The 60948-nt window shown below is 47.5% G+C and overlaps 5 protein-coding genes and 1 pseudogene across 5 annotated transcripts; 5 read left to right on the top strand and 1 right to left on the bottom strand.

Annotated features, from left to right (window-relative positions):
• Positions 1–243: 243 nt before the first annotated feature.
• Positions 244–2032, bottom strand: LOC149916078 (olfactory receptor 14J1-like). The gene is made up of 2 exons (XM_090149596.1): positions 1945–2032; positions 244–1202 (listed from the first exon to the last, which is right to left on the bottom strand). Exon 2 carries the CDS (start codon positions 1177–1179, stop codon positions 244–246), a length of 936 nt encoding a protein of 311 aa, XP_090005722.1. The 5' UTR covers positions 1180–1202; positions 1945–2032.
• Positions 2033–11758: 9726 nt separating this feature from the next.
• LOC116237101 (olfactory receptor 14J1-like) lies at positions 11759–12604 on the top strand. Its single transcript, XM_031606049.2, has one exon. The coding sequence runs from the start codon at positions 11759–11761 to the stop codon at positions 12602–12604; it is 846 nt and encodes a 281-aa protein (XP_031461909.2).
• A 12606-nt stretch (positions 12605–25210) lies between these two features.
• Positions 25211–25849, top strand: LOC149916077 (olfactory receptor 14J1-like). Its single transcript, XM_090149601.1, has one exon. The coding sequence runs from the start codon at positions 25211–25213 to the stop codon at positions 25847–25849; it is 639 nt and encodes a 212-aa protein (XP_090005727.1).
• A 3381-nt stretch (positions 25850–29230) lies between these two features.
• LOC149916076 (uncharacterized) lies at positions 29231–30564 on the top strand. Its single transcript, XM_090149593.1, has one exon. It carries the CDS (start codon positions 29231–29233, stop codon positions 30233–30235), a length of 1005 nt encoding a protein of 334 aa, XP_090005719.1. The 3' UTR covers positions 30236–30564.
• Positions 30442–31716, top strand: LOC149916075 (uncharacterized; annotated as a pseudogene).
• A 13419-nt stretch (positions 31717–45135) lies between these two features.
• On the top strand, positions 45136–46095 carry LOC116234975 (olfactory receptor 14J1-like). The gene has a single exon (XM_031602830.2). The coding sequence runs from the start codon at positions 45136–45138 to the stop codon at positions 46093–46095; it is 960 nt and encodes a 319-aa protein (XP_031458690.2).
• The last annotated feature ends 14853 nt before the right edge of the window (positions 46096–60948 follow it).

The raw sequence follows: 60948 nt of genomic DNA, 5'->3' as shown, positions 1-60948 counted from the left end.
GAGCTGAAGCAAACGATACTCTGATGATTTCTTTATCTATTCAAACAGCTGTGTTGCTTTTGTACATTAGGATTGCCAGCCAGAAGACAAAGGTAGAAAATGAAGGAGAAATATGATGAATAGCATTGCTTTATTGGAATAAAAATTACCATAGGAATGACAAACTGGGAGGGAGGGTGAAAGAGTTCAAATAAAGGCAATCTAAGCTTTTTCTGAATTTCTGATAGTCATGTGATGAACATTTTACTGATGCTGAAGCAATACATCTGCAAACAGTTTCTTGAGTGCATCCTTGATCTCCTGGTTCCTCATGCTATAGATGAGGGGGTTCATTAGTGGAGGTACCACTGTGTATATCACTGCCACCACGAGGTCCAGGGATGGGGAGGAGATGGAGCGGGGCTTCAGGTAGGCAAACATGCAAGTGGTGACAAAGAGGGAGACCACGGCCAGGTGAGGGAGGCATGTGGAGAAGGCTTTGTGCCGTCCCTGCTCAGAGGGCATCCTCTGCACAGCCCTGAAGATCTGAACATAGGACAGCAACAGGAAAACAAAACAACCAAAGAAGATTAAGGCACTAAATATAATAAGTCCAACTTCTCTGAGGTAAGAACCAAAGCAGGAGAGCTTGAGGATCGGGGGGATTTCACAGAAGAACTGATCCACTGCACTGCCTTGGCAGAGAGGCAGTGAAAATGTATTGGCAGTGTGCAGCAGGGAATTAAGGAGACCAGTGCCCCAGGCAGCTGCTGCCATGGTGGCACAAGCTCTGCTGTCCATCAAGGTCCCATAATGAAGCGGCTTGCAGATGGCAACGTAGCGGTCATACGACATGATGGTGAGAATGCAATATTCTGCTGACATCAAAAAGAAAAAGAAAAAGACCTGTGCAGCACATCCTGCGTAGGAAATGTGCCTGGTGTCCCAGAGGGCATTGGCCATGGCTTTGGGGAGAGTGGTGGAGATGCAGCCCAGGTCGAGGAGGGCGAGGTTGAGGAGGAAGAAGTCCATGGGGGTGTGCAGGCGGTGGTGGCAGGCTACGGCTGTGCTGATGAGGCCGTTGCCCAGGAGGGCAGCCAGGTAGATGCCCAGCAAGAGCCAGGAGTGCAGGAGCTGCAGCTGCCGCGTGTCTGCCAACGCCAGCAGGAGGAACTCGCTGATGGAGCTGCTGTTGGGCATCTGGTACTTCTGGGGATGTGGTTCTGTGAAAGGAGGATAAGACATGTTGATGGTAAAAAAGACTTCAGAGCAGTCAGTCCTGCTCTCATCCTTTGGGGACATGGAAGTTTCCAGCAGTGTCTCCTAGATTTGAAGTGGGGAAATTTCTGCACTTGGATTCCTGCTTTGAATTATTCAGATTCTGTCGAGTGGCTCTTTGGGGATATTCTCTGTTTAACACAGTGAGATGTGTTAAACATGATATTGGAACACCATGATATTGGAACACTGTCCTCCTGCCTGGGTAAGGGAAGGCAATGGGATTCATCTCATCCTTTTTTTCCATCCTTAAGTGATGTGTCCATACTATCAGAATCACAGTGCTCATGCTGACATACTAGGCAAGGGAGAGAAGGATGCTCATGAGAGCAGCACTGAACCAAACCTCTACACATTTTGTCTCTTTGGTAGGGGAGAGCCTGACTTCAAATCAATTTGCAGTATACTGTTTTTTCAGATCCTGTATGAGTAACAGGATTTCACAAGCTTTGCTGTATGCAGTCTCCCACTGATTAAAGTCAACTTCACACCTTGCTCTCTAGAAGATGAGAGGAAAGAAAATTTTCTGTTTTTGGATTTGGATTCCCCACAAAATGCATTGTGAAATTGTAAGTATCTTCATGTTTGCTTTCCAGGTGTAAGTGCAAGTCAGTGCACAGAGGTAAAACCCCCTCACTGTCACTTAGAGAAGAGTCAAGCTGCTCTGTCCATCAGGCTGGTTCCTACCTGCCCCGTGCTGCCCCTTGCTCAGCTGGAGGATGGCTGCACACACAGGTTGCTCCGGAGAAGAGCCTGGGCTGTGCAGAAGGCCAGTGTCCAACTGCTCCCTCTCAGCCCCGATCTGGGGGGAAGGAGGAAAGGGGCTTGCTCACAGGAAGGCATCTGTACTGGAGGGACAGATGGGGAGAAGCCCATATCCAACCTTTCTGTCACAAGTTCCCTGTCTGTCTCTGCCCCTGTATCTGCAGCCTGCAGTTCTCCCAGGCAGTAGCTGCTTCCCACATCTCCTTCTTGGTATCACCCATAGACCCCATCACAGACCCTGTGCACTCAGCTGTGCCCTTCAGACCCCTCCTGGCAGCAGGGCACTGTTCAGCAGCATCTCCCTGTCTGCAGGTACCACGGAGCAGGTCAGATGCACTCTGATAGGGAGAAGAAAAGGGATTTTGGTGCTGTCTGTAGGCAGAGGAGTGGGTATGGATAATTTCTGAGATTTTGTTCAGGTTAGATGATCTCTCCACATAATGATTCCACAGTCTCAGAAAGTAGTTCAAACTAATTTTCACCTTCCTTTAGGGAGAAAGTAAAAGCACAGACTATGCAAGCTCTTTTCTGAAAGATGGAAACATGGAATGTCTCCACAGAAGTGTCCTTTGGTGCAGTTTGGCCCATGCTCCAGACAGCAGCTGTGACAGTAGAAGGCACATGTCCTGTCCTGCCATGCCATGCTGGGGGGCTCCTTCCCCCCACACATCTCTCCACAGCTCCCTGGGCAGCTCCCCAGGCAGGCTGAGTGCTGAGTGCTGAGTGCTGAGTGCTGAGCGCTGAGCCTGGCAGGCAGCAGAGTCCCTGCCCCGGCACACAGCCCCTGGGGCACAGCAGGGACCTGCTCTGCAGGACAGCCCTGGGCACCCGGCTGCAGCCCCGGCTGCACAGCCTGCAGCCGTCCTGGGACACGCAGCCCTCAGGGCTGTGCTCTGATGCTGCAGCATGGAAGCCCTCAGCTGGGGCAGAAGTTTTTCCTTGATAAAGAAGCATGGAGTGTATGCAGCCTGTTTTGCAATGGGATGTCCCAGATTTATTCATCCCTCCAGGAAAAGCAGATGCATTGCCTTACCACGTCAAAGGCCGTCAGCAATGCTCCTCCAGTGAGCTCACAGCCTTCTCACACTGTTCACATCCTGTGATCTCCCTTCTCTCCTCTTCCACTCACCCTCAGATCATGCCCGCAGCTCTGCTGTGTGCTACACAAGAGCTTCTCCTGGGCACAGCTGTCTCTCTGCAGTGCTGCCCACTTCTATAATCTCCCTGTGTCCCAGGAGCCCAGAACAGCTCAGCAGCAGAGGATGTGATTTCCTTCTCTCCCTGGAGGTATCCATGGCCCTCCTGAACTGAGAGCTCCTGCAAGACAGTAGGATCTTAGCTACAGAATGTACTTCAAAGTCAGCTCAACTAATCAACACATCAACTTGATTTCAGAAGCACGATTGTTCCTACTAAAAGAAATTTGACCATGAGAGAAAAAAACGGCAAATCTGGAAACATCAGATCATGACCTGTAAGTGCAGTCATAACATTACAGATTCATAGAAAGGTTTTGGCTGGAGGGGACTTTGAAGATCACCCAGTTCTAATCCCCCAACCATGGGTAGGGTTGCCATCCACCAGATCAGTCAGTCCAGCATCCCATTCATTCTGACCTTGAATGCCTCCAAGGATGGGTCATCCACAGTCTCTTTGGGCAACTTATTCCAGTGCCTGTGTGTAGAAGATATCTTAACATCTAACCTCAGTATCTTCTTTTTAATTTAAAGCCATTTTCCGTTGTTCTGATTCTATCAGGCCATCCCACCCTAACTCTAGGTTTAGGCATTTCATCTTCAAATGGAAACCCTGGGGCTGAAATAGGATCAGTTCCTCACAGAACCATGGGAGCCAGGATTCCTCTTAGCTGAGTTCAGATGTGCACAGTGAGGTGTCTGTGTGTGAGCCCCTCATCCGAATCCTTGCTCTTTATTCAACAAGGACTGCACTGCTCACACATAGTCACCGTGATGACCAAGGTGCCTGGGGTGATCCTAGCTGTGTGCTCGTGCTTGTGAACTGTGGTGGAAAATCTGTGAGACAGACAGCTCCTTCCTGAGCATCAGCTGAGGGCCAGAAGGGAGGTATTCTTGGCCATCCTAAATGCCACCACAGCCCTGTGCTTGGGGCTCCCAGTGTGCCTTTTGCACCTGTCCCCATGGAGCACGTCGTGTCCTTCTGCTGACCAAATGGATGAGCTAAAACAGAAGAGCCAGATCTTCCTCTCTGCTCCATCTGTGGCATAGTCTGGAGTTGAAGGCATTACAAAGCTATGACATATTTACATTCTTTCACTGATGACACCTTACTAGTTTGCTCTGGGCTCTTATGAGAGTGGCATCAGAAGTAGTCTAGGGTCATGCCAGTTCCCAGCTGACAGAAAGATGGCAAACATTGTCCTTATTCTAAACACGAGGAAGTAAGAGGACATGAGTAATTACAGAGCTGTCATTCTTACTTCAATGCCTAGTAAATTTATGGAGAAAATGGTGCTGGGAGTTACTGAAAAACACCTGAAGGACAATTCTGTCATTGGTCACAGCCAACACAAGCTCATGAGGGGAAGATCCTGTTTAACATAATGTCCCTTTATGACAACATCACCCATTGAGTTGACCAAGGGAAGCCAGTTGAGGTTATCCTTGAGGATTTCAATAGAGTATAGAGAGAATAGTTTGACACTATTTCTCACAACATCCTTCTGGGCCAAATGTCCCACATACAGCTATGCAGAAATGTAATGTGATGAGTGAGCAGTTGGCCAATAGGTCGGACCTATTGTCAGCTGTGCTCTCCAGGGATATCCTGGATCTTGTATGCCCTGCTGTGCTGTCCCTGCAACAGATACTGCAGTGGAAAAGGCCCCCAAAGGGGACAAGGGCCTGAAACATCAGGCTCCTCTCTGTCTGCATTGGGCACCTTCCACTTCCTCCTCGTGATCAGGAAGCCAGGAACAGACACTGTTGGTCTCCTCTATTTGCCATTGCCATTCACTCTCACCTGGCTGCTCTGCCATCCCAAGGAAGAGCTCAGGGCACACCCACAGAGGGCAGTTGCTCTTTTTTGTCTCCTCTCCCATCTATCATGAAGACTCGTGCTACAGTCCAGTTGTGTTCCTGTGATCCAAATAAGAGCTCAGGCCTGCAAGTGTACAAAGCTATGTAGCCCAGCACATACTGGTGTTCTCATCAGTGTAAAATCACATAAGAAAACATCCTATTCAGGAGGCATTATTGGATTCAGTGCATCCATGGTATCTATGAAGGTGGCACATAATCATTGGACCCATTATGGGTAGCTAAGTTATCCAAGCAGCATGGATACTCCTGGACATGTCTTTCCTGAAGGCCCTGTGCTGCATTTGCAGCTGCATGTGAGTGTGCTGGACAGCCCAGGGAACTGGCATGACACTAGGCTGCTTCTGATGTCATTCACATGAGAGCACATAGAAAACTGAGGCTTCTTCAGATGAAGAACAAAGATGTGTGTCAGCTCTGTAGTGCCTTGAGCTCCAGAATAGGCAGCAGATGGAGAACAGAGGAAGATCTGCCTCTTCTTTTGTGAGCTCATCCATTTAGTCAGCTGAATAACTCTGCCTGCTCCACGGAGATGAGTAAAAAAGACATACTCCAGTGCCCTAAACGCAGTGGTCTGTTGTCATTTAGGATGGCCAAGAATAGCTCTAACCCCTCTCTGGCCCTCAGCTGATGCTCAGGAAGGAGGTGTCTGTCTCAGGGATTTCCCACACACTTCACAAGCACTGGCACACATCCAGGAGCACCGCAGGCACCTTGGTCATCACCCAGGGTCTGTGTGTGAGCAACTGACTCTCCACTGGAGGACCAAGGACTCAGAGCAGGAGCTCACATGCAGGCAACTCCTTGTGCACATCTGAACTGAACCAGAGAAATCGCAAACCCATTTCCACCATAGAGTTTCCATCTAGGGATGAGATGCCCGCACTGCCTCGGCTGGATCACTGCCCTGCCCAGGGCAAGTCCACCCCTCCCTGTCCTTGCCTGTGTGCTCTTTTTGTTACAGCAACACTCACTGAAGGGCTAACCGTATGTCTGGAATTGGTCCTTGTCCAGTGGGCATTTGGTGGTTAATGCAGCAGATTTCAGAGTACAATCATGACACTGCTGTCTTTTAGGAGCTGTTGGCCACGGAGACCCAGGGACATCTCAGGAGAGATCATCGGGAGGTTAGAAATCACATCCTCTGCTGCTGAGCTGTTCTGGGCTCCCGGGACACAGGGAGCTCCTACAAGTGGGCAGTGCTGCAGAGACACAGCTCTGACTAAGAGCAGCTCCCATGTACTCTGCATCAGTACTAGCAGCACGTTCTGAGGTGACATGAAGATAGAAGAGAAAGGAGAGAGGGATTACAGGATGTGTGGGGTGTGAGCAGGCTGCGACCTCACTGCAGGAGCATTGCTTTCAGCCATTGACACAGTAAGTCTCTCACCATAGGTAATGCAAACACTTTTCTAAGAGGGATCACCAAATCTGGCACATCCCAGTGCAGATCAGGCTGCATACACTCTGTGTTTCTTTATCACGGAATAAAAGCTGTTCCAGCTGAGGTCTTCAGCGTCAGAGCACAGCCCTGAGGGCACATCAAGAGAGAACCCTAAAGTGCATTTTACCTCTCTGCTTTCCTTTAACGTATATATTCTTTCAATAAAGCCATGGGAGTTCTCTTAGGTTCCCTTTTTCACTTGAAAAAATGAACATGCACTTAGATAGTGCCCTGCAGACAGGGTGGGTTCTGGACAGCAAATAGGAATGCAGAGCGTTTGGGCTGGTGTCTGTATGCTCAGTCAGGGAAATGACAGGAAAACAGCCCTCAGGATGAAAATCTGCAGACCACAGAGATATGATCAGGGAATTACCCCCTTCAGTGCTGGGACCTTCCTCTGAGCAAGCTCCCACCTAGAAACGCCTCTGCCCACATGGCCATGGGGTCCGATGCATGAACCACCTCCTGTGCAGGCAGAGCTCCAGCACAGCAGAGCAGCATCTCCCCAGGCACGTGTCCATCACCCCCTGCAGTGCACAGGGGCTGGGAGCCACTGTGTGGGGCTGTGGGCAATGCAGTCTGTGAGGCTGGGAAGGAGCTGGCTTTCCCTTAATGAGATGCCATCAGTAGGACACAGCTCCCTGAGGTGCCCTCCAGAGCCATGAGCTGACGTTCAGAATGCAAATCTTTCCCATAGCCTGGACAACAAATTTGAGGGAAGTAGCAGAGAGATGCAATATGCAAGGAAGTGCTGTGGGGCTGGTAAAATGAATGTTAGGTTTCCTTTGCAATACGTGTGGTGATGAGGCACTGCTGAAGTACGTTGAGAAATGAGGAATATTCCGTGACGGGAGTGGATTCCTCTGCTCTCAGCTGTGTCGGCCTTCTTTTCACAATGTTTTGGGAGTGTAATCCTTCTCCCTCTTCAAAACTGACAAGCTCAGAGCTATTAGAAACAAGCCCAACCAGCTGCCCTTTCTCCGCACTAAGCAGACATGAATCCTTTTGCCTCTCAGGTCTCATAGGCATTCATACTGAGTACAGCAGAAGTGCTCCAAATTTCTCAATTCAGCAAACACAGAGTGAGAGGAGGGAGTGCAGAAGAACTATCACTGCAACTTCCATTTGTGATCCACATATTTTTGGCATAAAGTCCACAGATGCTGACAAGCACCTCCATATTGGAATTTAGTTTGTGTGACACATTTTGAAAAGAAAACCTTTCCCTACACGACCACATTTCCCTGTCCCTATGGGGACAAGACTGCTTCCTGAAGAGAAAAAGTGCAGAAGCCCTCAAGGCAAACTCAACGTCAAGAAAAGTAGCTCACATTATTGGGGTTGAATGAACATTTTCCACACTGAAATCTCTGTCTTTAACTTTTGTACTCCTTGGACAGGTTATTGTGGCAAAAGGCAGCAGATGCCCAACAGCAGCTCCATCAGCGAGTTCCTCCTGCTGGCGTTGGCAGACACGCGGCAGCTGCAGCTCCTGCACTTCTGGCTCTTGCTGGGCATCTACCTGGCTGCCCTCCTGGGCAACGGCCTCATCAGCACAGCCGTAGCCTGCCACCACCGCCTGCACACCCCCATGGACTTCTTCCTCCTCAACCTCGCCCTCCTCGACCTGGGCTGCATCTCCACCACTCTCCCCAAAGCCATGGCCAATGCCCTCTGGGACACCAGGCACATCTCCTATGCTGGATGTGCTGCACAGGTCTTTTTCTTTTTGTTTTTGTTATCAGCAGAGTATTGCATTCTCACCATCATGTCCTATGACCGCTACGTTGCCATCTGCAAGCCCCTGCACTACGGGACCTTGATGGACAGCAGAGCTTGTGCCACCATGGCAGCAGCTGCCTGGGGCACTGGGGTTCTCTTTGCTCTGCTGCACACTGCCAATACATTTTCACTGCCTCTCTGCGAAGGCAGTGCAGTGGATCAGTTCTTCTGTGAAATCCCCCAGATCCTCAAGCTCTCCTCCTCAGAATCAGACTACCTCATGGAAATTGGACTTACTGTCCTTAGAGTTCTTGCCTTTTTTGGTTGTTTTATATTCATTGTTGTGTCCTATGTGCAGATCTTCAGGGCTTTGCTGAGGATGCCCTCTGAGCAGGGACGGCACAAAGCCTTCTCCACGTGCCTCCCTCACCTGGCCGTGGTCTCCCTCTTTCTCAGCACTGATTTTTTTGCCTACCTGAAGTCACCCTCTCTGTTGTCCCTTTTACTGAACCTGGTGGTGTCATTTCTGTACTCGGTGGTGCCTCCAACACTGAACCCCCTCATCTATAGCATGAGGAACCAGGAGCTCAAGGATGCAGTGAGGAAAATGATGTCATGGACAAATTCCATCTATGGCAAACAGGCTCAGACTCTAATGTGAATGATACAAATTGTTTTTTACAGGTTCTCACATCAATTATATACACTCACAAGTTTCCTTTTTTACCTTTCCTATCAGCCTTTACAACTTTCCCATTTGCCTTTTCATGTTGACAAAGTATTCCACAAACATTCCTTTTCCGTGCAGACAGGCAGTAACCCAATCAGAGCTGTGCACCATTCCTTTTACTTTTCTTCTAGAGATATCCTTTGTTCTCAGCCTTGCTTTCTCATGCTGCTTGTCTTGCTCCACCACTTCTGCTCTAAATAGTCTATCTTGTATTCCCACATCCACCAGGGATAAACTTCTCATCTGTCTCTACAAATAATTCTAAGTCTGTCCAGTAACAGGCTTACATTATGATTTTTAATGTTTATAATATTTATTTATATTAATAGATACGTTTTTCTCTGCTGTTCGTGTGTGTGTGTGTGTGTGTGAGTATCAGTAGTGGTTATCATGGTCCTATACAAGTGTTTGGCTTCCTTCCACTTGTACTGAGGCATCACCATGCTCTCTTTCTCCTGGAGCCCATATGAACTCTGGGTCAGTGCTGACTCTACCACAGCCTCTGTGTTATCTTTCTGTATCTGTAGGGAAATGAGATGCCAGCAGGCACTGTGGAGGCAGTGGGGATGCAGCAGACCCAGGACAGGAGGCTGAAGGAAGATTCCTCAGGCATACCTGTGCACACACAGTGCCTTTGGAAATGTTCCATTGTCATTCCAAGCATTTTGCACACCCGCAGACTCTCAGGGAGAGGATTTATCAGCACTCATCCCTGTCGACCTGGGTCTGCTGCCCACTCTGATCAGCATAGCCAGCACAGTGTCATCATCAGATCAGATCAGAGGAGGGATGGAGTCTGATGGGAGTTGATGTGCTCATAAAATCTCCCTGAAGAATCAAGTACGACCAGGACCCCATGACCTTGCTGCTGTTGCTCAGTCTCTGTCCCAGGCAGAAGTCCTTGTGACAGTCTCCCAACCCTCAAGCTGGCCATTACCCCAAAGTCAACCATGGTACAAGATGAGTGTGCTGGGGGACAGATGGAACATCAGAGTCTGGTTGTGACCATTCAAAGGGTAATCCCTCTGCTCAGTCCATGCAAGGACGTCAGCCTCTGAGAGCCCACAAGAGGAGGGAGCTGGCAGAGGTGATCCTGGAGCCCTGGAGACCACCCCATGCCTGTGGGGCTATGAAGCAGGGTGCCTCAGGGCACAGATCCAGCAAAGCTTCCTGTTGTGTGAACAGAAAGGAGACACTGCCCAAGGAAGCTAGCAGCAGATCCAGACCTCATGCCAGTGATTTCCAGCAGCACTTTTCACTGTAATCTGCTGAGGGCTGAGGGCTGAAATGGGACCATTCCACATTCTCCCTGGGCTCAGTGCCTTCACTGGGGAGTGGGCAGCCTGACCGCACCCTCTCCCAGCCCAGAGCTCAACGGAGTTCAGAACAGGGATGTCTGTGAGCTGTATAGGATATGTTGGAGCTGGGCAGGGAACAGCCTGTGGGGGAGGCTGCTGGAGCAGAAGGTCAGTGCATGCTGACAGGGGCTGTGCTGGGGGCACATCTCTGTACCACTGCACGCATGCTGCCCCACACAGTGCCTGCACTGAGCTCCCTGTGGGGCGGTGGGGGAGGGCTATTCTGCAGAGGGGAAGGCATATGGAGCCTCATGCTGCGGGGCTGGGACCCCAAAATCACCCTGGAACTCAGCACCCAGCTGCGCTGTGCTCACCTTGCCTGGCTCCCAGGTGCCCCTCCTCAACAGGATAGGGGAGAAAACACAACTCAACAATTCCTGGGTTGAGGGAAAAGGTGCTTTCTTCTTTCCTTGCTTAAAACCCAGTGACAATAAACTGTGCGTGTTTATGGCTACATATCAAATGCAGGCTTTTTCCTGCAAACTTTGGAACAGCTGATGAATTCAGCGTCCCTTTCACCTTAATATATTAATTGAAACAACGCCTAACCCACAACACATTTGACTAATAGTTTACATAATTTAAATCATTTCCAAGACAGAAATCTGCTCACAGTCAGTTAGGATTTCACATCCTTCATATTTCTTACCTATTTACTGTAATTAAAGTGATTTGCTGTGTTTGTATTTAAGTTTTGTTCTCTCACCTTGTTTGAAGGGTGAGAAAAGGGCCCCACAGTAAAAGAGTAGAAGGTGAGAAAAGGGCTTCACAGGGACTGAGGATAGGGGTAGTTAGAGATAGCTTATAGAAGCAAGAATGTAGAGATTGTTAAAGAAATAAGGGATGGCAGACACTGGGTCTGGGATAGTGAAGGGGATGAAGGCCATACTGATAAGGCTTGAGAACAACCCAAGGACATTTGGCAGGAAGGTGATGAGATGTCCACAGGGCAAGAAGAAACAGGTTTGGGGGGATGTCCCCATGGAATAAGAGCTGTTCCAGATGAGTACAGCAGAAGTGCTCCGAATTTCTCAATTCCGCAAACCCTCCATGGACACACTGAGTGAGAGGAGGGAGTGCAGAAAAAACTATCACTGCAACTTCCATTTGTAACCCACATATTTCTGGCTTTGAGTCCACAGATGCTGACAAGCACTTCTCTATTAGAGTTTACTTCTTGTGATACATTTTGGAAAGAAAACCTTTCCCTACATGACCACATTTCCCTGTCCCTATGGGGACAAGACTGCTTCCTGGAGAGAAAAAGTGCAGAAGCCCTCAAGGCAAACTCAACGTCAAGAAATGTGGCTCACATAACTGGGGTTAACTGAAAATTTTCCACACTGAATTCCCTGTCTTTAACTTTTGTACTCCTTGGACAGGTTCTTGTGGCAAGAGGCAGCAGATGCCCAACAGCAGCTCCATCAGCGAGTTCCTCCTGCTGGCGTTGGCAGACACGCGGCAGCTGCAGCTCCTGCACTTCTGGCTCTTGCTGGGCATCTACCTGGCTGCCCTCCTGGGCAACGGCCTCATCAGCACAGCCGTAGCCTGCCACCACCGCCTGCACACCCCCATGGACTTCTTCCTCCTCAACCTCGCCCTCCTCGACCTGGGCTGCATCTCCACCACTCTCCCCAAAGCCATGGCCAATGCCCTCTGGGGCACCAGGCACATCTCCTATGCTGGATGCGCTGCTCAGGTCTTTTTCTTTCTCTTCTTCATCTCAGCAGAATATTGCATTCTCACCATCATGTCTTATGACTGCTACATTGCCATCTGCAAGCCCCTGCACTATGGGACCTTGGTGGACAGTAGAGCTTGTGCTACTATGGCAGCAGCTGCCTGGGGCACTGGGGTCCTTAATTCCCTGCTGCACACTGCCAATACATTTTCACTGCCTCTTTGCCAAGGCAGTGCCATCAATCAGTTCTTCTGTGAAATCCCCCAGTTTCTCAAGCTCTCCTGCTCACAGTCCTACCTCAAAGAAATTTGGCTTCTTGTGGTCAGTGCCTCTTTAGCATCTGGGTGCTTTGTATTCATTGTTTTGTCCTATGTGCAGATCTTCAGGGCCGTGCTGAGGATGCCCTCTGAGCAGGGACGGCACAAAGCCTTCTCCACGTGCCTCCCTCACCTGGCCGTGGTCTCTCTGTTTCTCTGCACTGTAGTATTTGCCCACCTGAAGCCCCCCTCCATCTCTTCCCGGTCCCTGGATCTGACAGTGGCATTTCTGTACTCGGTACTTCGGCCTTGAGTAGAGTGTAAGCAAACCCAGCGTAAAGGGTAAGGAAAAGCCAAGGTAAAGTATGAGTGACCCCAAAGGAAAGGTTGATTAAACTCAGAGTATGTTGTGAGTACATGCAGGGTGAAGTGTAAGTGCTCAGCAAAGTATGAGTAAGCCTGAGGTAAAGCGTGAGTAAACTGAGAGTAATGTGTGAGTAAACCTGGAGAAGATTGTGAATACACCCAGAGTAGAGTCTGAATCAAACCTGGAGAAAAGTCAGAGTAAAGCAGGAGTAAAGTATCAATAAACCCAGAGTAAAGTGTCAGGTAATCAGAAGTAAAGTGTGAGTAAAACTGGTGTAACGTGTGAATAAATCTTAAAGGAAGGTGTGAGTACTCTCTGAATAGAGTGTGAGTACACCAGTTGTGCAGTGTGAGTAAAACCTGGAGTAAAGTAAGAATAAAGCATGAGTAATTCTTGTGTCAGTAAGTAAATTGTGAGTAAAACATGAAGATGAGAGAACACCTGGAGTATGGTGTGAGAAAACTAAGAGTAAACATGGAGAAAAGTGTGAGTAAACTTGAAGTCTGAGGAAACCTGGAATAAAGTGTGAGTAAAACCCAGAGTAAATTGTGAGTACACCCAGCATACAGTGTGACTAAAACCCAGAGAAAAGTAAGAGTAAACCTGGAGTAAAGAGTTAGTACCGACGGTGCAGACTACTCATGCTTTTCTCCAGATTTACTCACACTCTTCTTTGTGATTACTCACACTTTAGTTCTGCTTTTCTCACACTCTGCACTGGGTGCATTCACAGTATGGTTTTTCTCACACTTTATTTCGTGTTAACTCAGTTACTTCAGAATCACACACACTCCACTCTCAGTGTACACACACATCAGGTTTCCTCAAACTTTTCTTCAGGTTTACTCACACTCTTCTCTGGGTTTACTCAAACATTATTCCGGGTTTACCCTGATTTTACTCTGTGTAAACTCATACTTTACTCCGGGTTTACTCTTACTTTCCTCTGGTTTTTACTTTATGTTTTTTTTTTTTTCTTTAGGGTTATTCACACTTTTCTTTGGATTTCCTCACGTTACTCCGGATGTACTCACACACTACTCAGGGTATTCTCACACCTTACATTGGATCTTATTCTAACTTTACACCACATTTACTCACACTGTTCTCCGGCTGTACTCACACTTCATACTGTGTGTTCCCACATCTTACTTTGGATTTTACTCACACTTTACTCCAGATTTTACATTTCAATCCAGATGTACTCACTCTTTACTCTGGGTTTACTCTCAGTTTTCAATTTACTCACACTTTTCTCCTGGCTTATTCAGTCTATTTTTCTTTTTTCACACTCTACTCCGGGTGTTCTTATGCTTTACTCCGGGTTTACACATGCTTTACTCAGGGTTTACTCACACATGACTCCAGGTTTGCTCACACTTGACTCCAGCATCGCTCACTCTTGTATGCAGGTTTACAAACAGTCAGGTTTATTCACACTTGACTTCAGCTTTACACAAAATTTACTCTGGGCTTACTTGCACTTTATGTCAGATTTACTCAGACCTTACTTGACGTTTACTGACTCACTACTTTGATTGTACTCACAGTTTACTCCGGGTTTACACACAGTTTATCATCAAATCATTGAATCATCTATCAGTCTGGGTTGAAAAGGACCACAATGATCATCTTGCTTCAACCCCACTGCCATGGGCAGGGTCACCAACCACCAGACCAAGCTGTCCAGAGTCACATCCAGCCTGGCCTTGAATGCCTCCAGGGATGGGGCATCCACAACCTCCTTGGACAACCAATCCCTGTGTTTCACCCTCTGACTGAAAAAGGCCACAATGAGGTCTGCCTGCAGCCTTCTCTTCTCCAAGCTAAACAAGCCCAGCTCCCTCAACCTTTCCTCGTAGGAGAGATGCCCCAGCCTTCTGATCACCTTAGTGGCCCTCCTCTGGACCTGCTCCAAGAGCTCCACGTCCTTTCTGTACTGTAGCCCCAGGCCTGGATGTAGTACTGCAGATGGGGCCTCACAAGAGCTGAGTAGAGGGGGACAATCACCTCCCTCTCCCTGATGGCCACTCCTTTTGTTAATGCAGCCCAGAACACAGTTGGCCTTCCGGGCTGCAAGTGCACACTGCTGGCTCATGCCCACCTTCTCATCCACCAGGACTCCAAAGTCCTTCTCCACAGGACTGCTCTCAAGGAGATCCTCCCCCAGTTTGTATAAACACCTGGGATTGTCCTGGGCCAAGTTCATCACCTTGTGTTTGGCCTTGATGAACCTCATTAGTTTCACATGGGGCCACTTCTCCAGCCTGTCCAGGTCCCTCTGGATGGCTTTCCTTCCCTCCAATGGATCGACGGCACTGCTCAGCTTGGTGTCATCAGCAAACCTGAAGGGGGTGCACTTGATGCCATCATCTACGTTGCTGATGAAGATGATGAAGAGCAGCATAGACAAGACGGATCCCTGAGGGACACTGCTTGTGACCACCTCCACCGTGACACAGAGCTATTGATCACAAAACTTTAGCTGCATCCATTTCATGGTTTTATACTTTTCTTATTGGTATTACACATCATAATGTCATGTAAAGCATGGGTAATTAAAGAGCTAATGTTCCAGTTCACTGGACCGGCAACTTTACAGATACCTGGTAATCAGAAGAGAAGAAGAGCTGCATATCCCTGGGTATTTCATGGTCAGAGAGGAAGATGAGCCATAAAATAAAATAGAATATCAGTCAAATGTGTTGTGGGTTAGGTGTCGTTGCCAATAATATATTAAGGTGAAAGGGACGCTGAATGCCATATCCATTCCAGAGTGTGCAGAAAAAAAAATAAACAAAACAAACCAAAACAAAACAAACCTGCATTTGATATGGAGCCATTAACACTCACAACTTGTTGTAATGGGGTTTTAAGCAAGGAAAGAATAAAGCGCTTTGTGCCTCAACCCAGGAATTGTTGAATTGTGCTACCTCCCCTGTCCTGTTGAGGAGGGACAGTGACAGAGCAGCACGGGGGACACCTGGGAGCCGGGCAAGGTGAGCACAGCACAGCTGGGTGCTGAGTTCCAGGGTGATTCTGAGGCCCCAGCCCCACAGCATGAGGCTCCATGTGCCTTCCCCTCTGCAGGACAGCCTGGCCCCACCGCCCCACAGGCAGCCCCTGGCAGCTCAGTGCAGGCACTGTGTGGGGCAGCATGCGTGCAGTGCTACACAGATGGGCCCCCAGCACAGCCCCTGATATCGTATATCTTCCTTCTCACAACACCTACTTCCTCCCCTTTATTTCATCTTCCTCTTCATCACAGTGTACCTTGGCTCACCTTTCCGCTCTTTTCCCTCAATATGGCAAATATCCATTGCTTGTCTTGCCAGAATCAGCAACTTTCTTTCTTGGTGCACTACAACTGCAAACAGTTGATACCAAACCCAAGAACAAGTCCTTGCACCTCGTGCAGGCAAAGAAAAAAAGCAGTTCATTGTGATTTCAGTGCTTCTGTGAAACAGGATTGTTGATAAAAACAGGGCTGTTCACACATGAAGCAAAGCTAAACTGGGAAGATTTAAGATGAGCACGCACTGATTCCATTTGCTAATGTAATATATTGGTCCTTAGGCTAATGCATAGATCCTGTTTGCTTATCAAGCCTATATCAGCTCCATGGTGCCTGCTGGCAGCTCATTTGCCTGCAAATACAGTGATGGAACACAGAGGCTATGAGAGAGTCAGCACTGACCCAGAGTTCCTATGGGCTCCAGATGAAAGAGAGCAGGGTGATGCCTCTCTAAAAGTGAAAGGAATTGTAACAACCCCACTAAAGAGAATTATACACACACATATATATATGAACCACAAAGAAAAATGTAGCTATTAATATAATTAATTATTATAAACAATAAAAAAAAACATAATGTAGGTGTGTTATGGGACAGACTGGGAGTCAATTGTATAGACAGGTAAGAAGTTTATCCCTGGTGAAATGTGACCACGGCATCATTTTCCTCACTGCATCTTTCAGCTCCTGGTTCCTCATGCTGTAGATGAGGGGGTTCACAGCTGGAGGCACCACTGAGCACAGAAATGACACCAACAGATCCATAAAAGGGGAGGAGATGGAGGGGGGTCTCAGGTAGGCAAGCATCACAGTGCTGAGAAAGAGGGAGACAACGGCCATGTGAGGGAGGCACGTGGAGAAGGCTTTGTGCCGTCCCTGCTCAGAGGGCATCCTCAGCACGGCCCTGAAGATCTGCACATAGGACAAAACAATAAACACAAAACACACAAATATGGCAAGAACACTAAACACAATAAATCCAGTTTCCCTGAGGTAGTCTGATTCTGAGCAGGCGAGCTTGAGGATCTGGGGGATTTCACAGAACAACTGATCCACAGCATTGCCTCGGTACAGTGGCTGAGAAAATGTGTTGGCAGTGTGCAGCACAGCATTTAGAACCCCAGTGCCCCAGGCAGCTGCTGCCATGGTGGCACAAGCTCTGCTGTCCATCAAGGTCCCATAATGAAGCGGCTTGCAGATGGCAACGTAGCGGTCATAGGACATGATGGTGAGAATGCAATACTCTGCTGACATGAGAAAGACAAACAGAAAAGCCTGGGCAACACACCCTGACTAGGAAATGTGCCTGGTGCCCCAGAGGGCATTGGCCATGGCTTTGGGCAGAGTGGTGGAGATGCAGCCCAGGTCGAGAAGGGCGAGGTTGAGGAGGAAGAAGTCCATGGGAGTGTGCAGGCGGTGGTGGCAGGCTACGGCTGTGCTGATGAGGCCGTTGCCCAGGAGGGCAGCCAGGTAGATGCCCAGCAAGAGCCAGAAGTGCAGGAGCTGCAGCTGCCGCGTGTCTGCCAACGCCAGCAGGAGGAACTCGCTGATGGAGCTGCTGTTGGGCATCTGCAGTTCCTGGGCATGGAGTCCTGTGCCGACTGCAGAAGATAATGATGAGTCAAGATCATTCTCAGAGACGCTCCTCCTGCTACACTATAAAAGAATTGTCTTCCTCTATGGAAAATGTCCATTTAACTCTTTAACTTGAATTTATTTTCCTGAGCTTCACCATCCCTTAAGAGGTAGAAGATAAAGGAGCTCTTACTTTCCTCTCATCTCCTAATCATACCTCAGACTCCTGGATATTTTCCTCCTATGAGCAATTTCCATGCCTCATATCTTTACCCCATCTGCACTCACAGTGCCCTTCCCTACCTCAGTGCTCTTAAAGTTTTGTTAGGGAAAGCTGCTGGTTTGCAGGATAAGTGCATTATTCATGTCTGCAGAGAATTATGGCAATTTTGCTGGTGCTGTCCTTTGGGAGAAGAGAGGTTGAAAGCACATGAGGAGGTTGTTCATATAAGTGCAGATTGAAAAATGTACAGTTCAGGATTCTGAGAGATGCGCTCATATGTCACAGTTTCTTTCAGATTTCTGCCACCAACTCTTTCCCTTTACCTAAGAACAGGAAATGGAAAATCCCTGCCCTGTCTTTTTTCTTGAAAAGTGCCTTTGCAAACACTCTGGAGTGCAGTGTATCTGCGATCCCCTTGCCCCAGGCAGCAGCTGTGGCAGCAGAAGGCCCCTGGCCTGCCATGGGACTCTTTCTCCCCACACGTCTCCCTGCAGTGCCTGGGCAGCTCCCCAGGCAGGCTGAGCGCTGAGTGCTGAGTGCTGAGTGCTGAGTGCTGAGTGCTGAGTGCTGAGTGCTGAGCCTGGCAGGCGGCAGCGTCAAAGCCTGCAGTGAGACTTACCTTGTCAAAGGCTGTGAGCAATGCTCCTGCAGTGAGCTCAACACCTGCTCACACCGTACACATCCTATAAGCTCTCTGTCCTTTCTCTCCTCTCCTCCTGTCACCTGCAGGCTGTGCTGTGCAGAAGAGCTGCTCCTGGGCACAGCTGTCTCTCTGCAGCGCTGCCCACTTGTAGGAGCTCCCTGTGTCCCAGGAGCCCGCCCCAGCTCAGCAGCAGAGGATGTCATTTTCTCTTCCTCACTGCTCTCCCTGGAGATGCCCTTGGGGCTGCGGGGCTGACAGCTCCTGATAGACAACAGGGTCATCTCTGCAAAACGTGCTTTGAAGTCAGATGAATTAATCACCAGTAGACAGGCTGATTCCAGAAGCATTGTTTGTCCTAAAAAATTGTGTGTGCCTAGCGAAGCTGCAAATGCCCCATCTGCTGTCATGGTTTTATGACTCTTGTTATCAGTATTCCATATAATAACATAATGTAAAGCACAGGGAATTAAAGAGTTAATACTCCAGTTCTGTGGATGGACAACTTTATGGATATCTGTTTCTCAGGAAAGAAGAGGAACTGCCTTTCCCGAGGACTCTGAGTTCAGAGGGGAAGAGAAGCCATGGGAGGAAGTCCCGGGATCTCTCACTTGCTCGCTGCCTGGCAGTGTGTGGCTGCGTGCCCCAGCCGTGTGCCTTCAGTTCAATGTAAGACTGTTGTTTTCAGAAACTCACTCTCTCATTATATTTGATTTATTACCCTAAATTCCAATTTTATTTTATAACATTGTGTTATCTTAGGTTCCAATATCATATTTAGTAAAAATAAGTTTCCTCCTTAGATCTTTGCCGCTGTTTTTTATTATTTTTATTATTATTTCTTTATATATTAGTATATTGCATTATATTGCATTATATTGCATTATATTGCATTATATTGCATTATATTGCATTATATTACATTATATTATATTATATTATAGTTTTAGTTTAGTTTAGTTTAGTTTAGTTTAGTTTAGTTTAATTTCTTTATTTTTTGGCCAGTGGGACTGCAAGCTTTCTGCCCTCTGTCACAGACACACACTGATCTAGATAACTCCGTAACAAGACAACACACTCAGTCATATGCTCTGCTTTTATGATGGGCATGGGGAGCCAAACGTTGGACCTGATGATCACTATCGGTCCTTCCCATTGTGGGTTGTCCCAGGATTCCATGACAGTGGGTACAAGCACGGTGATGTTGGATCACTGTGCTGTCACAGTGGGTAGGAGTTCAGTGACAGCATAGTCACGGTGTTGTCTCGGTAGTGTGGAGAGCAGTGATGTCAGAATTACTGAGTTGTGGCAGTGGTCAGTATTGCAGTGATGTCAGAGTCACTGTGCTGTAAAGGAGAGACAAGCTCAGTGATTTCAGCTCCACTGTGTTGTCACAGCTGATATGAGCACAGTGGTGTTGCAGTCAGACAGGAGCTCTGCATGTGGGTGAGCATCAAACACGGCATCCCCAGAACCAAATGCTACCAGTGAGGAAATGGTGCCTCTACCTTGGGCCTGGGAGATCTGAAGTTCAAAGTTCTGTTGTGATTGAATTATTTCTCCAGATTGAGCCCTTCTCACATCCCACATCCTGGCATGAGACACACTGCCCACATGGCACTTGGGCCTCACGGCATCCCTGCACCCCATGCAGAGTCTGGGAACTGCTGTGCCCTGGTCTTTCATTTGACATCAGACAAACCTCCATCCCACTGCCCCAGGAAGGGCCCTGAGCCAGCAGGAGGGACACGATCTCCCTGCCAAGGCTCTGGGGATCAGGCCTTGGCCTTTCTGCTTCACAAGACAAAGGAGGCTTTGCTCAGCATCACAGCCACCATCCCAGTGCCTTGGTCTGCCTGCAATCATGGCTTCCAATTATCTGCTCTAACAAGTCCCTGGGGAAGCTGGCTTGTCAATGGCCCTCAGTGGGGCCCATTAATACTCCAAGAAACTTCACTGTTCCTTCTGACTTGGTCTTCTTGAGCACTTCATGCAATCTTCTCTGTGCACTGGAGGTTGATGGGCTCAGCAGCAAATGCCCCGTGGGGCCCATTACAACCTGAAGAGCCCTCCTGTGCCTTGTGCCTTCCTGTCATCTTCTTCAGCTGTTCAGAACTTGTACACCAAACTGGACACTGGTATCTGGAGAGAGTTTGAAGAGGAAGAGAACAATGGGCATTTAAGAATTCAATTTATTTATTTACAGTTAGGTTTGAACAATAATCTAAACCAGCACTTGGCTATTGATATTGACCCACGATGTCCCCTAATGAGCTTTGCTCTGTCACTGTTTGGACAAATGTTTTCCTCAACTTCCCTACACCATTTCTCCTCCCATTGGCCCGATAGGACTGTCATCTCTTTTCCTCCCATCACACTTCTCCTCTGCAGTCATGCGCTCAGTGTTAAACCTCCTTTACACCAATTCCCACTGGTTTTCCACAGAGAACCAGCTGCACAAGGGTAATGAAAGATTTTTTTTTTTTTTTTTCTTTTTTCCAAGCAGACAGAAGGAAATGTGATGCAATTGAAAGAACAATAAAACACAGTGGTCAACTGCGTGCCTTATCCAAACTTCATCTAATGAGGTTTGCCTTTCACAAGGAATATTTGTACAAGAAACAAGTTAGATAGAGATTGGAAGGGATAGATAGAATCAGAGTTAAGGAGTTGAGAAGAGTCCATCAGACTTGAGAGAGATGGAGCAAATTCCAGTAATCTCCCTGAGTGTGATAGGTCAGCCAGATATTTGGGAGGTATATGAGTGAAGAACAAGCAAGGTATGGGGAAATCTGGAGAGCAGTGGGAAAAGCATGTGTCTAGATGGCCTGATGAAAACTTGCCTTGAACCATGGTCATTGACTGAGGAGAGCTGGAGACACCTGCAGGATGAGGGACATCAAATACGCAGCAGGGTAGAGCAGCGGTGGACGCTGGGCATTGGTCACAGGGCATTGGCACTGGCACCACTGTCTGTGTTCCTGTGCCTGAAGGCATCTGTGTCCTGAAAACACAGTTCTGGAAAACACTGTCCCTTTAGGGAAAATAAACAAACAAACAATCCAACAAATAAATGAATAAATAAAAGACACGCTATCCCCTCAAATATGAGTGTTTTCAGGTTACAAAGAGAGAGAGAGCACATGAGAATATTTGAAGTTGTGATGTTTTAACACATTTATATCCACTCCCACTTGCAGTCTCCTTTCTGTGCTGAGGATCTGAAATGTAGAGGCACAACTCTGCATCATGCCTTCTCTGCATCTTCTAGCTATGGAGATGGACTTCTTACATCATTTCTGAATAATAGAACAAGGATAAATGATAAAAAAGAAAAAGAGAGTTTTACATTAGACATTTGGAAAGAATTTCTAACATTCCATGGATCATGATGTGAGGCATGGAGCTGGTGTGGAACAAGTAGCTCAGGGAATGTACCTGAAAAAATACTTGAAGTCATCCATGTCCTGCTAACACACTTCTGGAAAACATTGTCTTCAAGAAAAACTAAAAACAGAAAAAGACACAAAATAAACCAAAAGACAAGCGTTTTCATCCTAAAAATAGCGAGGACTCACGAGATTATTAGAAGTTGAGAAGTGTGTTAGCATGTTTTTATGGATTTCTATCTTTGTCTTCAAAGCATTCTTTCAATTCCATTGGCATTAATGAACATCGTTCAGACTTACAGCTTCACAAAGAAGAGAAGATCCTTTTGTGTCTTGCATGGAGCCTGGTGCCCCCAGAATTTCCCTGCCCAGAGCTGTTCATGACATCTCTCAGTCTTTGCACTGAGTCACACGGTGGTTCTGATCTCTTTTCATGTTCTCAGACTTTGTTTTAGATGATCACATGCAGCACAGCACGCTTCATGCCCTGTAAGATCTGCTGTCTGCCCATCAGCAATAGGCCATGAGGGTGTAATATCACAAGCTAAGCCAGGCTGGAAGGGAATTTGGAGGATGTGTGCTGTCCAAGCCATCACAAAGAGGAACAGACCAAGTTGTTCAGCATTTGCTCCTGATGGATTTTGAAAACCTCCATGTGTAGAGACTGCAGAGCCTCATTGGGTGACCTGCACCAGTCCTTGTATCAGCTTGTGGTGAAAATGGTGCTTTTCTGATGCACAGGCTGAACCTCTCCTCTCTCACCTCCCACACATGGGCCTGGCTCTGTGCTCTCCATCACCTCCTCAAAGGTTCTGGCAGGCTGCAGTCAGATCCCCTTCAGCCTTCTCTTCTCCAGGCTGGACAAGCTCAGCTCCATCCCCCTATCCACACAGGTGAAGTGTTCCAGCCTCAATCATTCTGTTTGAATCTTCCCAAATCCTCTCCAGCTTGCTGTCGTATTTCTTGTGTTGGGGATTTGAAACGTGGAGGCACTACTCTGCATTATGTGTTCTCTCCATCTTCTAGCTATGGTCTTGTTCATATAACAAAGCTGGAGACTTTTTACTTGATTTCCAAATCATAGGACATGGAAGAATGGCAATAAAGCAAAAGAGAGATTTACATTAGGCATTTGGAACACATTCCTAACATTCCATAGATCATGATGTGAGGCATGGAATAAACAGCTTTGTTGTGCATACCCCATCCTTGGAGATATTCAAGATGTCAAAAGCCCAAGCATCCTGATCTACTGGGTGACAGCACTGCACACAGCAAGGGAGATTGAACTGCACAATCTTTAAGGTCCTTCCAACCCAAACCATTCAAGGATTCTGCAATTTCTGTCAGTCTCTTCCAACTCGGGATCCAGTTTGCTTAGGTATTCCCTGATCACCTCTACTTTCACTAACAGTACATCTGCCTTGCATCAACATTTCCCACCTGTCTCTCACACCTAGGATTCCTAGGAGGCCAGTCCAACTAATAAACAGTGAGGTCAGGAAGGAAATGAGGATCAGAGACTTTTCCATGTCCTGTCTCACCAGGTTCCCTGCCCTATTTTACTGTGGGCCCACAGTCTCCCTAGCCTTCTTTTGGTCACTTACATATTCCTACAAGCCCTTCTTGTCTGTGATATGCCTGGGCACATTCAATTGCAGTTGAACTCTGACATTCTTATACTCATCTCAGCAGGTATGCTGAACAAAGTCTCTGCATTGCTGCCAGGTGATTTCTTGTTTCCACTTCCTGTATGCTTCCTTTCTGTGTTTGGGTTTGACCAGGTCAATCTTTCCCAGTCATTCAGCAATTCAGACATTCTTACTTGGCTTCCTCTTCCTTGGAATGGATTTATTCTGTTTGGAAGCAGTGATACATAGTTACCACATTTTTTGACCCTATGCGCCTCAGAGCCTTACCCTGCTGGACTGTACCCCCACAGACACTTGAAGAAGCCAAGGTGTCTCTCCTGAAGCCCAAAGCTGAGCTTGTCTTTTGTCCTCCCATCCACACTCCTCAGCTCCACCATCCCATGGCCACTGCAGCCCAGATTCACTTTCACATTCACATTCCCCACAAGCCCTTCCTTGCAAATTAGCATGTGATCCAGCAGGGCACCACTCCTCATAGGTTCCTCTACAGATTTTCCTTTTATATTATAGTGCTTTTATATCATTTTTAGGTTCATTTTATACAAAAAGGATTGGAGGCTGAAATCTAAAAGGGGTTTTCAACTTTGAACGCAGCTCTGAGACTCCAGAGTTCTTATCAATCATTTGTTTTGTGTACAGTCACACTGAATGCGCTTTCAGTCTGTCCTTCCCCGAAGGATGGAACAAGATGAAATAAACGTCTCTTTCTGCAGACTTGAATAATGCACTTATCCTGCAAACAGACAGATTTCTCAAACACTAATTTAAGTGCACAGAGGCTGGGGTTGGGGGCTCTAAGAGCAGTTGGAGTAAAGATATGAGGCATAGAAAGAGCTCCTAAGATGATAATATTCAAATGGCATAAGAATACAAAATGAAAGAAGTAAGAGTTCCTTAAGCCTCTCCTTCTTAAGGGATGCTGAAGATCATGAAGTTAAGCACAAGTTATGGATTTAAATGAGCATTTTCCCCAGGAGAAAGAATAAACATGGTCTTGACTTATCATTATCTTCCGCACTGTGAACAGGACTCCATGCCCAGGAACTGCAGATGCCCAACAGCAGCTCCATCAGCAAGTTCCTCCTGCTGGTGTTGGCAGACACGTGGCAGCTGCAGCTCCTGCACTCCTGGCTCTTGCTGGGCATCTACCTGGCTGCCCTCCTGGGCAACGGCCTCATCAGCACAGCCGTAGCCTGCCACCACCGCCTGCACACCCCCATGGACTTCTTCCTCCTCAACCTTGCCCTCCTCGACCTGGGCTGCATCTCCACCACTCTCCCCAAAGCCAGGGCTTGTGGAGAGCGTGATTGAGACCTGGCTGGCTGAGAAAGGCCACACAGACAGTATTCGGCTAATGAGACGAGAGTCCTTGAGCAATGTAACAGGATGTAAACAAGGCTAACGAGGAGACAGTCCTTGAGCAAACTAACAGGATGTGTAGGAAGGCAGGAGAATGTAGAAATAAGAAAGATGTATGGCATGGTCTAATCACAAAAAGTACAAAGAAGGGCTGGGGCAACAAGTAGCTGAAGAGCCTATCAGGAGCTCAGGCTTTGCAATATGTATGAGCTTCATTAGCGCCAACATAAATGCACGCAACCTTCTGATTAAAGTTGAGACTTTCTGATCAATTCTGTGGTTGTGTGTTTGTCTCCCGCCGAGCTCCGACAATGGCCAATGCCCTCTGGGGCACCAGGCACATCTCGTACGCAGGATGTGCTGCTCAGACCTTTATGTTTGTCTTTCTGCTATCGGCAGAGTATTGCATTCTCACCATCATGTCCTATGACTGCTACGTTGCCATCTGCAAGCCCCTGCACTACGGGACCTTGATGGACAGCAGAGCTTGTGCCACCATGGCAGCAGCTGCCTGGGGCACTGGGGTTCTCTATTCCCTGCTGCACACTGCCAATACATTTTCACTGCCTCTCTGCCAAGGCAATGCTGTGGATCAGTTCTTCTGTGAAATCCCCCAGATACTCAAGCTCTCCTGCTCAGAATCCTACCTCCGGGAAGTTGGACTTATCATGGCTGGTGTCCTTGTCTTATTTGGGTGTTTTTTATTCATAGTGCTGTCCTACATGCAGATCTTCAGGGCCGTGCTGAGGATGCCCTCTGAGCAGGGACGGCACAAAGCCTTCTCCACATGCCTCCCTGACATGGCCGTGGTCTCCCTGTTTCTCAGCACTGCTTTTTTTGCCCATCTGAGGCCTGCCTCCCTCTCCTCCCCATCCCTGGACCTGGTAGTGTCATTTCTGTACTCGGTGGTGCCTCCAGCAATGAACCCCCTCATTTACAGCATGAGGAACCAGGAGCTCAAGGGTGCCGTCAGGAAAGTTATCCGTTATACATTGTTTCTCCATCAAAACGATGTTCATCATACCCTCAAGACTGCAAAGAAGTTAGGCAAAGTGTGATCGATTTTATGTGATGTTTCCATTTTTTCTTCATATTTCTTTGTCATACTTAAAATAAATTTAATTCCAATTAAATAATATTCATCATCAGTCTTTTTGTTACTTATTTTTACTTCCATGTGTTGAACCTATTGTACTTAAGGAACCAGGTTCTATGAATAGATAAAGAAATCAACACAGCATCATTTGTTTTGCCTCCCATCCAGTATGGATCATCAGCAGAAGGTCATGAACTAAGACACAAATGCCACAAGGAGCAGCAGTGTCCCTGAGGGATGTTCATCACAGCCTGGAGGGGACTTTCTGCTGCCTTTGAATTGTGCTGCTGCTTCCCTGGAGCCACGGCCATGGGCAGCAGCAGGACGTGGCCTTTTCAGTGCTGCTCTCTTTATGTTCCCAACTGCTCTCTTGTGTCCATGCATTTGTGTCAGCTCTCAGTTCTGGTGCAATTGGTGACAGTGCTGTTGTCTCTATGGTGGCATCCCTTTGGCTGCAGGCAGGCAGGCAGTGTGCAGGAGTGTGCCACAGCTGGCCACCCTGCTGAGACCATCATAACAGAAGGGGCTGCTCAGGGCAGGGCCAGAGGGCTGAACACCCCTTCCAAATCTGTGCCAGGAATACAGCCAAGGAGTTGCCCTCGGGAAAGTCCTCTTGCTTTCCAGGGGTTCTGCATGGTGCAAAGTCCCAGGGTGATCAATGAGGACAAAAGGATGGATGAGAGCTCCCTTCTTGGTTGTACATGGCCCAGCAAATGGTAACGGGTCTTGAACATGTCTCTGTGGGACTGTCCCTACTGTGGTGGGACTAATGGCAGATGCTGTCCTGGACAGGAATTTGAAGCATCCTGGAGATGCCAGGGGATCTCCAGGGACAGTGTAAGAGACTGTGTCAGTATAAGGCAAAGAATAGTTCCTTATGCAATAACAGACCACTGATTCAAAGGAACAGGGGAGTCTGAGGAACCCACAGGCAAATGAAGGCTCTGCAGTGGTGCTGCTGAGCCAACTGGGCAGATGGAGAGAGACTCAACAATAGAGATCCCATCCAGTTGGGACTGCCTCCACCCTGAGCAGCACAGGGTCAGCCCGGAGTCCAAGGGCACCACAGCTCCCTCGCTCTGCAGAGCAGCTCCACCAGCTCAGGGCCCTGCACAGAGCATGGGGAGGGAAGCAGGAGGGAACAGGGAGCTTCTGCCAGGCCAGCAAGGACACACTGCCCTGGACAAGGATCTGTGGGAGTAGGGCTGGTCCTGGAGAAGCGCTATGGAGAATTGCTGTGAGTTAGAGGATGGATGAGAAGGAACATGCTCTGCTTGCCCTCCTGCTGCAGGTGGCTGCACCAGAGAGGACCCGCAGCCAGCACCTGGATGGAGCTCTGCCACCCGCCTTGCCCTCCCCTCTCCAGTGCTGTCACTGCTGATGCACTCCATGACCTCCCAGTGCTGCCGGCCGGCACATCTTCCAGGGGCCATTCAGGTGCTGCAGTGACAGTGAGCTCACATCACCACTCCAGCCACCTGTCCTCAGCCTGCCTCTCCCTTGCTCCTCTGCCCTGTCCTGTCCCTGCTGGGATGAGTGCTGTAGGGATGCGCTTCCTGTCCCCACGTTGACTCTTCCCAGCTGCCAGCCTGGCAGGCTCCTGGGGGTACTGATAGTGGGCTTGATGGTGTGGAGCAGAGTCCAGAGAGAAAAGGTGATGTGAAGCAGCATTTTTTCAGTGGAGGCCTCCATGTTCATTTGGCAAGTGAGGACTTGTGCTCAGTGTGCTTGTGGCCCGGAGCTTCTACTCCAGCGCTATCTGCATTGGTCATGGCACAGGAACGACGTTTCATAGACCAGCCACCTCCTTTCTTCCTCACGTTATGTCATAAACCAGTGTCCTTCACTCTGACAGTGTTTGCATTAGCTCATGGATTAAATGAATTAGACCTCTTTTAGTTCTTTGAGTCACAATCCAATGCCTTTTGCTCTCCGCCTCTGAAGCCAATAAATTTTACATACCCTTCATCTGAGGACTGACCTGATAGTTCTTTTCACACTGTTCTTTTTCAACTTCCATAGTTTGGTGGGACTTTTTCCCACTGTTATGGGTTTCACCGCAGTGACTGTGACCTATACTTGAGTCTTTTAGGCTGAGTTTGACACCAATGACCCACAATGGTTCATGAATGTTTCTGTTTATTGAGAATAAATCAGTTTCTTGGCATCCTAATGGCCATTTCAGTGCTGGGTCACCCCCAGGGCTCCACTAAGTTGTCTGGGGGGCATTGAGTGCGTTGGGTTGGGCTGTAGCTACAGGGACAAAGACAACAGTTGGCAGTTACTGCCCTGAGACCCTCTTCCCAAGTTCCATCTGCAGCTTCCAGGGGCTCAGGTCTCCTGCAGGTCCTCTCAGAAAGCTGCCTGTCCCAGACAGGACCTCTGGGGCCTCTGGAGATGGCATGGAATGCTTGTGATCACACAGTGGAGCTTTGCTCCTTGTCATTTATCCTTCAATTAATATGCATTTCCTATTAATATTTATTGTTTCCTGTCTACCTATGTAAAGTACTTATCCTTTTGGGAAGTGAACCATGCTGGTGGGATACGGCTGAGGAGTGTGTCTTGTTTTAGTGAAATTGTATCATGCTTTACTGTTGTTTGTTTTAAAGTAGGAAGCAGCGCCCTGTGTTTGTGTGTAGACAGTTCTCTAAGGAAAGCAGGTGAAGGAACGGTGTAAAGGAACTGTAACGTCCAGCTGTAGATTTCAGTGGAGGATTCTGCTGTCGGGAAAAGTGATGCAAGTGCCAGGTGGCATACAGCAGACACGTCAGGCCTGGGGAGGTGAGCAGTCAGGTTGTCCGTACTGTATCAGACCTCAAGCAATTGCTTTTCCTGCCTATGTAGATCTCCTTCAGAGACACTCTGAATCAATATCAAATGGTGAATGATTCCCCAAAAGCAACAAGTTGCACTACTTTAAATCAGGAAACATTTATATTGGGTGCCTGTTGCAGTAGGCGTTTGTGGGGTATCGGGCTGTGACGCAATAGGACCTCCCCTGCTCTGTGATAAGTGACTGACGCGCGCTTGGAGGCGTAGATGTACTAGACATGAGTAAACGCACATGGACGTAGTAACATAGATAAGCATGTAAAGTATATAAGTTGCTGTTTCGCTTGCAATAAACGCCATCCTGCCTAACATCACATTGGTGTGCACGTGGTGAGATGGTGGGGTCACAGCGGGGACGGCGTGAACCCTGGCCGGGCCATAGGAACGTGAGGAACTAGGGGTTTCCTACTCGGAAACAAGTGGTGCCCCGTGTGAGGCACGTTCCTATGCTACATGGCTTAAAATAGCTTTGGTGCAGTAAACCCGAGGGGACGGCGGGGCGCTGATCATGGAATCTGTTATGAAGGTACTTTTGCATTTTTGCAAAGAATATTGCGGCAAGCATCCTCCTTCTAAGAAAGAGATAGCTGCCGTTCTCTCCCGCCTGGAGCGGGAGGGGCAGATACGCTCCCCCTATGATGTTCTCGACCATCAGAGGTGGGACTCTCTCACCACGGTGCTCGCGCACCATGCGATGAGCGCTCAAAAGGGCGCTGAGCTTAAAACTTGGGGCTTACTTTTGGGAGCTCTCAGAGCGGCCAGAGAGGCAGAGGCTCGGCTGCTTCCGGGTTTAGGCGACGGGGGCGGGACACAGGACCCGAGGGATTCCGGAGGGGGCTCAGGAGCGGTTGTTGTTTGCAGGGGCCGAGAGGAGACAGAGGTGCCGGCTGAACCGACGGTACCCAGTCCGAAAGAAGACAGACAACAAGACGGCGGAAGTTCACTAACTCACCCCCCACCGTCATTCCCAGATCGGTCGGGTGAAACGTTGTATCCTTTATCTGAATTGTGTCAGTGCACCCTGGCTCAAGGGAGCGGAGGAGGGTGCGACCCACACGGGCGGGATCAGCTTACTGCAGCACAGGCCAGGGCAGCGCTCTGTCGTGGCATTTCCCATCCCACTTTGCTCCCAGCTCTGCAGCACAGGGGGAATTCGGTCCCCTCACTGCAGCAGGGAACCCAGGGAGGCAGAGTACAGCTTACTGCCTGCACGGAGAGGGACCAGACAAAAGGCCTGCTGTCTCAGATTACACCCAAGGGCGATAGCTCGGGCAATAGCTGGAGCAACAGCTCAGCAGATGAAGGGGTAGTTAGTTCTGGGAGGAACGTTAGGGCATTGTTGTGGGCCACCCCAGGAACGCTTAACACCCCGGGAGAAATTATCCAGTATGTCGGCCTGCGACAACAAAGATCTCTGCAGCGACAAGGGCCTTGTTTTCGATGCAGCCAATATGTGGAGATAGAGCCTGGCAGGGTATCCCAAAGAACCCCCTTGGTGACCTGTGTTACTTAGGGAAGCTAATGATGCTTGTTCCAAATCATACTGGCTGTCTTAGTGTGTCTCATAGCTTACATCCTAATAGGCATCGCCGCGATATAAGTCTGGAACCTGAGTGTGATGATGAAGTTGAGTTGTGGAGCGTCACAGTACACATCTTTGCTTCATTCTTCATGCCTGGTGTTTCAGCAGCAGCAGCTTTATAGAATAGAAAGACTGGCATGTTGGTCTGCAAAACAAGCCAATATGACAACGCTTGTGCTAAATGCAATGCTTCAGTGTACACGATGTATTCAATTATTGCGTTGGGATTGAATCATGATGGGGTAATACTTTATCCAATAAAACATCGAGAATGGGCTTGGAAAAAAGGGAAAAAATGGCAAACTGTAGATGTTAGCTCATGTGCTGTACGGGAACAACGAGGCTTTGTTTGTGAAGGTAACACCCCCAAGGCTCAAGACATTTATCTTGATACTGAACAGAACATCTGCCATTTTGAGATTCATCCTAATGAGGTACCAGAAACAGTGCTTGTATATATTGGGGACTGATGTGTTTGTATGAGGACCCCTTGTAATTCTATACTGGTAGTTATTCAAATCTCTGTACCTGTAACTTTACTAATATTGTAGGGTGCGATTTTAATTTACAGCTCCAGTTACATCACTTCAGTTATTGCAGTCTAATTACACATTGATTCAGGACTTACTACCAACTCCTATTGGAATGGACCTTGATTTAGTGAGGAAACTGCTGCGACACGATGACCTGTACCAATTGCTACAATGCATTCGGAACAATGGACAGAAAACCTTGATCACTGTTCACCATGATACGAAAGAGATACATCGTGTCCTAGAAAGGATAAAGAAGGACGGAGAACATCACTGGTGGGAAGTGCTTCTTGGACGGTCGCCTACAGCGAGAGGAGTGTTTAACGCTATTCTGCACCCAGTTGTGATCATATTAACTCTAACAGTAGTTTGCTTAGTGCTTGTAGTCATATTATATGTAAGAATTTGGCACATGCAACGCCGCTTGCAACACATGATAGAGAGAACTTTTGACCAACGAATAGAGTATCTTAAGCTACGTGAGAGACTGTAAGGAACGCAACATATAATCATTTGTATAACCTTCACTAGGGCTATTAGGCGTATGCGAGTATCGTGCTGTAACGGGGCAAGGCTTTACCGAGCATGGGGAGGGGGAGATGTTGCAGTAGGCGTTTGCGGGGTATCGGGCTGTGACGCGATAGGACTTCCCCTGCTCTGTGATAAGGGACTGACGCGCGCTTGGAGGCGTAGATGTACTAGACATGAGTAAACGCACATGGACGTAGTAACATAGATAAGCATGTAAAGTATATAAGTTGCTGTTTCGCTTGCAATAAACGCCATCCTGCCTAACATCACATTGGTGTGCACGTGGTGAGATGGTGGGGTCACAGCGGGGACGGCGTGAACCCTGGCCGGGCCATAGGAACGTGAGGAACTAGGGGTTTCCTACTCGGAAACAGGTGCCCTTTAAAGTCTTTCTTTCCTATAGTAAAGAGTACTAAAAGTGTGGAGTAAAGTGTGAGTAAATCCCAGAGGAAGGATTGAGTTCACGCGGAGTAGAGTAAGTTCAAACACACAGTAAAGGGTGGGCAAGCCTGGTGCAAAGTGTAAGTAAAACCTGGAGAAAACTGAGTAAACTCGGAGTCAAGTGTGAGAAACACCCAGAGTAAAGTGTGGGTAGGCCTAGAAGAGAGGGTGTACACACCCAAAATAGGGAATGATACCCCCTGCACCAGGGCTTTTGTGCAATTGCCAATAAAAAATAACTTCTCTATATCCTTACAGGCTATAGGGATTGATTTCCACACGTCAAAACCTTCAGTAAAGTTTGAGTAAAACACACACACAAAAAAAGAAGTGTGAGTAAACCCAGAAAGAAGAGTGAGCAAACTTGGCATAAAGTGTGAGGTAAGCCCAAGTCAAGTGTGAGAAAACCCGGAGTAAAGTGTTAGTAGATGAGGAGTAAAGTGTGAGTACAACTCAGAGTAAGGTGTGAGTCCACCCAGAGTAGAGCAAGTGCAAACCCAGAGTAAAAAGTGTGCAAGCCTTGTGCAAAGTGTGTGTAAAACCGGTAGAAAGCTGTGAGCAAACCAGGAGTAAAGTGTGACCAAACCCGGAGTCCAGTGTGAGAAACACCTAGAGTAAAGTGTGTGTAGGCCCAGAAGAGAGAGTGTACACACCCAGAGTATGTTGTCAGTAAAACCCAGAGAAAAGCCTGAGTAAAGCCAGAGGAAAGTGTGAGAAAAGTTGAAGAAAAGTTTGAGGAAACCTTGAGTCAAGTGTGAGTCAACAACACTCAAAAAAGAAGTGTGAGTAAACCCAGAGTAAAGCATGAGTAAACTTGGAGTAAAGTGTGAGGTAAGCCCAAGTGAAGTGTGAGAAAACCCGGAGAAAGGTGTGAGCCCACCTTTCTAGTAGAGTAAGAGTAAACCCAGAGTAAAGAGTGTGCAAGCCTTGTGCAAAGTGTGAGTAAAACTGGTAGAAAACTGGGAGCAAACCAGGAGTAAAGTGTGAGTAAACTGGTAGAAAACTGGGAGCAAACCAGGAGTAAAGTGTGAGTAAACTCGGAGTCAAGTGTGAGAAACACCCAGAGTAAAGAGGGGTTAGGCCCAGAAGGGAGAGCGTACAGACCTGGAGTAGGGTGTCAGTACAACCCGGAGAAAAGTGTGAATAAAACCAGAGTTAAGTGCAGACGTGCGGAATCAAGCTCTGTAACCCAAGTAAGGTTGCAAAGCAGGTACAGTTTATTCAGTGCTGCGCAGACACCGGGTGCAAAGGGGTAGATCCACTTGTACACCATCTGGAAAAATGGTGCTACAGATATAGGCCAAACAATGCATAATCAATAGTTTTCCTGGAATTCAGATACATATTCATTACACCCCCGAGAGTTCATTAGCATGCAGACCCTCCCCTCTTGCACGTGCGTTGTGGGTCATGGGATGAAGATTTGTTGTCTTCCTCACAAAAGCTTTTGACTTTTCTTGCTGTAAACTTCTGATCTTTCAGGAGGACATCCCCCCAAACCTGTTTCTTCTTGCCCTGTGGACATCTCATCACCTTCCTGCCAAATGTCCTTGGGTTGTTCTCAAGCCTTATCAGTATGGCCTTCATCCCCTTCACTATCCCAGACCCAGTGTCTGCCATCCCTTATTTCTTTAACAATCTCTACATTCTTGCTTCTATAAGCTATCTCTAACTACCCCTATCCTCAGTCCCTGTGAAGCCCTTTTCTCACCTTCTACTCTTTTACTGTGGGGCCCTTTTCTCACCCTTCAAACAAGGTGAGAGAACAAAACTTAAATACAAACACAGCAAATCACTTTAATTACAGTAAATAGGTAAGAAATATGAAGGATGTGAAATCCTAACTGACTGTGAGCAGATTTCTGTCTTGGAAATGATTTAAATTATGTAAACTATTAGTCAAATGTGTTGTGGGTTAGGCGTTGTTTCAATTAATATATTAAGGTGAAAGGGACGCTGAATTCATCAGCTGTTCCAAAGTTTGCAGGAAAAAGCCTGCATTTGATATGTAGCCATAAACACGCACAGTTTATTGTCACTGGGTTTTAAGCAAGGAAAGAAGAAAGCACCTTTTCCCTCAACCCAGGAATTGTTGAGTTGTGTTTTCTCCCCTATCCTGTTGAGGAGGGGCACCTGGGAGCCAGGCAAGGTGAGCACAGCGCAGCTGGGTGCTGAGTTCCAGGGTGATTTTGGGGTCCCAGCCCCGCAGCATGAGGCTCCATATGCCTTCCCCTCTGCAGAATAGCCCTCCCCCACCGCCCCACAGGGAGCTCAGTGCAGGCACTGTGTGGGGCAGCATGCGTGCAGTGGTACAGAGATGTGCCCCCAGCACAGCCCCTGTCAGCATGCACTGACCTTCTGCTCCAGCAGCCTCCCCCACAGGCTGTTCCCTGCCCAGCTCCAACATATCCTATACAGCTCACAGACATCCCTGTTCTGAACTCCGTTGAGCTCTGGGCTGGGAGAGGGTGCGGTCAGGCTGCCCACTCCCCAGTGAAGGCACTGAGCCCAGGGAGAATGTGGAATGGTCCCATTTCAGCCCTCAGCCCTCAGCAGATTACAGTGAAAAGTGCTGCTGGAAATCACTGGCATGAGGTCTGGATCTGCTGCTAGCTTCCTTGGGCAGTGTCTCCTTTCTGTTCACACAACAGGAAGCTTTGCTGGATCTGTGCCCTGAGGCACCCTGCTTCATAGCCCCACAGGCATGGGGTGGTCTCCAGGGCTCCAGGATCACCTCTGCCAGCTCCCTCCTCTTGTGGGCTCTCAGAGGCTGACGTCCTTGCATGGACTGAGCAGAGGGATTACCCTTTGAATGGTCACAACCAGACTCTGATGTTCCATCTGTCCCCCAGCACACTCATCTTGTACCATGGTTGACTTTGGGGTAATGGCCAGCTTGAGGGTTGGGAGACTGTCACAAGGACTTCTGCCTGGGACAGAGACTGAGCAACAGCAGCAAGGTCATGGGGTCCTGGTCGTACTTGATTCTTCAGGGAGATTTTATGAGCACATCAACTCCCATCAGACTCCATCCCTCCTCTGATCTGATCTGATGATGACACTGTGCTGGCTATGCTGATCAGAGTGGGCAGCAGACCCAGGTCGACAGGGATGAGTGCTGATAAATCCTCTCCCTGAGAGTCTGCGGGTGTGCAAAATGCTTGGAATGACAATGGAACATTTCCAAAGGCACTGTGTGTGCACAGGTATGCCTGAGGAATCTTCCTTCAGCCTCCTGTCCTGGGTCTGCTGCATCCCCACTGCCTCCACAGTGCCTGCTGGCATCTCATTTCCCTACAGATACAGAAAGATAACACAGAGGCTGTGGTAGAGTCAGCACTGACCCAGAGTTCATATGGGCTCCAGGAGAAAGAGAGCATGGTGATGCCTCAGTACAAGTGGAAGGAAGCCAAACACTTGTATAGGACCATGATAACCACTACTGATACTCACACACACACACACACACACGAACAGCAGAGAAAAACGTATCTATTAATATAAATAAATATTATAAACATTAAAAATCATAATGTAAGCCTGTTACTGGACAGACTTAGAATTATTTGTAGAGACAGATGAGAAGTTTATCCCTGGTGGATGTGGGAATACAAGATAGACTATTTAGAGCAGAAGTGGTGGAGCAAGACAAGCAGCATGAGAAAGCAAGGCTGAGAACAAAGGATATCTCTAGAAGAAAAGTAAAAGGAATGGTGCACAGCTCTGATTGGGTTACTGCCTGTCTGCACGGAAAAGGAATGTTTGTGGAATACTTTGTCAACATGAAAAGGCAAATGGGAAAGTTGTAAAGGCTGATAGGAAAGGTAAAAAAGGAAACTTGTGAGTGTATATAATTGATGTGAGAACCTGTAAAAAACAATTTGTATCATTCACATTAGAGTCTGAGCCTGTTTGCCATAGATGGAATTTGTCCATGACATCATTTTCCTCACTGCATCCTTGAGCTCCTGGTTCCTCATGCTATAGATGAGGGGGTTCAGTGTTGGAGGCACCACCGAGTACAGAAATGACACCACCAGGTTCAGTAAAAGGGACAACAGAGAGGGTGACTTCAGGTAGGCAAAAAAATCAGTGCTGAGAAAGAGGGAGACCACGGCCAGGTGAGGGAGGCACGTGGAGAAGGCTTTGTGCCGTCCCTGCTCAGAGGGCATCCTCAGCAAAGCCCTGAAGATCTGCACATAGGACACAACAATGAATATAAAACAACCAAAAAAGGCAAGAACTCTAAGGACAGTAAGTCCAATTTCCATGAGGTAGTCTGATTCTGAGGAGGAGAGCTTGAGGATCTGGGGGATTTCACAGAAGAACTGATCCACTGCACTGCCTTCGCAGAGAGGCAGTGAAAATGTATTGGCAGTGTGCAGCAGAGCAAAGAGAACCCCAGTGCCCCAGGCAGCTGCTGCCATGGTGGCACAAGCTCTGCTGTCCATCAAGGTCCCGTAGTGCAGGGGCTTGCAGATGGCAACGTAGCGGTCATAGGACATGATGGTGAGAATGCAATATTCTGCTGATAACAAAAACAAAAAGAAAAAGACCTGTGCAGCACATCCAGCATAGGAGATGTGCCTGGTGTCCCAGAGGGCATTGGCCATGGCTTTGGGGAGAGTGGTGGAAATGCAGCCCAGGTCGAGGAGGGCGAGGTTGAGGAGGAAGAAGTCCATGGGGGTGTGCAGGCGGTGGTGGCAGGCTACGGCTGTGCTGATGAGGCCGTTGCCCAGGAGGGCAGCCAGGTAGATGCCCAGCAAGAGCCAGAAGTGCAGGAGCTGCAGCTGCCGCGTGTCTGCCAACGCCAGCAGGAGGAACTCGCTGATGGAGCTGCTGTTGGGCATCTGCTGCCTTTTGCCACAATAACCTGTCCAAGGAGTACAAAAGTTAAAGACAGAGATTTCAGTGTGGAAAATGTTCATTCAACCCCAATAATGTGAGCTACTTTTCTTGACGTTGAGTTTGCCTTGAGGGCTTCTGCACTTTTTCTCTTCAGGAAGCAGTCTTGTCCCCATAGGGACAGGGAAATGTGGTCGTGTAGGGAAAGGTTTTCTTTTCAAAATGTGTCACACAAACTAAATTCCAATATGGAGGTGCTTGTCAGCATCTGTGGACTTTATGCCAAAAATATGTGGATCACAAATGGAAGTTGCAGTGATAGTTCTTCTGCACTCCCTCCTCTCACTCTGTGTTTGCTGAATTGAGAAATTTGGAGCACTTCTGCTGTACTCAGTATGAATGCCTATGAGACCTGAGAGGCAAAAGGATTCATGTCTGCTTAGTGCGGAGAAAGGGCAGCTGGTTGGGCTTGTTTCTAATAGCTCTGAGCTTGTCAGTTTTGAAGAGGGAGAAGGATTACACTCCCAAAACATTGTGAAAAGAAGGCCGACACAGCTGAGAGCAGAGGAATCCACTCCCGTCACGGAATATTCCTCATTTCTCAACGTACTTCAGCAGTGCCTCATCACCACACGTATTGCAAAGGAAACCTAACATTCATTTTACCAGCCCCACAGCACTTCCTTGCATATTGCATCTCTCTGCTACTTCCCTCAAATTTGTTGTCCAGGCTATGGGAAAGATTTGCATTCTGAACGTCAGCTCATGGCTCTGGAGGGCACCTCAGGGAGCTGTGTCCTACTGATGGCATCTCATTAAGGGAAAGCCAGCTCCTTCCCAGCCTCACAGACTGCATTGCCCACAGCCCCACACAGTGGCTCCCAGCCCCTGTGCACTGCAGGGGGTGATGGACACGTGCCTGGGGAGATGCTGCTCTGCTGTGCTGGAGCTCTGCCTGCACAGGAGGTGGTTCATGCATCGGACCCCATGGCCATGTGGGCAGAGGCGTTTCTAGGTGGGAGCTTGCTCAGAGGAAGGTCCCAGCACTGAAGGGGGTAATTCCCTGATCATATCTCTGTGGTCTGCAGATTTTCATCCTGAGGGCTGTTTTCCTGTCATTTCCCTGACTGAGCATACAGACACCAGCCCAAACGCTCTGCATTCCTATTTGCTGTCCAGAACCCACCCTGTCTGCAGGGCACTATCTAAGTGCATGTTCATTTTTTCAAGTGAAAAAGGGAACCTAAGAGAACTCCCATGGCTTTATTGAAAGAATATATACGTTAAAGGAAAGCAGAGAGGTAAAATGCACTTTAGGGTTCTCTCTTGATGTGCCCTCAGGGCTGTGCTCTGACGCTGAAGACCTCAGCTGGAACAGCTTTTATTCCGTGATAAAGAAACACAGAGTGTATGCAGCCTGATCTGCACTGGGATGTGCCAGATTTGGTGATCCCTCTTAGAAAAGTGTTTGCATTACCTATGGTGAGAGACTTACTGTGTCAATGGCTGAAAGCAATGCTCCTGCAGTGAGGTCGCAGCCTGCTCACACCCCACACATCCTGTAATCCCTCTCTCCTTTCTCTTCTATCTTCATGTCACCTCAGAACGTGCTGCTAGTACTGATGCAGAGTACATGGGAGCTGCTCTTAGTCAGAGCTGTGTCTCTGCAGCACTGCCCACTTGTAGGAGCTCCCTGTGTCCCGGGAGCCCAGAACAGCTCAGCAGCAGAGGATGTGATTTCTAACCTCCCGATGATCTCTCCTGAGATGTCCCTGGGTCTCCGTGGCCAACAGCTCCTAAAAGACAGCAGTGTCATGATTGTACTCTGAAATCTGCTGCATTAACCACCAAATGCCCACTGGACAAGGACCAATTCCAGACATACGGTTAGCCCTTCAGTGAGTGTTGCTGTAACAAAAAGAGCACACAGGCAAGGACAGGGAGGGGTGGACTTGCCCTGGGCAGGGCAGTGATCCAGCCGAGGCAGTGCGGGCATCTCATCCCTAGATGGAAACTCTATGGTGGAAATGGGTTTGCGATTTCTCTGGTTCAGTTCAGATGTGCACAAGGAGTTGCCTGCATGTGAGCTCCTGCTCTGAGTCCTTGGTCCTCCAGTGGAGAGTCAGTTGCTCACACACAGACCCTGGGTGATGACCAAGGTGCCTGCGGTGCTCCTGGATGTGTGCCAGTGCTTGTGAAGTGTGTGGGAAATCCCTGAGACAGACACCTCCTTCCTGAGCATCAGCTGAGGGCCAGAGAGGGGTTAGAGCTATTCTTGGCCATCCTAAATGACAACAGACCACTGCGTTTAGGGCACTGGAGTATGTCTTTTTTACTCATCTCCGTGGAGCAGGCAGAGTTATTCAGCTGACTAAATGGATGAGCTCACAAAAGAAGAGGCAGATCTTCCTCTGTTCTCCATCTGCTGCCTATTCTGGAGCTCAAGGCACTACAGAGCTGACACACATCTTTGTTCTTCATCTGAAGAAGCCTCAGTTTTCTATGTGCTCTCATGTGAATGACATCAGAAGCAGCCTAGTGTCATGCCAGTTCCCTGGGCTGTCCAGCACACTCACATGCAGCTGCAAATGCAGCACAGGGCCTTCAGGAAAGACATGTCCAGGAGTATCCATGCTGCTTGGATAACTTAGCTACCCATAATGGGTCCAATGATTATGTGCCACCTTCATAGATACCATGGATGCACTGAATCCAATAATGCCTCCTGAATAGGATGTTTTCTTATGTGATTTTACACTGATGAGAACACCAGTATGTGCTGGGCTACATAGCTTTGTACACTTGCAGGCCTGAGCTCTTATTTGGATCACAGGAACACAACTGGACTGTAGCACGAGTCTTCATGATAGATGGGAGAGGAGACAAAAAAGAGCAACTGCCCTCTGTGGGTGTGCCCTGAGCTCTTCCTTGGGATGGCAGAGCAGCCAGGTGAGAGTGAATGGCAATGGCAAATAGAGGAGACCAACAGTGTCTGTTCCTGGCTTCCTGATCACGAGGAGGAAGTGGAAGGTGCCCAATGCAGACAGAGAGGAGCCTGATGTTTCAGGCCCTTGTCCCCTTTGGGGGCCTTTTCCACTGCAGTATCTGTTGCAGGGACAGCACAGCAGGGCATACAAGATCCAGGATATCCCTGGAGAGCACAGCTGACAGTTTTTTCACCAAGCCTTAGAGAAACCAAAGAGGAGAGGTGCTCTGCTGCATCTCATACTCACTGGCAAGGAAGGGCTGGTGGAGAATTTGAAGGTCCAAGTGAACCTGGTCTGCAGTGGCCATGGGATGGTGGAGCTGTGGAGTCCGAAGGGAGGGCAGAAGTCAAGTTCACACCTTGGGTTTCAGGAGAGCACACCTTGGCTTCTTCAAGTGTCTGTGGTGCCCAGTACAGAAAGAATGCAGATATAGGAATTGGAAACAAGAAGTGGTCAGCTGGGAGCAACGCAGAGTGTTTGTCCTACTGTACCTGCTGAGATTAGTTTAGAAAGTCTAAAGCTCACACAGAGTTGAACCTGCCCAGGCATATCAAAGACAGAAGGGCTTTTAGAAATATATACACAACAAAAGGAAATCTAGGGTGAATGTGAGCTCACAGTGAAATGGGGCATGCTACCTGGCATGAAGGGCATGAAGTGTCCTGTGCTGCATGTGACCTTCTAAAACAAGGTCTGAGAACGTGAGAAGATCTCAGTACCACAGTGTGACTCAGTGGAAACACTGAGAGCTGCCATGGACAATTCTCAGCAGGGAAATTCTGGGGAGCGCCAGGCTCTGTTCAAAACACATATGGATTTTCTTTTATTTTTGAAGCTGTAAGTCTGAAAGATGTTCCTGTCAATAAAACTGAAGCAATTGAATTGAATTGAATTGAATTGAATTGGATGGATTGAAGACCAGGATGGAAATCAGTGAAAATGAGTTAACACACCTCTCAAGTTCTGAAATACTCATGAGATCTGTTTTTTTTTTTTAAATTGAAAATTGAAGAGTTCTAGGGGATTTTGTGTCCTTTCTATCTTATTCAAAAAAGAACAACATTTTGCAGAACTGTGTTAGCAGGAAACACAAGCCTTCAGGTACAGGGACACAGACTGTGTTTCATTGTTCATCATGAAGGAATTCTGTTTGTTGGAAAAAAGAGAAATCTTTCACTGCCCATGTGCAGCTGGTTCTCTGAGGAATTGGTGCCAGTGCCAATGCCCTGTGACCAATGCCCAGCGTCCACCGCTGCTCTACCCTGCTGCGTATTTGATGTCCCTCATCCTCCAGGTGTCTCCAGCTCTCCTAAATCAATGACCATGATTCAGGGCAAGTTTTCTGCAGGCCATCTGGACACATGCTCTTCCCACTGCTCTACAATCTTTTCCTTCCCTTGCTCTTTGTTCACTCAGATACCTCCCAACTATCTGGCTGATCTGTGAACTTCAGGGAGATTATTGGAACTTGCAACATTTCTCCAATGTCTGATGGACTCTTTGATCAACTCCTTAACTGTGATTCTATCTATGCCTTCCTATCTCTGCCTAACATATTTCTTGTATAAATATTCCCAGTGAAAGACAAACGTCATTATATGCGGCTTGCACAAGGCATGCAGTTGATTACATTGCTCTACTGTTCATTCAATTGCATCATGTTTACAACTGTTGGCAAAAAAAAAAATCTTTCATTTCCCGTGTGCAGCTGGTTCTCTGAAAAAGCCAGTGGGAGTTGGTGCAAAAAAGGTTTAACACTGAATGCATGACTGCAGAGGAGAAAAGTGATGTGAGGAAAACTGATGCAAGTCCCATGGGGCCAATGGGAGTAGAAATGGGGTGGGATAGCTAAGGAGTACATTTGTCAACACAATGACAGGGCAAAGCTCATTCGGGGACATCCTGGGTCAATATCATTTACAAAGTGCTGCTGCAACTACTTGTTTAAACTCAACTATAATTAAATAAGTAAATAGTCTTCATAAATACCCATCATTCTCTTCAAATTTTAACTCTCTCCCGATACCTGTCCAGTTTGCTGCACAAGTTCTGAACACCTGAAGAAGATGACAGGAAGGCACAAGGCACAGGAGGGCTCTTCAGGTTGTAATGGGTCCCAGGGAGCATTTGCTGCTGAGTCCATCAACCTCCAGTGCACAGAGAAGACTGCATGAAGTGCTCAAGAAGACAAAGTCAGAAATAAAAGTGAAGTTTCTTGGAGTATTAATGGGCCCCACTGAGGGCCATTGACAAGCCAGCTTCCCCAGGGACTTGTTAGAGCAGATAATGGGAAGCCATGATTGCAGGCAGATCAAGGCACTGGGATGGTGGCTGTGATGCTGAGCAAAGCCTCCTTTGTCTTGTGAAGCAGAAAGGCCAAGGCCTGATCCCCAGAGCCTTGGCAGGGAGATCGTGTCCCTCCTGCTGGCTCAGGGCCCTTCCTGGGGCAGTGGGATGGAGGTTTGTCTGATGTCAAATGAAAGACTGTGGGACATCAGCTGCCACTCTGCATGGGGTGCAGGGATACCGTGAGGCCCAAATCCCATATGAGCAGTGTGTCTCATGCCAGGATGTGGGATGTGAGAATGGCCCAGTCTGAACAAGCAGTCAATCCCAATGAAACTTTGAACTTCAGATCTCTCAGCTCTAGTGCCCTCCTTTAGATAGTATCCATAGTTGTATGGGCTTTATGTTCTTTATGTTCTGACCCATTGTCCAGCGGCTTATCCATCAAATTATGTTTCTGTGTAGCCTTGTGCAGAACATTTGGCCCAGAAGGATACTGTGAGAAATAGTCAAACTATTCTCTCTATACTCCATTGAAATCTTAAAGGATAACCTGAACTGGCTTCTCTTGGTCAACTCAGTGGGTGATGTTGTCATAAAGGGACATTAAGTTAAACAGGACCTTCCCCTCATGAGCTTGTGTTGGCTGTGACCAACGAGAGAATTATCCTTCAGGTGTTTTTAAGTAACTCTTAGCACCAATTTCTCCATAAATTTACCAGTCACTGAAGTGAGAATGACAGTTCTGTAATTACTCATGTCCTCTTACTTCCTCATGTTTAAAATAAGGACAATGTTTGCCATCTTTCTCTGTATGGGATCTGACATTACCCTAAACTACTTCTGATGCCATCCACATGAGAGCTCAGAGCAAACTAATAAGGAGTCATGAGTGAAAAAATGTAGATGTTTCATAGCTTTGTAATGCCTTCAACTCCAGACTATGCCACAGATGGAGCAGAGAGGAAGGTCTGTCTGTTCTTTTGTGAGCATCCATTTGGTCAGCAAAATAACACAACATGCTCCATGGGGACAGGTGCAAAAAGCACAGTGGGTGCCCCAAGCACAGGGCTGTGGTGGCATTTAGGATGGCCAAGAATACCTCCCTTCTGGCCCTCAGCTGATGCTCAGGAAGGAGCTGTCTGTCTCCCAGATTTTCCACCACAGTTTACAAGCACGAGCACACAGCTAGGATCACCCCAGGCACCTTGGTCATCCCTGAGTGTCTGTGTGTGAGCAGTGCAGTCCCTGTTGAATAAAGAGCAAGGATTCAGATGAGGGGCTCACACACAGACACCTCACTGTGCACATCTGAACTCAGCTAAGAGGACTCCCTGCTCTCACGGTTCTGTGAGGAACTGATCCCATTTCAGCCTCAGGTTTTCCATCAGCGGATGAGATGAATAACTCTAGGGTTAGGATGAGAGGGTCTGATATTAACAGGACATATGGAAATGGCTTTAAAATAAAAAGGGGTGACTAAGGTTTGATACTGGAAAGGCATTTTTTACACACAGGCACTGGAAAATGTTGCCAAGAGTAGTTGTGGAGGCCCATACCTGCAGGCATTCAAGGTCAGGTTGGTTGGGATCCTGGGCAGCCTGTTCTGGTAGATGGCAACCCTTTCCATGGCTGGGGGGCTAGAACTAGGTGATTTTTCAAGTCTCCTCCACACTATGCCATTCTATGATTCTGTAATGTTATGACTTAGAGCTTTTTAGCGGCTGTTTCCAGATTTGGCATTTGCTTCTCTCATGGTCAAACATCTTTTTCTAGGAACAATCATGCTTGTGGAATCCAGTGGACATGTGGTAATTAATTGAGCTGACTGTGTAGGACGTTCTGCAGTGATGACCCTGCTGTCCCTGAGGAGATGTCACCCCTGGAGACCAATGGATGTCTCCATGGAGAGAAGGAAATCCCATCCTGTGCTGCTGAGCTGGGCCAGGCTCCTGGGACACAGGGATCTCATACAAGTGGGAGGCACTGCAGAGGAACAACTCCTCTGCACAGCACAGCCAAGCAAGGTTAGGGGCATGATCTGTAGGTAACAGAGAGAGGAGAGAAGAAAGAGAGCTTACACGCTGTGTGGCACATTAGCAGACTGTGTGCTCACGGAAGAAGCATTTCTCACAGCCCTTGACAAGGTAAGTCTCTGGCTGCAGCAAATGAAGAGGCTTTTCCTGCAGGGATCACTAAATTTGGGACATCCCAGTGCAAAACAGGCTGCATACACTGTTTCTTTATTATGGATAAAGAACTGCTCCAGCTGAGGGTTTCCATGCTGCAGCATCAGAGCACAGCCCAGGGGCTGCAGCCGGGTGCCCAGGGCTGTCCTGCAGAGCAGGTCCCTGCTGTGCCCCAGGGGCTGTGTGCCAGGGTAGGGACTCTGCTGCCTGCCAGGCTCAGCACTCAGCACTCAGCACTCAGCACTCAGCACTCAGCACTCAGCCTGCTCGAGGAGCTGCCCAGGGCGCTGCGGGGTGATGTGTGGGGGAAGGAGCCCCCCAGAAGGGCAGGGCAGGGCAGGGGCCTTCTGCTGCCACAGCTGCTGCCTGGGGCAACGGGATCACGGCTTCTTTGCATCCCAGAGAGTTTCCAAGGGCACTTTGCAAGAGGAGAGACAAGACAGGGATTTTCCCATACCTGTCCTTAGGGAAAGATAATGAGTTGGACACAGAATTCTGAAAGGAGTTGTGAAATATGAACACATCTCTGAGAATCCTAAACTATCTGTTTCTCAGTCTGCAGTTATATGAACAACCTCCCCATGTGCTTTCAGCCTCTTTTCTCCCAAAGGACAGCACCAGTTGAAATTATCGTAATTCTCTGCAGACATGAATAAAGCACTTATCCTGCAAACAGGGAGCTTTCTCTAACAGAAAGTGAAGTGCATAGAGTTTGGGATGGACACTCTGAGTGCAGAAGGGGTAAAGACATGAGACATGGAAATCACTTGTAAGAGTAAAATATCCTGGCAGCTGAGATATGATTAGGGAATGAGAGGAAAGTAAGAGCTCTTTCAGCTTCTACTTCTTAAGGTGCAGTAAAGCTCATTAAAATAAACTCACGCTATGGAGATAAATGAACATTTTCCATACAGATAGAAAAACTTGTATATAATGGTGGGAAGAGTTTCTGTGTGAATGGTCTTGAATTGTCATTATTTTCTGCACTGTGAACAGGACTCCGTGCCCAGGAACTGCAGATGCCCAACAGCAGCTCCATCAGTGAGTTCTTCCTGCTGGCGTTGGCAGACACGCGGCAGCTGCAGCTCCTGCACTTCTGGCTCTTGCTGGGCATCTACCTGGCTGCCCTCCTGGGCAACGGCCTCATCAGCACAGCCGTAGCCTGCCACCACCGCCTGCACACCCCCATGGACTTCTTCCTCCTCAACCTCGCCCTCCTTGACCTGGGCTGCATCTCCACCACTCTCCCCAAAGTCATGGCCAATGCCCTCTGGGACATCAGGCACATTTCCTATGCTGGATGCGCTGCTCAGGTCTTTTTCTTTCTCTTCTTCATCTCAGCAGAATATTGCATTCTCACCATCATGTCCTATGACCGCTATGTTGCCATCTGCAAGCCCCTGCTCTACAGAACCTTGATGGACAGCAGAGCTTGTGCCAGCATGGCAGCAGCTGCCTGGGGCACTGGGGTCCTTAATTCCCTGCTGCACACTGCCAACACATTTTCACTGCCTCTTGGCCAAGGCAGTGCCATCAATCAGTTCTTCTGTGAAATCCCCCAGTTTCTCAAGCTCTCCTGCTCACAGTCCTACCTCAAAGAAATTTGGCTTCCTGTGGTCAGTGCCTCTTTAGCATCTGGGTGCTTTGTATTCATTGTTTTGTCCTATGTGCAGATCTTCAGGGCCGTGCTGAGGATGCCCTCTGAGCAGGGACGGCACAAAGCCTTCTCCACGTGCCTCCCTCACCTGGCCGTGGTCTCCCTGTTTCTCAGCACTGCTTTTTTTGCCCATCTGAGGCCTGCCTCCCTCTCCTCCCCATCCCTGGACCTGGTGGTGTCATTTCTGTACTCGGTGGTGCCTCCAGCTCTGAACCCCCTCATCTACAGCATGAAGAACCAGGAGCTCAGGGACGCAGTGAAGAAAGTGATGTCATGGTCACATTTCAGTGGGGATAAATTTATCCTCTGTCATAACAAATGATTCCCAGTCTGTTCCCATAACACACCTATGTTATTTTTTTTTAATGTTTAAAATACTTAATTATATTAATAGATACATTTTTCTTTGCTGTTCATATATATGCGTAATTATCATTAGTGGTTATTGTGTTCCTAAACATGTGTTTGGATTCCAATCACTTCTCTGAGGCATCACCCTGCTCTCTTTCTCCTGGAGCCCATAGGAACTTGGGGTCAGTGCTGACTCTCTCACAGCCTCTGTGTTCCATCTCTGTATCTGCAGGCAAATGAGAAGCCAGCAGGCTCCATGGTCATGATATGGGCTGGATTAGCAAAAGGATCAATGTATTAGTATAAGGATCAATATATTACATTAGCAGAACGAATCAGTGTGTGCTCATCTTAAATGTTACCAGTTTAGCTTTGCTTCATGTGTGAACAGCCCTGTTTTTATCACTTCTGTTTCACAGAAGCACTGCAATCACATTTGTTTGCCTCCGCCAGGTGCAAGGACTTGTTCTTGAGTTTGGTATCAACTGTTTGCAGTTATAGTGCACCAAGATAGAAAGCTGCTGATTGTGCAAAACAAGCAATGGAAATTTGCCAAACTGGGGGAAAAGAGCTAAAAGGTGAGCCAGGGCGCACCATGATGAAGAGGAAGATGAACTAAAGGGGAGGAAGTAGGTGCTGTGAGAAGGAGGACGTGCGGTGTCAGGGGCTGTGCTGGGAGCCCATCTCTGTACCACTGCACGCATGCTGCCCCACACAGTGCCTGCACTGAGCTGCCAGGGGCTGCCTGTGGGGTGGTGGGGCCGGGCTGTGCTGCAGAGGGGAAGGCACACGGAGCCTCCTGCTGCAGGGCTGGGACCCCAAAATCAGCCTGGAACTCAGCGCCCAGCTGTGCTGTGCTCACCTTGCCTGGCTCCCAGGTGCCTCCTATGCTGCTCTGTCACTGCCCCTCCCCTACAGGATGGGAGAGAAAACACAATTCAACAATTCCTGGTTTGAGGGAAACGGTGCTTTATTCTTTCCTTGCTTAAAACCCATGAGAACAAATTGTGTGTATTAATGGCTACATATCAAATGCAATGTTTTCTGCACACTTTGGAACAGCTATTGCATTTAGCATCCCTTCCACCTTAATATATTAATTGAAACCATATGTAACCCACAACACATGTGACTAATTGTTTATATAATTTAAATGATTTCCAACGCAGAAATCTGCTCACAGTCAGTTAGGATTTCACATCCCTCTTATTCCTTACCTACTTACTCTAATTAAAATGATATGCCACTTTTGTATTTCTCTGTTCTCTCACATCCTGAACTTTCTTTTTCTTTTCTTTTCTTTTCTTTTCTTTTCTTTTCTTTTCTTTTCTTTTCTTTTCTTTTCTTTTCTTTTCTTTTCTTTTCTTTTCTTTTCTTTTCTTTTCTTTTCTTTTCTTTTCTTTTCTTTTCTTTTCTTTTCTTTTCTTTTCTTTTCTTTTCTTTTCTTTTCTTTTCTTTTCTTTTCTTTTCTTTTCTTTTCTTTTCTTTCTTTCTTTTTTTTTTTTTTTTCCCTAATATTTACCAATAATTCCCTAAAGTAACCCCGTGTACCCCTTAGTTATTTCTGTTCTTGCTGTCAGACCCAGTCTGTTGTGTCAGTGCAGTTCAGGTAATGATTCACTTCTGAATGCTTTGGTCATTTGCAGAACTCTGGACCATTCCAATAACAGCTCTCTGGATCCCAAAGTAAAGGTTGCTACATTACAGAAACACACATATCTATCAGGTGCCACTTGTAAGCAAAGAATCAATCTTATGAACAATTTCTTTGTGTGTGCTGTAAAAAGATGTGTTTTACTATAATACAACCACTGTCCTGAGATTCACAATGCTTTGTTTAGCTCAATATTTTAAGGATATAAATGAGAAATGAGTGCTTTCCCAAAACTTCATTAAATGCTGTGGTTCTTTACGGTCAGAATGATAATGTGGATGCTTTGACAGTACATCAGTTACACAGACCGGTACAAAAATCTACCTGGACTGTTGAAAGTCCTTTGGCACGATCCCACATCACATCCTTATCTCTGTGGAGAGATATGTGAGATGGATTTGAAGGGCTGCTTCCCGCTCCGCCCCGAGGAGCCACGCTGGGCCGAGATTGGAGAGCAGTGGGGAAGTGACCCGAGTCCAGGGCCTGGGACTCAGGGCTGCAGCCTCCCCCCGCCGTGCAGAAGGGTTCTTCTCCCGGGGTCCCATTTTGGGACTGGCAGAGCAGTGATCTCTTCAGTTTGACGGTAAGGCAGTGGGACCAGATGCACTTGAGGAAGGCTGACAAGTGCTGAACTGGGGGATGGAACTGATGTGAGGAAATCAAACTCTATAACCATAGAGTAGTTCTAAAGCAGGTGTGTTTAATCAGGGCTGCATGCACACCAGATGCAGAGGGGATATTGCCACCTAGCCTGCATACTGGAGGGCAAGAAATGCACATACTTAAAGAGCAGGCTGCTTACATATGCATTAGATGTCCTCAAATAGGCTGGTTTATTACAGAGTCCCAAAAATGATTGATACCCCCCCTCAACCCTGAGTCTCAGTTATTTTACACATACCGTCTTTGCGATGAAAGTCATTGTGTTACTTTCTTAAGCTTGGGTTAGGATGGAGGACGCTTGGCTGCTTCTGGTTGGTCATCTCGTCGACCACAACTCCATTCACCAATCTCCTACTTCTTCATTAATTTGTGGTTTTACTGTCTGAGCCTGCAACCTTGCATTCCAGAGATAGGATAGTTAGCAACGTTATTGGGAAAAATGAGAGAATGACTGTCAGTTCTTATTGCCTGTAGAAAATGATGCTGTAGAAAAGCATCTGTTATTGGCAGCGAAAACTTGGCTAAGCAAAGTCAAATCTGCAGCTGCCAATTCAACACTATGAAGGCAAAAAACTTTTGACTTAAATTATTTTCTACAATTAATTAAACCTGGGGTAAAGGGTGAGTAAAGGCAGGAGAAAAGTGTGAGTAAACTCAGAGTAAAGTGATAGTAAAACCCATAGTACAGAGTAAACCTGGAGGGAAGTGTGGGTAAACCCTGGAGTAAGGCATGAGTACACCCAGTGTAGAGTAGGAGTAAATGTGTAGTGAAGTGTGTGTAAACAAGGAGTGAAGTGTGGGTGGAACCGGAGTAAAATGTGGGAAGACATGGAGTTAACTGAGACAAAAACCAGACTAAAGTATGTGTAAACCCAGAGAAATGTGTGAGTAAATGTTGTCTAAAATGTGAGTAAACCCTGAGTAAAACGAATGTAAACCTGGGGTAAAGTGTGAGTAAAACTTTGGTACAGGGTGAGAAAAAGCAGGAGTAAAGTGTGAGTAAACCCAGAGTAAATTGTGAGTAAGCTTGAAGAATGAGTAAACCTGGAGTAAAATGTGAGTAAAAGCCAGATAAAGAGCCAGTGTGAGTAATGCCAGTGCAAGTGTCAGTAAAAACAAAGTGTGAATAAACCTGGAATAAAATGTGAGCAAAACTGGAGAAAAGTGTGAGTAAAACCAGAGAAAGAGTAAACCCAGAGTAAAGTGTGAGTAGAACCCATAATAAGTTGGAACTACAATCCTGAGTAAAGTGTGGGAAGACACAAAGTAAAATGTAAGTCCAGCAAGAGTAAAGTGTGAGTAAACCTGAAGTGTGAATGCACCAGGAGTAGAGTGAGTGAACCTTGAGTAAGGTTTGAGTAGAAATGATTTCAATTGTGAGTGAACCTGGAGTCAAGTACCCTGATCCCAGGGTAAAGTGTGAGTAAAAGCCACAGAAAAGACAGGGTAAAGCAAAAGTATGTGGTAACCTGGGGAAAATTGTGAGTAAACCTGGAGTAAAGTGTAAGTAAACTTGGAGTAAACTGTATGTAAACCCAAAGTAAAATGTGAGTACACCTGGAGTAGAGAGAGAGTAAACCCTGAGTAAGGTCTGAATAAACCCAAAGTAAAGTGTGATTAAACCCAGAGTTACTTGTGAGTGAACCTGGAGTCAAGTGTAAGTGAAACCTGAAGAAAAGACATAGTAAACCACGAGTTAAGCGAGAGAAAAACTTGAGTAAAGTGTAAGTAAAATCCAGAGTAAAGTGTAAGTAAAACCAGAAGTAAGGGGTGAGCAAAACCAACAGGAAGGTGTCAGTACAACCTGAGTAGAGTAAGAGTAAACCCGGAGTAAAGGGAAAGTAAACCTAAGATAAAGTGTGCATTAACCTGGTTCAAAGTGTGAGTAAAACCAGGAGAAAAAGTAAGGGTAAAGATGGAGAAATGTGTGAGACAACCCAAAATAAAGTATGAGTAAACCCAGAGTAAGGTGATAGTAAATGTGGGGTAAACTGTGTGAAGACACAGAGTAAATTGTGAGTTCACCTGATGTAGAGAATGAATAAGCTCTGAGTAAGGTTTGAGTAAACCCGATGAAAAGTGTGAGTAAACCATTGTAAAGTGTTAGTGAAACAGGAGTGGTGTGAGTAAAAACCAGAGAAAAGAGTGAACCACGAGTAAAGTGAGAGTAAACCTTGAGCACAGTTGCAGAAAACCAGTAGTAAGAGGGGAGTCCACATGGAGTAGAGTAAGAGTAAACCCGGAGTAAAGTGAGAGTTAAACCAGGTGTTAAGTGTTTGTAAAGCCGGTGTAAAACGTGAGTAAAACCAGGAGAAAAGTAAGGTTAAACCCGGAGTAATGTTTGAGATTACCTGAAGTAAAGTATGAGTAAAACCCAGAGTAAATTATGGGTAGACACAAAGTAGAGAGTGAGTAAACCCTGAGTAAGGTCTGAAATTAGCAGAAGAAAAGTGTGAGTAATCCTGGAGTAGATTGTGAGCACAACTGGAATAGAGAGTGAGTAAAACCTGAGTAAGATCTGAATAAACCCGAAATAAAGTGTGAGTAAATTTGGAGTGAACAGTGAGTGATCCCAGGTTAAAGTGTGAGTGATCCCAGTGTAAGTTGGTAGAAAAGTAAGAGTAAAGCCAGAGTAATGTGTGAGTAAGACTTGAATAAAAAGTGAGTAAAAACCAGAGGAAGTTGCAAGTAAAACCCTGAATAAAGTCTGGGCACATCTAGTAAGTGAGTAAGAGTAAACCTGGAGTGAATTGTAAGTAAAACACGAAGGTGAGAGTACACCTGGAGTATGGTGTGAGTAAAACCTGGAGAAAAGTAAGAATAAACAAGGAGTGAGAAAAAAAAGGACTAAAAAAGGAGTAAAAAAGGAGTAAAAAAGGAGTGAAAGTGTGAGAAAACTTGAATTAAAGTTTGAGTATACCTGGAGTGCCAGGAGAGGCTATACCTGTGTCAGACCCTTGGTACATAACAGAAAGGATTACACTGGTAGTTGTGCAATTTCTCCCTTGTCAGTAGGGGGTGTGCACCCATCACTGCATTAATGAATAAAATGCCCTTCCCAAACATCTTTGCCTGATGAGAACTTTTTATCCTGAGCGTGTTTCTCACATTCTCAATTCACATCGAGTTTTCTCTTAATTTTCTGTGTGTTTGCCTCACTCATTATTCCCAGTTTTATACAGTTACATCGAGGCTTTTTTTAGACTTTACTCCAAGATTTACTCACGTTTTACTCTAGGTTTTCCCTCAATTTAATCCAGGTTCTACACACACGCTACACCGAATTTTATTCACATTCTACTCTGGGTGTACTCACAGCCTACTCAGGTTTACTCATATCTACTCTGGTTTTTACTCACAGTTTACATCATGTTTACTCACACTTTACTTTGTGTTACCGCACACTTTACATCGAGTTTACTCACACTTTACTCCGGTTTTATTCACACATATTTTTATCTTTTATTCACACTTTACTCAAGGTTTACTTGAACTTTTCTTCAATTTTACTCATACTTTACTCTGGATTTACTCAAAATTTCTCCAGATTTTACCAACAGGTCTTTCTCACACTTTACACCAGGTCTTTCTCACACTTTATTCTGAGTTTACTTACACTTTACTGCAGGTTACTGACACTTCTACATGGGTCTTACCTTTCACTCTGGCTTTTGTGCACACTACCTCAGGTTTACTCTCAATTTGTAAAGGGTTTTCTCTTACCTTTCTGCAGATTTTACTCACTCTCTACTCTGGATTTTATTCACTCTTTACTCTATGTTTTCTCTGACTTTGGGTTTTACTCACACTTTAAACTGGGTTTGCTCACACACTATGTTTTCTCACACTTTATTTCAGGTTTACGCAGACTTGACTCTAGGTTTTACGCTTTACTCTGTTTTTTTTCTTACACTTAAGGTTTATTCACACTTTACTCAGTGTTTACCCCAAATTTACAACTTTTACTGACTCTTTACTCCGGGCTTTACTTGCACTTCACTCCTGGTCTACTCACACTTTCATGCAGGTTTACTCACACTTTATTGCATTTTTCTCACACTCTACTCCAGGCTTACTCAAACTTTTCTTCAAGTGTTGCAAAGTTCACACTTTACTCTGGGTTTACTCAAACCATTCACAGTATTTATTTACATTTTAGTTACGGTTTTACTCACCGTTTTTCTGGTTTGACTCACACTTTTTTTTCTGGGTTTACTCACAATTTACTCCAGTTTTCATCCAAAACTTTCATCCAAGTTTTCTCATGCTTTTCTTTGGATTTACTCACATTCTTCTTTGTGATTACTCACACTTTAGTTCTGGTTTTCTCACACTCTGCACTGGGTGCATTCACAATATGGTTTTTCTCACACTTGATTTCATGTTTACTCAGTTACTTCAGGATCACACACACTCCACTCCCAGTGTACACACACTTCAGGTTTACTCCAACTTTTCTTCAGGCTTACTCACACTTTTATCTGTGTTTACTCAAACATTATTCCAGGTTTATTCTGAATTTACTCTGTGTAAACTCACACTTTACTCTGGGTTTACTCTTACTTTCCTCTGGTTTTTACTTTAGGTTTTTTTTTTTTTTTTTTTTTTTTTTTTCCTACAGGTTTATTCACACTTTTCTTTGGATTTCCTCACACGATACTCCAGGTGTATTCACACACTACTCAGAGTGTTCTTACACCTTACACTGGATCTTATTCTAACTTTACTCCACGTTTACTCACACTGAACTTTGGCTATACTCACACTTCATACTGTGTTCCCACACCTTACACTGGATTTTACTCACACTTTACTCCAGGTTTACTCACTCTTTACTCTGGGTTTACTCTCAATTTACTTTGGGTTTGCTCACACGCTTCTCCTGGTTTACTCAGTCTTTTCTCTTGCTTTTACTCACACTCTACTCCAGGTGTTCTCACTGTACTCCATGTTTACACATGCTTTACTCAGGGTTTACTCACACATGACTCCAGGTTTACTCACACACTATTCCGACATCGCTCACTCTTGTATCCAGGTTTACAAACAGTTTAGTCAGGTTTCTTCACACTTGACTTCAGCTTTACACAAAATTTACTCTGGGCTTACTTGCACTTTACTTCAGATTTACTCAGACCTTACTCGAGGTTTGCTGACTCACTACTCTGAGTGTACTCACACTTTACTCCAGGTTTACACACAGTTTATCACTGAATCATAGATTCATAGATTGGCCTGGCTTGAAAAGGACCACAGTGATCATCCAGTTTCAACCCCACTGCCACGGGCAGGGTCACCAACCACCAGACCAAGCTGTCCAGAGTCACATCCAGCCTGGCCTTGAATGCCTCCAGGGATGGGGCATCCACAACCTCCTTGGACAACCAATCCCTGTGTTTCACCCTCTGACTGAAAAAGGCCACAATGAGGTCTGCCTGCAGCCTTCTCTTCTCCAAGCTAAACAAGCCCAGCTCCCTCAACCTTTCCTCGTAGGAGAGATGCCTCAGCACTCTGATTACCTTAGTGGCCCTCCTCTGGACCCACTCCTCTGGAGCTCCACGTCCTTTCTGTACTGGGGGCCCCAGGCTGGACGCAGTACTGCAGATGGGGCCTCACAAGAGCCGAGTAGAGGGGGACAATCACCTCCTTCTCCCTGCTGGCCACCCCTTTTTTCATGCAGCCCAGCACACAGTTGGCCTTCCAGGCTGCAAGTGCACACTGCTGGCTCATGCCCACCTTCTCATCCACCAGGACTCCAAAGTCCTTCTCCACAGGACTGCTCTCAAGGAGATCCTCCCCCAGTTTGTATAAACACCTGGGATTGTCCTGGGCCAAGTTCATCACCTTGTGCTTGGCCTTGATGAACCTCATTAGTTTCACATGGGGCCACTTCTCCAGCCTGTCCAGGTCCCTCTGGATGGCTTTCCTTCCCTCCAATGGATCGACGGCACTGCTCAGCTTGGTGTCATCGGCAAACCTGAAGGGGGTGCACTTGATGCCATCATCTACGTTGCTGATGAAGATGATGAAGAGCAGCAGTGCCAAGACGGATCCTTGAGGGACACTGCTTGTGACCACCTCCACCGTGACCCAGAACCGTTGATCACAACCTGTTAGCTGCATCCATTTCACGGTTTTATACTTCTGTTATTGGTATTATGCATCATAATGTCATGTAAAGCACGGGTAATTAAAGAGCTAATATTCCAGTTCACTGGACCGACAATGTTCCAGATACCTGGTTCTCAGAAGAGAAGAAGAGCTGCATATCCCTGGGTATTTCACGGTCAGAGAGGAAGATAAGCCATAAAATAAAATAGAATATCAGTCAAATGTGTTGTGGGTTAGGTGTCGTTGCCAATAATATATTAAGGTGAAAGGGACGCTGAATGCAATACCTGTTCCAAAGTATGCAGGAAAAAAAAGAAAGGGGGAAAAAAAAAAAAAAAAAAAAAAAAAAAAAAAAAAAAAAGCCTGCATTTGATATGTAGCTACTAACACTCACAACTTGTTGTCATTGGGTTTTAAGCAAGGGAAAAATAAAGCACTTTTATGCCTCAAACCAGGAATTGTTGAGATGTGTTTTCTCCCCCGCCCTGTTGAGGAGGGGTAGTGACAGAGGAGCACGGGGGGCACCTGGGAGCCGGGCAAGGTGAGCACAGCACAGCTGGGTGCTGAGTTCTAGGGTGATTTTGGGATCCCAGCCCTGCAGCAGGAGGCTCCGTGTGCCTTCCCCTCTGCAGGACAGCCTGGCCCCACCGCCCCACAGGCAGCCCCCGGCAGCTCAGTGCAGGCACTGTGTGGGGCAGCATTCGTGCAGTGCTACACAGATGGGCCCCCAACACAGCCCCTCATATCATGTCTTCCTTCTCACAACACATACTTCCTCCTCTTTAGCTCATCTTCCTCTTCATCACAGTATACCTTGGCTCACCTTTTAGCTCTTTTCCCCCAGTTTAGCAAATTTCCACTGCTAGATTTGCCACAATCAGCAACTTTCTGTCTTGGTGCAGTATAACTGCAAACAGTTCATACCAAACTCAAGAACAAGTCCTTGCACCAGGTGGAGGCAAAAAAGTGATTTCAGTGCTTCTGTGAAACAGGATTGTTGATAAAAACAGGGCTGTTCACACACCAATCAAAACTAAACTGGGAAGATTTAATATGAGCACACACTGATTCTATTTGCTAATGTAATATATTGATCCTTTTACTAATACTTTGATCCCGTTTGCTAATCAAACCTATATCAGCCCCATGGTCCTCGCATCTCATTTGCCTGCAGATATGGAGATGGAACACAGAGGCTGTGAGAATGTCAGCACTGACCCAGAGTTCCTATGGGCTCCAGGAGAAAGAGAGCAGGGTGATGCCTCAGTACAAGTAGAAGGAAGCCAAACATATGTATAGGAACATGATAACCATTAATGATAATTACACACACACATATATTTATGAACAGCAAAGAAAAATGAAGCTATTAACATAAATCTGTATTATAATCTGTAAGAAACTTAATATAGGTGTGTTATGGGACACACTGGTAGTCATTAGTTGAGACAGATGTGAAGTTTATGCCTGCTGAAATGTGACCATGACATCATTTTCCTCACTGCATTCTTGAGCACCTGGTTCCTCATGCTGTAAATGAGAGGATTCACTGCTGGAGGCACCACTGAGTACAGAAATGACACCACCAGGTCCAGGGATGGGGATGATAGAGTCGAGGGCTTCAGATAGGCAAATGTGGCAGTGCTGACAAAGAGGGAGACCACAGCCAGGTGAGGGAGGCATGTGGAGAAGGCTTTGTGCCGTCCCTGCTCAGAGAGCATCCTCAGCACGGCCCGGAAGATCTGCACATAGGACACAACAATGAAAAGAAAGCACCAAAATAGCACAAAAATACCAAACACAAGAAGCCCTAGTTTCCTCAGGAAGGAGCGTGAGCAGGAAAGCTTGAGGATCTGAGGGATTTCACAGAAGAACTGGTCCAAAACATTCTTATGACAGAGAGGCAGTGAAAATGTATTTGTAGTTTGCATCCCAGCATATAGAACCCCAGTGCCCCAGGCAGCTGCTGACATGCTGGCACAAGCTCTGCTGTCCATCAAGGTCCCGTAGTGCAGGGGCTTGCAGATGGCAACGTAGCAATCATAGGACATGATGGTGAGAATGCAATACTCTGCCGATATCAGGAAGACAAACAGAAAGGTCTGTGTAGCACATCCAGCATAGGAGATGTGCCTAGTGCCCCAGAGGGCATTGGCCATGGCTTTGGGCAGAGTGGTGGAGATGCAGCCCAGGTCGAGGAGGGCAAGGTTGAGGAGGAAGAAGTCCATGGGGGTGTGCAGGCGGTGGTGGCAGGCTACGGCTGTGCTGATGAGGCCGTTGCCCAAGAAATCCTGAGCACTTCTGCTGCACTCAGCATAGAAGGCTGTGAGTGAAAGTTGAGAGGCAAAGGGATTCACCTCTGCTTACTGCAGGGTAAGGGGAGGTGGTTGGACTTGCTTCCAACTGCTTTGAGTTTGTAAATTTTGAAGATGGAAGATGATTGCACTTCTGTGTTACATACAAAGAAGCCAGATCCTGCTGAGAGAACAAGAATGCACTGCCCATAACAAATATTCACCGTTTCTCCAGGGATCTGAGCAAGGTTTCATCATCACACTCTTGCAAAGGATTCCTACCAGTCATTTCATCAACAACACAGCATTTCCTTGCACATAGCCCTTCTCTGCTTCACCCCTGGTCTTGGCTCTCCAGGCTATAGGAAAGATTTGCATCCTTAAGGCCAGCTCACAGTTATGAAGGACACATCAGGGAGATGGCATCTCAAATAAGGCAAAGCTAACTCCTTCCCAGCCTCACAGACTGCGTTGCCCACAGTCCGAGGCAGTCACTTTCAGGCCCTGTGGACTGCAGAGGGTGATGGACATGTGCCTAGGGAGATGCTCTGCTCTGCTCTCTGGAGCTCTGTCTGCACAGGAGGTGATTCATGCATCGGACATGATGATCATGAGGACAGAGATGTTTCTGGGTGGGAGTTTCCTATGAGGAAAGTGTCGGCACTTCAGGATTATCAGTTGATGTGCTCAAAATTGACAAATGATTTACCCTTCCATAGAAGCAGGAGAGAGAAAAGTTGGCCGAAAATTCCCGCTTTTGTTATCCTTATACAAAGGTCCCTGGCAGTGCCCTGTGGTGCACTCTATCTGTGATCCCCCTGCCCCAGGCAGCAGCTGTGGCAGCAGAAGGCCCCTGCCCTGCCCTGCCCTGCCCTGCCCTGCCGGGGGGCTCCTTCCCCCCACACGTCTCCCCACAGTGCCCTGGGCAGCTCCCCAGGCAGGCTGAGTGCTGAGTGCGGAGTGCTGAGTGCTGAGTGCTGAGCCTGGCAGGCGGCAGAGTCCCTGCTCTGGCACACAGCTCCTGGGGCACAGCAGGGACCTGCTCTGCAGGACAGCCCTGGGCACCCGGCTGCAGCCCCGGCTGCACAGCCTGCAGCCGTCCTGGGACACGCAGCCCTCAGGGCTGTGCTCTGATGCTGCAGCACAGAAGCTTTCAGCTGGAGCAGGTCTTTTTCCATGATCAAGAAACAGTTTATGCAGCCTGACCTGTACTGGAATGTCCCAGATTTAGTGATCCCTCCAGGAAAAGCAGCTGCATTACCTTCAGTGAGAGTCTTACCTTGTCAAGGGCTGTGAGCAATGCTCCTTTAGTGAGTTTGCAGCCTAACGTGTCACACAGCCTGTAAGGTCTCCTTCTTCTGTCCCTGTCACCTGCAGATCATGCCCCCAGCCCTGCTGCGTGCTGCACTGGAGCTGCTCCTGGGCACAGTTGTCTCTCTGCGGTGCTGCCCATTTGTAGGACCTCCCTTTGTTCCAGGAGCCCAGCACAGCTCAGCAGCAGATGATGTGATTTCCTTCTCTCCGTGGAGATATCCATGGCCCTCCTGAACTGAGAGCTCCTCCAACTCAACAGGGTCATCACTATAGAACGTACTTCAAAGTCAGCTCAACTAACCAACACATCCACTGGATTACAGAAACACAGTTGTTCCTGCAAGAAGAAATTTGATCATGAGAGAAACAAATGGCAAATCTGGAAATCCTCCATTCATGACTTGTATCACAGAATCACACAGAATCACTAAGGTTGGAAAAGACCTATAAGATCATCCAGTCCAACCATCCACCTGTCACCAATGGTTCTCATTAAACCATATCCCTCAACACAACATCCAAACGTTCTTTGAACACCTCCAGGGTCGGTGACTCCACCACCTCCCTGGGCAGCCCATTCCAGTGCCTGACCACCCTTTCAGAGAAGTAGTATTTCCTAATATCCAGCCTGAATCTTCCCTGGCGAAGCTTGAAACCATTCCCTCTAGTCCTATCACCAGTTACACGAGAGAAGAGGCCGACCCCCAGCTCGTTACAACCTCCCTTCAGGTAGTTATAGAGAGCAATAAGGTCTCCCCTGAGCCTCCTCTTCTCCAGACTGAACAATCCCAGCTCCCTCAGCCGCTCCTCATAAGGCCTGTGCTCCAGACCCCTCACCAGCTTTGTTGCCCTTCTTTGAACACGCTCCAGGGCCTCAATGTCTTTCTTGCAGTGAGGGGCCCAGAACTGGACACAATACTCAAGGTGCGGCCTCACCAGAGCTGAGTACAGGGGAACAATTACTTCCCTACTCCTGCTGGTCACACTGCTTCTGATACAAGCCAGAATGCCATTGGCCTTCTTGGCCACCCGGGCACACTGCTGGCTCATGTTTAGCCGAGCGTCAACCAACACCCCCAGGTCCATTTCCTCTACACAGTCTTCAAGCCATTCCACCCCAAGCCTGTAGCGTTGCTTGGGGTTGCTGTGGCCAAAGTGTAGAACCCGGCATTTGGTCTTATTAAACCTCATCCCATTGGCTTCAGCCCAGCTCTCCAGCCTGTCCAGATCTCTCTGTAGGGCCTCGCTACCCCCAGGCAGATCGACACTTCCAGCCAACTTGGTGTCATCTGCAAACTTACTGAGGGTGCACTCAATGCCCTCATCCAGGTCATCAATAAAAATATTGAAAAGGACAGGCCCCAGCACCGACCCCTGGGGAACACCACTCGTGACCGGTCGCCAGCTGGATTTAGCTCCATTGACCACCACTCTCTGGGCTCGACCCTCCAGCCAGTTCCTTACCCAGCCAAGAGTGTACCTGTCCAAGCCACGGGCTGCCAGCTTCTGCAGGAGAATACTGTGGGAGACAGTGTCAAAGGCCTTGCTGAAGTCTAGGTAGACTACATCAACAGCCTTTCCCTCATCCACCAGGCGGGTCACTAGATCATAGAAGGAGATCAGGTTGGTCAAGCAGGACCTACCCTTCGTGAACCCATGCTGGCTAGACCTGATGCTCCAGTTGTCCCGCACTTGCCGCGTGATCTCCCTCAAGACAATCTGCTCCATAACCTTCCCTGGCACCGAGGTCAGGCTAACAGGCCTGTAGTTCCCCGGGTCCTCCTTACAGCCCTTCTTGTAGATGGGAGTCACATTGGCAAGCCTCCAGTCTTCTGGTACCTCACCAGTCAACAAGGAGCGCTGATAGATGATGGAAAGCGGCTCGGCTATCACCTCCGCCAGTTCCCTCAGCACTCTCGGGTGAATCTCATCCGGCCCCATGGACTTGTGACAGTCCAGTTGGAGTAGAAGGTCTCTGACCGTTTCCTTCTGAATCATGGGTGGTTTAGTCTGGTCTCCAGCCGAGACCACCTGGTCGAAAAGTGGAATATCCTGAGGATAACTGGTCTGACCTTTAAAGACAGACGTAAAGAAGGCATTCAGGACCTCTGCCTTTTCTTTATCCTCAGTAGTCACATTCCCGGCTTCATCCAGTAAAGAATGGAGATTCTCCTTAGTCCTCCTCTTACTGTTGATATATTTGTAAAAGGATTTCTTGTTTCTTTTTATTCCAGTGGCCAGGTCGAGCTCGAGCTGGGCTTTCGCCTTTCTGATTTTCTCCCTGCATATCTTAACAACTTCTCTGTATTCTTTCTGAGTTGCCCGTCCCTTCTTCCACAGGAGGTAGATTCTCTTTTTCTCCCGGAGCTTCAAGAATAGTTGCTTATTCATCCACGCCGGTCTCCTTCCCCGCCGGCTCATTTTGCAGCTCAGGGGGACAGCCCGCTCCTGCGCCTGTAAGACTACCTTCTTGAAGAGCAACCAGTTGTCTTGGACCCCTTTACCCTCTAAGACTGAATCCCAGGGGACTCCCCCTACTAGTCTTCTAAACAGTTCAAAGTCCGCCCTCCGGAAGTCCAAGGTAACAGTTTTGCTGTTCTTCCTCCTGGCTCCACCAAGAATTGAGAACTCTACCATCTCATGGTCACTCTGTCCAAGACAGCCCCCAACCTCCACATCTTCCACCAGACCTTCTCTGTTTGTGAACAGCAGGTCTAGCGGGGCAGCTCCTCTCGTAGGCTCTCTCACCAGCTGCATCAGAAAGTTATCCTCTATACACTCCAGAAAC

Source organism: Phasianus colchicus, chromosome 13, assembly GCF_987193195.1.
Source record: "Phasianus colchicus chromosome 13, bPhaCol1.hap1.1, whole genome shotgun sequence".
NCBI classification, from domain to species: Eukaryota; Metazoa; Chordata; class Aves; order Galliformes; family Phasianidae; genus Phasianus; species Phasianus colchicus.
This window is presented reverse-complemented; position numbering and strand designations above follow the sequence as displayed.

What these genes read in the sequence shown, in the direction of transcription:
- LOC149916077 (XM_090149601.1), top strand. Translation starts at nt 25,211, where the DNA reads ATGTCCTATGACTGCTACGTTGCCATCTGCAAGCCCCTGCACTACGGG.
- LOC116234975 (XM_031602830.2), top strand. Translation starts at nt 45,136, where the DNA reads ATGCCCAACAGCAGCTCCATCAGTGAGTTCTTCCTGCTGGCGTTGGCA.
- LOC149916076 (XM_090149593.1), top strand. Translation starts at nt 29,231, where the DNA reads ATGGAATCTGTTATGAAGGTACTTTTGCATTTTTGCAAAGAATATTGC.
- LOC149916078 (XM_090149596.1), bottom strand. Translation starts at nt 1,179, where the DNA reads ATGCCCAACAGCAGCTCCATCAGCGAGTTCCTCCTGCTGGCGTTGGCA.
- LOC116237101 (XM_031606049.2), top strand. Translation starts at nt 11,759, where the DNA reads ATGCCCAACAGCAGCTCCATCAGCGAGTTCCTCCTGCTGGCGTTGGCA.